General features: G+C 36.5%; 1 protein-coding gene across 2 annotated transcripts; it reads right to left on the bottom strand.

Moving 5' to 3' along the window:
- Window positions 1-15,151: 15,151 nt before the first annotated feature.
- On the bottom strand, window positions 15,152-59,380 carry TFEC (transcription factor EC). 2 transcript variants are annotated; one of them, XM_062198598.1, is made up of 6 exons: window positions 59,201-59,380; window positions 29,645-29,759; window positions 27,703-27,759; window positions 24,169-24,244; window positions 16,455-16,602; window positions 15,152-15,552 (listed from the first exon to the last, which is right to left on the bottom strand). In XM_062198598.1, the coding sequence occupies exons 1-6, from the start codon at window positions 59,378-59,380 to the stop codon at window positions 15,172-15,174; spliced, it is 957 nt and encodes a 318-aa protein (XP_062054582.1). In that variant the 3' UTR covers window positions 15,152-15,171. The 2 variants fall into 2 exon arrangements, with proteins under 2 accessions (XP_062054582.1, XP_062054591.1); XM_062198607.1 differs by lacking the exon at window positions 59,201-59,380 and adding an exon at window positions 41,626-41,691.
- Window positions 59,381-72,089: the final 12,709 nt, after the last annotated feature.

Raw genomic sequence — 72,089 nt, 5'->3', positions numbered from 1 at the left:
TAACTCAGCACAGACTACAAGCACCACTGTTGTACAAATAACTTACAGTTAGAAGCTGTTTTCTGGGTTAAGTGATTTAAGTCTGGTCTTTCATTACTTCCATGATATTTTAGATACTTACAATGTTAGATGAGCTATTATATATGCAACAATTTTAAAATTTCTAAATCCTGCACATTTTAAATTCTTCCTGTAATAAGCAAGTTGGTGGAAAATTAGATAGATGAATGGTTGGATGTATGTATCTATAGATGGATGGATATATAGAAAGAAATGCTAAGATGTGTGAAAGAGATTATGGTAACAAGATATCAATGAGTAGCTCCCCTAAAAATTTGTTATGAAGTAGCAATAGAGAGAAGTACCTTGTCTCTTTGGTTATGTTTTACTTTTTTTTTTTTGACAGGCAGAGTGGGCAGTGAAAGAGAGAGACACAGAGAGAAAGGTCTTCCTTTGCCGTTGGTTCACCCTCCAATGGCCGCTGCAGCCAACGCACCATGCTGATCTGAAGGCTGGAGCCAGGTGCTTCTCCTGGTCTCCCATGGGGTGCAGGGCCCAAGCACTTGGGCCATCCTCCACTGCACTCCCTGGCCATAGCAGAGAGCTGGCCTGGAAGAGGGGCAACCAGGACAGAATCCGGTGTCCCGACCGGGACTAGAACCCGGTGTGCCGGCGCCACAAGGCGGAGGATTAGCCTGTTGAGCCACGGCGCCGGCCGGTTATGTTTTACTTTTTTTGGCCAGAGTTTATATGAATTTATTTGAAAGACAAAAACCTCCTCAATAGCAAACTCCTGCTTTATAAATAATTTCTGATCCAAGTGCTTACATGGCACACACAGTTTTCTTGGTATGCTTCGTTTTTTCCTGTGTGCACGTGATGTTTTCACTGTAGTGTAGAATCCTGAAATGTTCAGGAAAGTCACAAAGTGGTTCCTCCCAGGTGTACAGGTCAGGTGGCAGGTGGGCAGGGACCTGCGTTTCCTTGTTGTAGGTGAGGAATCAGGCCCCAGGAAGCTACTTGGGATGCTCAGGTTCTTAGGTAGAACCAGCCCTGTGTCCATCCATTCTGTAGCTTGGATGCAGATCTAGAGTTCTTTGTCTCATCCCATGAAGCTTGTTTGTTTTTTTTTTTTAATTTTATTTAAGGTTTGCAGCTTTCATGTATTTCATACATACAGATTTAGGGACATAGAGATATTTCCCACCCTGTCCTCCCACCTGCCTGTGCTCCCTCCCTTCTTCCTCCTTCCTCTCCTATGTTTTAACAGCTATTATTTACTAAACATGAAATTGTTTTTACAGGATTATGCAAAAATCTTTATATTCCTACTTTCACTTAATCTCCATGTTAAGTTAGTACATTTGTTCCCAGCTTGTACATAAGGAGACTGATACTCAGAGAGATTGAGCAAATCCTTAAGGCCACACAGCCCTTAAATTGCAGAGATGGAACTTGAACAAATTTGTCTAAAATGACAATGTGCTTTCCAATATTACATAAGGGCTCCAAATCACATCTGAAGGTCTCCAGGGACTCATCACAAAAGGTCCTTTGCATTCCCCAACCTGCTGAATTAATGCAGAGGGTCTGGGAAATACCTCAAGTGGCCAGGGTTACTCACACTGAAAATCAACACTATCTGGAGTGAAGTGATGTGATTTGTAATGGCAAAGGTTATTCACAGTCTTAAAGAAACCAGTTAGCAGGCGTCGCGGCTCAATAGGCTAATCCTCCACCTGCGGCGCCGGCACACCGGGTTCTAGTCCCCGTCGGGGCGCCGGATTCTGTCCCGGTTGCTCCTCTTCCAGTCCAGCTCTCTGCTGTGGCCCAGGAAGGCAGTGGAGGATGGCCCAAGTGCTTGGGCCCTGCACCCCTTGAGAGACCAGGAGAAGCACCTGGCTCCTGGCTTCGGATCAGCATGGAGCGCTGGCCACAGCTCGCTGGCCGCAGTGGCCACTTGGGGGTGAACCAACGGCAAAGGAAGACCTTCCTCTCTGTCTCTCTCTCTCATTGTCCGCTCTGCCTGTCAAAAAAAAAAAAAAGAAAGAAAGAAAAGAAAAGAAAAGAAACCAGATAATCAATTTTCACTTGATAGATTCCTTGTTTTCTCTTCATCTTCATCCTCTTCCTCCTCCCTTTGCCATCCATTCCCCCTTTCTTCTCCCTCTTCCTTCTTTCTTCCTCTTCTTAACGCTTCCTTTTTTCTCTCTCTTCCTCTCTCTTTTCTTCTTTCTTTTCTTTTTGCCTTTTCCAAGACCTTAATTATTCCCATGACTTTGAATACCAAATCTGCTATGAGCAGTCTTCATCTGCTATACATTGCGTGTTTCTATAGCCCTGGCATGTATATACTGAAGCCTCATTTCAAAGTGATACTATTAGAAAGATGGACCGGTGGGAGATACGTCATGAAAGCAGAACTCCTCTGAATGGAATTAGTGTCCTCATTAAAGAGACCACAGAGAGTGTGGCTGCCCCCTCTGCTATGTGTAGACACAGCGACAAGAGAGCTGTCCACAGCAGCATGGGCCCTTCCCAGACACCGAGTCTGCCAGGGCCTCAACCTTGGACTTGGCAGCCTGCAAAACAGCGAGAAAAAAATTCTGTTATTGATAAGCCATCTAACCTGTGGTATTCTTTCCTTTAAAATAGAAAACATATTTTTAAAATTTTTTTCCTTTTTTTAAACTGACATAAAAATTGTACACATTTATGAAGTACCATAAGATGTTTCAAACCTTGTACTCATTGTGTGATATGCAATCACAGTAAAGGTATATGTCTCCTCAAGCATGTCACATTCCTTAAACCTTTATCCTTGTTTTTCTAGCAGAAATACACAGTTGATATAGCAGCCCAAAGACAATGGGCTGACACCATCTCAGTAATCTACAAAAAATGTCACTACGCGTACTACCCACATCCCTCAAGATTGAATGCTTTTAAAGACTCAGTGTATATGAGCATTATGGCTGCTCATCTTTAAGGTGTAGTTTTGAGCTAATTCTTTACTGTGTACTCTTATAGCCACTGACAAATTCCAAAACCTGTTCACCCAATAAGGCTTTACTGAGAAAACATTGCGTTGCAAGCACCATGTTAGGTGCTTTAGTAGGTTATAGTGATCCTACATTGTGCATGATGGCATATTTGGCTAAATCCAGGTGACCTGGGATTCTAGACATAGGTCTGGTTCTGTGGTGGTGGCAAGAAGCACAATGACTCCTCTTGTAGTGGAGTGCTGAATATAAAGAAAATGATAAAGCCGCATCTCCTGATCACAGCTGAGACAAGTTTTTTGCTTTTGAGGCCCCATGTGACTAGATTGGGCCCACCTGGAAATTCAAGAAAATCTCCACTTTAATTAAAACACATCTGTAAAGTCGCTTTTGCCATGGAAGACAACATAGGATGTCTCAAGTGTCATCTTCTCCCTGTTCTTAGGACCATAGGATTTGGACGTTTTAGGAGATTATTATTCTGCTTACCTTGAGGCTCTTAAAGCTTGTATTCATGTCAGGAAGGAGATCTAGTCACTTGTGAGGACGCCTCACAAAAACAAGTGCAGATATTCCATCTCAATTTTGTTTCCTCTGCCTTTCTTGCTTTAAACAACAACAACAAAAATGCAACCTTCCATGGCCAGGGGACTTGCAAAGCAACATTGCATAAATTACTTTGGGCAAGTGAAGAGAATGGAAATGGAGACAACTAGAGCTAAACCATCAATGTAAAAACGTAAGGAGTCTTAATTTTTTAAAAAATAAGTAATACATTTATATGTTTCAAAAAAATTTGAACAGTAAAAGTGTATACAGTATAAATGTTCCCAGATCTGACCCCTAGTCATAATTATTAGGTTCTTACATAGTCTTTCATGGTTTATTTCTGCATATACAGGCAAATATGAATGCATATGCCTATTTTTCTTTCTTCACCATACAAAAAGTGATATGCAATTTCTCCCAATTAAAAAACTGTTCATTGGGAGTTTTCTGCATTGTTTTCTTCATTCATTGCAGAGACATAGTCTTCCATTTTATGGATGTTCCATAAGTGTCTTATTGATGGACATTTGGTGTAATTCCAATATCATTTATAAAACAGCATCCTCTCTATTGTTTGCAACACTTCCATGCTTAATCACAATATATATTTTTGCTTATTTCTGTCCTTTGGACTGCTTGTTTATTCATGTCCCATTCCACAGAGTTTTACATAGTGAGAATTTAAGGTATATTTTAATATTAGTTAGTTTTATCCTCCCTTATTGCTCTACTTCAGATGTTTCCTTTTCTTCCTTATTTGTTTATTATTCCTTCCAAAGTTAATATTAACTTGTCTGTTTTTTTTTTATTTTTTTTTTTTTTATTGTTTGACAGGCAGAGTGGACAGTGAGAGAGAGAGACAGAGAGAAAGGTCTTCCTTTTGCCATTGGTTCACCCTCCAATGGCCGCCGCGGTTGGCGCGCTGCGGCCGGCACACCGCGCTGATCTGAAGGCAGGAGCCAGGTACTTCTCCTGGTCTCCCATGGGGTGCAGGGCCCAAGCACTTGGGCCATCCTCCACTGCACTCCCTGGCCACAGCAGAGAGCTGGCCTGGAAGAGGGGCAACCGGGACAGAATCCGGTGTCCCGACCGGGACTAGAACCCTGTGTGCTGGCGCCGCTAGGTGGAGGATTAGCCTAGTGAGCCGCGGCGCCGGCCTAACTTGTCTGTTTTTAAAAATCTATGAATACTGGGCCAGCGCCGTGGCTTAACAGGCTAATCCTCCGCCTTGCGGCACCGGCACACCAGGTTCTAGTCCCTGTTGGGGCGCCGGATTCTATCCTGGTTGCCCCTCTTCCAGGCCAGCTCTCCGCTATGACCCGGGAAGGCAGCGGAGGATGGCCCAAGTGCTTGGGCCCTGCACCCCATGGGAGACCAGGAGAAGTACCTGGCTCCTGGCTTCGGATCAGTGAGATGCGCCGGCTGCAGCGGCCATTGGAGGGTGAACCAACGGCAAAAGGAAGACCTTTCTCTCTGACTCTCTCTCTCACTATCCACTCTGCCTGTCAAAAAAAAAAAAAAATCTATGAATACTTTTCTTGGCATCCATAGCATTTATAAAATAATACAGGAAGATGATACTTTATTACATTCGATCTTTCCATCCAAGGATGTAGTACATCTTTGTACTTAAACAGTTTCCTTACACACGAGGATTCTTAAATGATCTATGTAGACTATTCATGAAAAGAGAAAGGGTGTTGGTTACGATTGGGTAGTGTTAAGGCTTACCTCCTACCCCTTTCCTCTCACCTCCCCTCTGCACCAGGCAGCTCCCATTCTGCACTTAGGTTTCACATGCCCTGGTTGAGACTGTGTCAGTTGTCCTGCTATGTGCTCCCATAATACCTGTAATTCTGGCAGCATAGCACTAAGTGCTCCTTATTGAGAGATTTCAATGACTTTCATCTTTCATGTTCTCAACAACAGCCATTGTTCATTGGGGGAGGCTTATTAAAGAAACAAAGAATTAATTGAATAAATGGGTGATTCTAGAATAAGAGTTTTCTCTACATCCAAAACTTTCATATTATTTTCATTTCTGATATTTCACATAAGCAAAAAAAAATTCAAATAAGTATCCTAGTGAATAGAAAGAATTGCAAAGAAAGATTGAAAGACAAACATTTCAATGAACAGTCACAGCCTTGAGTGAACACCAATCATCACTTGTAGAATTCAACACATGCATACTTCCCTACCTACAACCATCTATCATTTAATTATTTATTAAGAAAGTAGCTAAACATTTTGTATAGTTATGTAGAATATAAAGCTGAGTCATTTATAAATGTGTGTATGTATGTGTATGTGTATATATAGTTCATTCAGCCCATCCACGTAGAGAGAAAAAGCAATCTATATATCAGACAGTAATATGATGATAACCAGCAATACAAAGAATAAATCTAAAAACCAGCTGGCTGGTGCAACCTTAAAGAACTAAGGTGTTAGAATTGTTGACTGAGATTGTGAAGGAAAACCTTAAAGTAGGAATCTTGATTTGGCTTTTGATATTAAAGAACAGAAGGCCAGACTAGTAGTGGAAGAGCAAGAATTAACTTTACTGATTTGGAAAACTTGGTAGAAAAGGTAATCTATTTACATCTCAAATATACTTTTTTATATTTACCAATGAATAAATAGAAATTCAGTGTCAGAGTCCAGAGTGCTAACCACTACACTAATGAATTAAAAAGGAGAGAACAATCCAACATGGGAAGTGGGATACAAAGCAGACTCATAGAATGGCAGATGTCCTAAACAGCACTCTGGCCTCAGAATCAGCCATTAAGGCATTCAGCCCATGAGAGTATTTCAGGCATGGAAAGCCAAGACACTCTGGCAAAAAAAAAAAAAAAAAAAAAAAAAAAAAAAAAACCCTAAATGAAAGATCTTTGTGAGTGAGATCCCAGCAGAAAAATGGGCCATCAAAGAAGGAGGTACCTTTCTCTGAAGGGAGCAGAGAACTTCCACTTTCACTATGGTCTTGTCTACATAAGATCGGAGTTGGAAAACTCAAGAGGCTTCCATAGTCTTGGCAGCTCATGACAAGAGCCTCGGGTGATTACTGACGTCATAAATAAGAGTGTCAATTGTTAAATAAACAACAGGAGACACTGTGCACTTACTCCCCATGTAGGATTTCTGTCCTTAATGTGTTGTACAATGTGAATTAATGGTATAACTAGTACTCAAACAGTACTTTACACTTTGTGTTTCTGTGTGGGTGCAAACTGTTGAAATCTTTACTTAGTAAATACTGAATCGATCTTCTGTATATAAAGCTAATTGAAAATGAATCTTGATGAAGAATGGGATGGGAGAGGGAGTGGGACATGGAATGGTTGAGGGTGGGAGGGTGGTTATGGGAGAAAAAGCCAATATAATCCAAAAGTTGTACTTTGCAAATTTATATTTATTAAATAAAAGTAAAAAAAAAAGAAATTTAGTGTCAGAATGAATGTCTCAAGTGTTGTGTTCTCCCTGTTCTTAGGACCATCAGAATGGCTTTGTATGACAATATACAATTTCTAACACTCTTACAATGATTGCAAAGTCTTGAAGGTCTTAGATGCCTACTTGGTATATATAATTGCATGAAATAGTACTTTTGAAGAGATAATCATACGATTCAAATGCATTTTCTCTACACATACATACCACATCACATTGCACTTGTGTAAGCAAATAAATTATAATTTTGACTATTATATTGTTTGCAACCATTTAGTTCTTTCTGAACTTGGCTCATTTTATTATAATGCTTGAGTGATTCACATGCAATGTTTCCAACCCACTTTTCCTGGTTTGTGAAACTTTTTAACGAAATGTTAGCATTTTCAGGCACCAGATGTTTTGACATAAGGAGAAGTAATATGTAAATTTTAATCCATGCTAGGAACAATAGCCTTGAGGCACCTTTTTCTTATTACCTGAATCATGTACTTAACCACAATGTGATCTACCTATCAAAATCATCACCACCTAGAATTTTGCATTCTTGTCATAGTTGTCAATTAATGAATCTGATAATTATTTAACATGATGGATATCCATTAATTAGCCAGTAAATTTTATTGTATGCTACTACTACACCATCACATAGCTATAGCTCTGCAGGTAATAATAATAACAATAATAGCAACAGCTTTTAAATGAGCTTTAATCTTCTTTTTAGTGGTAAAATAATTGTTTATATTAAACTTTAGTGTTTTATAGTTGCAAAATCACTTGTTTGGAGCTGGCCTTGTGGTATACCAGGTAAAGCAGCTACCAACGACATCAGCATTCCATATGGGCACCAGTTCAAGTCTTTGCTGCTCCACTTCTGATCCAGCTCCCTGCTAATGCCCCCTAGGAAAGCAGGAGAGGATGGCCTGTGTCCTTGGGCCTCTGTACCCACGTGGGAGAACCAGAAGAAGCCCCTGGCTCCTGGCTTCAAATCAGCCCAGCCCTGGCCATTGCAGCCATTTAGGGAGTAAACCAGTGGATGGAAGATCTCTCTCTGTTTTTCCCTCTCTCTCTGTAACTCTGCATTTTTAATAAATAATAAATCTTTTTTTAAAAAAATCACTTGTTTTAATGAAAAATATTAAAATCTATTATGGATTTCTTTATCTTTTCCATGCTTTTCACATAACTTGGAGTAAGGGATGTATGGTTGTGGGTAGAGGTTTCCAAAAGAGATTTGAGGACGGTTTCAATCAGAATAACATGTTCTGTGCATTGCCTTTTCTCATATGCAGAGATCAGAAAACTTTTTATGAACCCCTGCATGGGAATAGGTGTACAACACAGCACACTTGCAATAAGCATGCAATAAATAATCAAGTGGGGCTGGCACCGTGGCGTGTCAGGTAAAGCCACAGCCTGCAGTGCTGACATCCCATATGGGCACTGGTTTGAGTCCTGGCTGCTCCACTTTGATCCAACTCTCTGCTATGGCCAGGGAAAGCAGTAGAAGATGGTCCATGTCTTTGAGCCCCTGCATCTGCATGGGAGACCCAGAAAAATCTCCTGGCTTCTGGCTTCAGATCTGCACAGCTCTGGCAGTGTGGCCATCTGGGGAGTGAACCAGTGGCTGGAAGACACCCCCCCCCCCGCCTCTCTGCAACTTTCTGCCTTTCAAATAAATAAATATATCTTTTCAAAAAAATAATATGTATATTTATATATATATATATATATATGAACCATGTAGTTTTTTTAAAAAATCAAGTATAAAATCCATTCAGCCATTCATCTTTTTAGTCAATATCATGCTAAAAAATCATCCTTATTTTTACCTGTATCACACTGGTTATTTTGTCCACATGGAAAGTATCATATTGATTAGTACTTTTTGCATTGATATTTCCTTTTTTTAGATTTTATTTATTTATTTGACAGGTAGAGTTACAGACAGTGAGAGGGAGAGAAAGAGAGAAAGGTCTTCCTTCCGTTGGTTCACTCCCTCAAATGGCCGCTACAGTCATCGAGCTGTGCCGATCCGAAGCCAGGAGCCAGGTGCTTCTTCCTGGTCTCCCATGCAGGTGCAGGGACCTAAGCACTTGGGCCATCCTCCACTGCACTCCCGGGCCACAGCAGAGAACTGGACTGGAAGAGGAGCAACCGGGACTAGAACCAGCGCCTATATGGGATGCCGGTGCTGCAGGCAGAGGATTAACCTACTGAGCCTCAGCACCTGCCCCAGCATTGACATTTCTTTAAGATGAAATATTCATGTGATCTTACTCTTGTAAAAAACAAGAAACCTATATTTGAACATAGAATACTACCCTTCACTGCAAACTCAGGACAGTTTCTTTTTGCCTTTTTGAAGCTACTATAATAAAACCCATAAACATGGTATCAAATATTAGAAAGTCTTAACACAAGTGAAATACTTATTAATTTCATCATTAAGGGATAGCTTTAGTCAATATCAGTTAGCAGCTTTAAACCATTTTACATATTAAATACAGTATTCTATTTATCCTAGATCATCTAGGGACCATCTAGTTATTAAAAGGTTTAGCCGAGGTGTTTTTTTTTTTTTAAGAGATTTTATTGGTGCTTGTTAGAAACTTTGTAACATTCTGAAAATATTTTCCAAGAAACAAAACCATAATGCTGTGGAGAAGCAAATGGCATGGGACCATATAAGAAATGTGACAATTAGTTGCAATAACAGGGAAATACTGGACCCTTGTTTTCAGTATGGACTATCTAATGAGTAGTGGTCAGTTATGAAGTCTTGCAACTGTTAAGTACTCTTTCAGATGATCAATTCACCTTCTACATTTTGCAATGCAATATATAGACAAAGGAAGAACAAAAGGCATAGTAAAACACTTAATAATTATAATATTTCATTTAATATATGCAAAGAAAATATTGGCACATTTAAAAAAATCTGTACAAAGATTCATGTGTATTTTCTACTTTTTACTTGTTGAACACTAATTTAGTGGAGTACTAAGCCTGTTATTATAAAGTAAATTGGAATTTTCAGGGTCTCTTTATAGAAATACAGTGTTTATTATAGCAAAGTCAAGTTTTGTAGATACAGTGTAAATGTTTCCATTGTGTGGGAATGTTGTCCATACTTTAAGATAAATAAAGCATTCTTAATGCAAAATAAAATGAAATAAATTGAAAATATGTTGTCGCAAAAATTAAAAGAAAAAAAGAAAAAAGGAGGAGTGAGGAAGTATCCTTTAGTCTTTAGTTCTTAGAATTTATCTTCGAAATACAGGAAACTGTTCTCTTTTAGGTAATATAAAAATTTAAAAAATGAAGTACATGAATGTTTTTCATTTTTTAAGAAAATAGGATACATTACCTTTTATTAATAATGAAAAATAGCAATAATTACAAATTCTACAGTCTTATTACGGTAATAATGTTTTTTTTTAATCTAACAAGTGTTAGATTAAAATTACTGGAATGCTACTTCAGCTACTTATATATAATGCTATTAAAGTCAACGGTTTTTAACTACAATGTCATTCTTAAGATTAAATAGCTGAATTAATTTTTGCTTTGTATGCCATAAGCAACCACCGTACTGATAGATAGCATCCTTGAGTTTAGTTTGCTTTTAAACTTCACTAGTTACACCTTAAATGACATGTAACAATGATTGTATGTAATTCTTTAACTAACATAAGTCTCCCTTTTCTTTTGTCTATTTTATTTACTACATATAACAACCAGCTTTAATTAACACTCAAACAAAACATTTCTGAGGAGAAAATCAACTAGAAAAAGCAGAATTTTTGAAATTGAAAGGTACATAGTGCAGTGGGAAAACTAACGTTGCAAACAAAGAAGTCAATAATTTTATTTTTAAGCCTATTGGGTCATGTAGGTAAGAATTTTACAGAAGATCATTTGATTATGTAGAAACACACATAAAAATCCCCTTACAAGAAGGTAATAAGTTCCCTTTTACATATAAAGTAGTAGACAGCAGCACTTCATCATCAAATTGATTGAATCATGAGGGAGATTTTTTTCGAGGATCAAAATAAGCAGTCTGAGAATCTCAGAAATCAAATTCTCTATGAAACCCACAGAGAAACTTTCAGCACAGACATTTTTAATAAAGCCTCTTTTTTCTCAATTTTTGAATTGTTTAACTGTTTTCAAATTTAAAATAATACAAATAGTAAAATACTGGTGTGTCAATGAATAACTGATTACAGGGGGGTTCTATTGCACATTAGATCGGCAACACTCCATATGTATTTAGCACTTATTGAGTAAATGTCTTGAAACCTCTGTATATACAACATACATTAACTCAAATTGATAGCTTTTACTTATCAACATCTGGGACACTGGAGGAGTAAATGATGTAATTCCAGGTAGCACACTCAGACTATGCCATTATGAATACTGAAGCAAGATTCAATCCTTCATGTGTTTTCCAGTAACCCAGGATGTTGATCTAATGCTTATGACACAGCAGAATGATTCCAGTTAATTAATTGATTCCAGTTTTTGTCCATATCTTAGATATCAAAGCTGGGAAAAATCAGCCAAGAGACATTTTGAAGGCCTCCAGAATACTTGGTTCTGCCATAAATTTATTTAAATATTTATACTCCACATTATCAGAACAGAACATGATATCTTGAAGTATTAAAAAATTCCAATATGACTCAGACCAACAAAACAAAATAAAAATATGTATTTTTTTAAGTTGTGAGGTCTAACTCCTCCCCTAACACTATGGCAAATGAGCACACCAAATCAAGAAATTGTTTCTACTTTTTTTAAATGAAAGAGCTATTAAATATTGTATTTACAGTCATACGAGCATCAGAAAATAAGCTGAAGTTTCAATAAGGAGAAGGAAAGAAGTAGGTGGTGAAATTTTGAAAGTGGATTACTTTATAAGCTAACAAATTTCTTAGTGAATAATCTAACACTGGAATACTTTTATCTCATAGCTATTAGAATTTGGACAGTGATATTCAGACAAGTAGGTTTCCCTCCATATCATTATAGATGACATTAGCTGCACACTTATCTCTTGATAGAAACATAGCTAAATAGCTGTATAAAGTAACAGATCTGACACAGGAATTTTTCATATTGGATCCCACGAGACATTTTGGATGTCCCTAAAACTCTTGATACAAGCAAACTGTTTTCCTTAGATAGAGTTCCAACTTTTTTCTAGCAAGGTCTATACATTTCACTAAAGTTTCAAGGGAACCATGCCTTATAAAGTTAAGAACCACTGTCTGATTTTCAATACATTTTAATTTATTAGGACACAATCCTAGTTTTTATGCTACTTTTTCATATCCATTACACATTTTACAATTCCCTGCCATCTCATGATCTGAATGCAACAGCAAGTATTAGTCCTCACTCATCATATCTTGTGTGTCCAGGATCTACCATCACCTACCAAGTCCTTATGTCAACTATGAGGAATAGGTTTCAGGTCCAAGTAGTAACATTAACAAAATGGAAAATGATGACAGAGCAGTGATGTCATTAGTACAAGTTTTCTCAAAATAGGAGGAATGAGAATAGTAAATAAAAGGAGAATGGAAATCGGCTAGCAATGTGGTTCAGCGTTTTGTCTGAAATGTTGGCACCTCATATGAGAGCCGGTTCAAGTCCTGGCTGCTCCACTTCAGATCCAGCTCCCTGTCAATGTGCCTGGGAAAAGCAGTAGAGGAAGGCCCTAGTGCTTGGGCCCCTACCACTGATGTAGGAAACCTGAATAAAGCTCCTGTCTCCTGGCTTCGGCCTTGGCCCAGCCCTGGCTGTTGCAGCCATTTGGGGAGTGAAGCAGTGGATGGAAGATTCTCTTTCTCTCTCAATTTCTCTGTCTCTCCCTCTCTCTATGTAACACTGTGTTTCAAATAAATAAAATAAATCTTTATGCCAGCCGAAGCACACCGGCTGCAGCGGCCACTGGGGAGTGAACCAACGGAAAAGGGAATACCTTTCTCTTTCTCTCTCTCTCTCTCTCACTGTCCACTCTGCCTGTCAAAAAAAAAAAAAAAGGGGGGGGGGAGAAAAAGAAAGAAATCAGAAATAAGCCTCCTCCCTGAATGGTGTTTTTTCTGTTACCCTAAAACATAATCTTTCTTAAATATGATCCTTTCCAATATTAAATGAAATTGTCAACTCAGATAATAAAGTGAAATTTTATATAAAGTTAAATGTATATAATCTCTTCTTGAAAATTTTTAAAAAAGTATATTGAGCTGTTCTCTTTCACATGGAGTGTGTCATATGAACCCATCTATATGGCTTTAACAATCATTATTAGAAATTAGTAATTATTTTTTCCATTTCAAACAATGAAAATTATTTTGATTTTCCAAAATCTGAGCTAATTGTGTAAGCAAAACCTGAAATAACCATTACAGCATCAGTATTTAATGTTTCCCTATATTAGATTTTATGTATTTTCCATGTAAGAAATATCTGAAAGATCTTTCATAGATTTATTCTGAAGTTTAATGTTCATGCAAGATTACTTCTCTAAGTTAGTGATATGTATTCTAATCTCTAGCCTTCTCCCTCCCAGTAAAAATTTCCTTTCTACTCAGTCATTTCACTCTACTTTATAAAGACCCCCCCCACCCCAATCTGTTGCCACTATTATTTTCTAGAACTTACCAGCAGTCATATTCCAGGCTGCTCAGCTATTTCTAATGAGTTTTCCATCAGAATACCCTCAACTTATTCTTGTATCATTTAGTTGACATTCCCTTATATGAACACACTTTCACCCAATTTATGCCCTTAAAAGAGAGGTGAAGCTATTATTCCCACAAATCTTGTCACTAATTTTCCTTGTTGGATCTGTGTTCACAGCTTATAGTTAGACTTGAATTCTACATTTCTTCTCTCCCTTTTTGATGCTTATTCTGTAATCTTATTGGCTTTGTGAGAAGTAAGACTGTATCTTTCTCATCTGTTCTACATTTTCACAGGAACAACTACAATTCTGTGTATCCTCCTTAAATTGTTGTCTGGATGAAACTCATGGAGATTCTGCAGAGAGCAACATGCTCTCAGTAACTCAATTACCAAAACTAAAACAAGATCTAGAGATAAAACTGGGTGAGACATCATAATATAAATATTTATAATAAAAGCTGACAATGCAACCAAACATTACAGGAAACTCTAGGTACCTATGGGAATACAACTTCATTGAGAGCTGAAAAAGAAATAGCTTTGTTTTACTAATCATTTTGCCAGTTGACATTCCAATTATTAATATTTTGTCAATTTGGAGCAAAACTGTATCAACAGCTAATTAACCTATGTCCAGAATTGAACATGATGATAAGTTATAAATATCTGACAAATTGTCCCTGTAGAGGGAACTTTTATATTTTGTTTACTGAAATTGATTATCCAACATCTCTTTGGTGCTGTTTGAATAATCAGAAGAATAAAAATGGAAGAAACAACACATGCTACCTACATTGTATACGTGTGTGTGTATTTTTCTGTGAAGGGATAAATTCTAGTCCATATTCTTGAGGAAAATATTCAAAATGTTCCCCTTTCTCCACAGAGCATGGAGACTGTAATTGAACTGAATAAGGAAATTAGAATCTAGTTTTAGTAACTGATGTTTTTAACCATTTTCTGTATTTTATTGTGGAAATTTTTCATGCTTCTTGTAGACTAACTTTTCACTTACAAATCACAGAAAATCTGTTTTATAAGAATTTTCCCAAAAAAGCTTGAACTTTAGAGTGTATGTACATTGGACAATAGAAAGAAGCTGTGGCCACTATAATTGTTGATCTTGATTCATTAAAACTAACATTGCAAGAGTTGAATAGGAGAAGATGAAAGTGAAATATTAAGCAAATGATTGTGTTCGTATTTTCAGTCTGTTAGTTTCAATAGTGTATCACCAAGTTGCTGCCTGTAAAACATCCGTAGAGAGTGTGCAGCACCTCTTGATAAGTACACCATGACTTTTCCTCCTGTGGATTCTTCTGTTGCCTCTCATCAGTCCAGTTTTCATGAACAACGTATTCCTTTTAGAAAAATGAAGGCAAGCCAACAAACACAGAATGAAATTGCATAGCACCAGCATAGATTTCTTCCCAGTTGATGCATTAGGCCTGTTTATTTCTTATAATTCATCACCATCATCTGAGCTAAAGCTACTTCTTCTACTGCTCTCTTTGGAAATTGCAGGAGAAGTGACAGATAGCAGAGGATCTGCTCCAAATGGAGATAATTTGCCATCCAGTAGCATATCATCTAATCTTTGCTCCTCTTTCAAAGCAGCACTAAATGATAAGTCTGTGAAGTGTGACAAAGGATCAGAGAAGGCCATAGCTTGATCAGAAAGCTCAGGACTTGGCTCTTGAGATAGAGTCAGTTGCTGGCAATAGTCTGCTGAATGCTGCTCAAGATGAGTCTGCTGTTTGATGACGGGAGCACCTAAGTCAACCACACCGAGTGAAGCCAGGGTTGGCAGACCGTGAGCACGAGCCTGGATTTCTAGTTCCTGCAATGTCAAACAACAATTGTTAAATAATGCCTTTGAGAATGGACTTAATTTTAGAGAATAAACCAGAAACAGAACCGAAATATTAAGCATTCAATTGAAGAGTAATACAAATTTTAAATGTTCTTTGTGAATGATGGAATCTACTGCATTTCTAGTGCCTGAAAAATATCCCTGAAAAAATTACTCAGAGTTTTTTTTTTTTTTCATTCTCTTCTCATTGTTCTGTAAAGGAATTCAGGAATTCATATGACTCCACAGTGACTGACACTACAATACAGTCGTTCGGAGATAGTGGAACATCTTCCATTCATTCTCCCTGATTAATTTCTCACCATGATTCAGGTCCATTTCATTGAAATAGAATAAGTATTATACCTAACTTATAAACATGCTCACATAAAAAACTGAGTTAAAGAAGCCCATATTTTTGGTGTTTGTGTCACATGAATAGGTGAAGAGAGACAATATAAACTGACATAATATGCCTGTAGACACTGAAATCCACAGCAGTGTTATTAATAAAGTTACTGAATAAGAGGCAGGGGAAGGAATTTAGCATTTGATATTACTTAGAGTAGCAAATGTTCCATTTAGTATTATTTTTCCCTGGGATAATATCGTTTGTGCTTGTGAAATGAGTTTTATTTCCTGAATTTGTTGATTAGTTGTTATGCATTGTGTGTGTGTGTGTGTATTTTTGTAAAGGCATCTTGATCCTGAATTTCTAATCGAAACCTAATTGAAACTACCTAATTCATGAACTTCTAAAAGGCAATGAAATTATCCTGCAGGAGGAAAAATAATTGTTAACAAAAAAATGAATGAGACCAATGAATAAAACCGATGACACGTAAGTCATGTGTAAGCTGCATGGTTCATGGCAATGCTATTATGAAAACCTGAATCCGGAGTAGAAGTCGCCGGTTTGCCTGTTCTAACTTCTTCTGTCTGCGCTCTAACTCTCGGGCTCTCTGCTGTTCTTTTTGTAGCCACTTGATGTACTCCACTGATGCTTTCAGAATGGTGCCTTTGTTCCAGCGCATATCACTGTAGAATGGAGAGATAACCTTTTCACAATTGTGCATGTCAGCAGAATTCCTAAGAACTTACAAAATCTTTTACATTAATATGAAATAATGATTTACATGACTATTATTCACTCTTAGATATTATTGCTTCTGAATAGAAATTTTAATAGAATAGTTAAGAAGCCCTTATATAGTAAAATTAATCCCAGAATGAAAATAAGTGTCAAAAGAAAGTAATAAAGTGACTTTTTGTGGGAGAGCTAAATGCAATATCATGATTCTACCATTACAGTTTTTATATTTTTAGTGAAAATTGCTTTTATTATTAACTTCAAGATTAAAATCTATGTGCCGTATTTCTGCATTAATGAACTAGGAAATGTACATTACTGAGGACTTAAGACTAAATTTTTTAAGATCATTTCAAATGTACCAATCTTTTAACCTACTTTCTAATAAGGTTGCTTTTATGTTTCTAAGGAAAAAAAATAAAGTCTTTCCTGGATGGTGATCCTGAATGATTGTGAAACAAATCACCGTTTGGCAACATAACTTTAAGCAATAGAACAAACTTTCTAAAACCATCCATCTATTTATTTCCTGCACAGACATTTTTAATACTTTATTTTAAAGCTGGATATAGATATCTATTTTTAAATAAGTTCAAGATAAGATACAAGTAAATATTACTAGATAGCCTTTTAGGCTATAGCATAGAAAAATGATTTTAGTGCAATGTTTTCAAGACAGGAAAAATTATAAATATGGAATTCTGGCACAGGTTTCTGGTTTTAATAGCTAAAAACCTACATTGAGCAATGGAATATTCTGTTAGAATTAAAATATGTATGAGAATGAGGCCAAATCAATTGTGAAACATTAATCAGAATTGTTGGAAAACCCTGATGTCTTTTAAATTTAGAATCATGAGATGTTTTCAATACCACATAAAGGAAGCTGGTTTTTGTGTGAAGCATATCATGTACACTTTTGCATTATATAATCTATTTGAAATACATTGAACTTTGTGTGTGTTTCTTAAGGGTCAAAAATGGGCAAATATGGCTTATGAACTAGCTAATTTGAATATACCTCGCTGAAAGTTTGCTTTAGGTGATAATGTCATTGACAGTAATAATTTTCTTTAAAAAGTCCATTTTTCAGGGCTGGAACTGTGGCACAGCAGGTTAATGCCCTGGCCTGAAGTGCCGGCATCCCCTATAAGCGCCAGTTCGAGACCTGGCTGCTCCACTTCTGATCCAGCTCTCTGCTATGGCCTGGGAAAGCAGTAGAAGATGGCCCTACTCCTTGGGCCACTGCACCTGCGTGGAAGACCCAGAAGAAGCTCCTGACTCCTGGCTTCGGATCGGCGCAGCTCCAGCCATTGTGACCATCTGGGGATTGAACCATCAGATGGAAGACCTCTCTCTCTCTCTCTCTCTCTCTCTCTCTCTCTGCCTCTCCGCTCTCTGTGTAACTCTGACTTTCAAATAAATAAATAAATATTTTTTAAAAATCCATTTTTCTATCAGTAGATGAAAATGCGTGGTAGAGTAATAATTCTTGCACTGAAATGCACCAAACCACTGTCAGCATCTATCTTAAGCTTGAAAATTCTCTGTCAAGGCTAACGGCCTAGTGGTTAAGTTGCTGATTGTGATAATTGTGTCCTATATCACAGTGCCTGGGCTTAAGTCCTGGTTCTGGCTCCCATCTCCAGCTTCCTGCTAATGGAGATCATGGGAGGCAGCACTGATGACTCAAGGAGTCAGAATCCTGCCACTCACACAGAAAACTTGGACTGAGTTCCTGTCTCCTGCTATTGCATTGCAAGCATTTAGAGAGTGAAGCCGCAGATGGTAGCATGTTCTTTGTCTCTGTCTCTCACTCTCTTTCTCTCCTCTTCTCAAATAAAATTTCAAAAAAAAAAAAAAAAAAAGATTGATAAAAGAAAATCTTCTACTAGTTTTCTAGGGCCATAGCGCTCTTGGCATCATTTATCTGATGATTTATCTAGTGGTGGAAAGGGTTTGGAAAAACATTAATTTTGTCCTCAAACCAACAAAGTATTTCTAACAGAAATGCCATTATTTCCTGAACTCCAAGTGGTAGTAAGAGTCTTATGGACTTTTAATTCGGTTTCATTTCTTCTCATGGGAAGAAAAATTTGCAGGATAAGTAAGAAGATAAGAAGGAAAATACCGGATAACTTGGAATTTTAAAGTACTGCTTATGTATATCTAAAATAAACCTTTACAATGTTGACAAAGAATGTACAATGAGTCTTCCTTCAATTTGTACCTGATATTATTTATGCTCAATTTTTTAAGTTCACTCTGTTTTTGTTACCTTTAATACAAAAAAATTTGTTAAAATATTTCTTTTTTAATATTTTATTTATTTATTTGAGTGTCAGATTGAGAGGGAGAGAGAGAGAGAAAGGTCTTCCATCCGCTGACTCACTCTCCAGTTGGCCACAATGGACAGAGCTGAACTGATCCAAAGCCAGGAGCCGGCAACCTAACCTGGGTCTCCCACGTGGGTGCAGGGGCCCAAGTGCTTGGGCCATCTTCCACTGCTTTCCCAGACCATAGCAGAGAGCTGGATTGGAAATGGAGCAACCGGGACTAGAACCAGTGCCCATATGGAATGCAGGCACCGCAGGCAGAGGATTAACCTACTGTGCCACAGCAACCGCCCCATTAAAATATTTCAAGATTTCAATTTTAAATACCTAAGCACTAAAAATACTGTATTTTATGGTACCCTATAAACATTCAACATCAATAAAGGCAAGGATAAAAAATGAATGTTAATACTGGCTTTTTGTTTTCTGTAAAATAATTTTCTTGCAGAGCCTAAAACATTTGGGGAAATTAAAAGCTGGAATGAATATGGGACCAAAGCAGGTAATACAAATGCGTAAAGTGAGAAAAGAGTGCTGCCAGGCAAAACTGGGGATTTGATGCAATCTGGTGTCAGGAGTGCACAACGACTGAAATTCTACAAAATTTTTCAATTAAAAAAAAAAAAGAAAATCAGAAAACATCATGACATGTCTAAATTTTCTAGCTTGGCTCAAAATGTCGTAACTCAAAATGTTGTAATGATTTAGGAAGTTTTGTTAGGTCTCATTTACTACCTCAATTACCATTCTTATTCAAAAGCAGAGGAAGTTCTCACTGAAGAAGGGAATAAAGAAAGATCAATTTAATAAAAATAAAAATCGGTGTGGATACATCAAAAATTCATGGAATTAAAAGATAAATTAGCCAGCGCTGCGGCTCACTAGGCTAATCCTCCGCCTTGCGGCGCCAGCACACCGGGTTCTAGTCCCGGTCGGGGCACCGATCCTGTCCCGGTTGCCCCTCTTCCAGGCCAGCTCTCTGCTGTGGCCAGGGAGTGCAGTGGAGGATGGCCCAAGTGCTTGGGCCCTGCACCCCATGGGAGACCAGGAGAAGCACCTGGCTCCTGCCATCGGAACAGCGCGGTGCGCCGGCCGCAGCGCGCTGCCGCGGCAGCCATTGGAGGGTGAACCAACGGCAAAGGAAGACCTTTCTCTGTCTCTCTCTCTCACTGTCCACCCTGCCTGTCAAAAATTAAAAAAAAAAAAAAAAGATAAATTTATTTTGGTGCAATTTTTGAAATCTGTGCATGCATTTTTCATAATACACACCTGCCATGAACTTTTTGAAGATCTCTTATATGTATAAATTTAAAAAGTGGGAAAGAGTAATTTAATAGTATGAATAGAATGATTCATGCTGTGATTTTTTTATTTCTACTAATGTGCTTTTTGTAAATTCAGATCACAAAAACACACATGGAGAAGAAGGCTTCCAAGCACACTAAAGAGCTGTGACACAAACATAGAAACTCTTCACTTACGATGTTTGCTGGTTAGCTCTATTTATTATTATTATTATTATGAGTCAATGGTCAAAGGAATGCCACTCCTAATTGTTTTCTTCAAGTTAATTTTTCAAGCTATCCCTCTCACCTACAGCCGTTCCCTGTATCATTTTTCCACTAACTCCATTCACCATTTTGGACTACAAAATAATATGAAATTCTGAATGCATTTTTGATACACAAAAATGGAAACTTTATAGAGTCCAATGTCTTCAGGCATTAGCTTTGATTTCCTAAGTCAGTCCCAAATTTCACTTCAGACAGGAGCTGGGGAAGTCCTAGGAGACTGATCATTCCTTACTTCCTGCTATTTATTTGCCGAGGCACATGTGGAGTTGAGGAGACAAGTCCCTGATCTCCTCATCCAATCCAGTGCTCTTTGTGAAAATCTGTGGCTTCTTTGCGTTTTCAAATGCATCTGCCCAAAGAAATATGTTTTATGTTGTGACACAGTGCACTCAGCCCATAAAATTCCAACAAAGATTTCCTTCATGCCTCCACAAGAGTCTCATATTGTGGGTGCTAGTCTTCCTTCTTTGTGTTAAAATGTTGCATCTGTCCCATTTGATTGATTTCATAATCCATTAACAGTTATGGCACAGGGCCAGATCTGCAGAGTAGTGGGCTGAGCCTGTGCCTATGGTGCCAGCATCCCACATAGGTGCTAGTTCCTGTCCAGGCTGCTCTTCTTCCAATTCAGCTCTCTGCCTGTGGCCTGGGAAAGCAGTGGAAGATGGCCCAAGTTCTCAGGGCCCCTGCACCTGCATGAGAGACCTGGAGGAAGCTCCTGGCTCCTGGCTTCGGATTAGACCAGCTCCAGCCATTTTGGCCATTTGGGGAGTGAACAAGCAGATGAAAGACCTTTCTCTGTCTCTCTGTCTCTGTAGCTCTACTTCTCAAATAAATAAATAAATAGCTATGGTACATAATTTGAAGAATCCCATATTGGCTAATGTGTGTTTTTGTGTTTTTTAATTTTATATTAAATTTAATAATTTTTAACATTTTGCCATATTCAGTTCATATATAGATATTATATATACCTAATATTTTTCTTGAAAAACCTGATATTAATATCACAAACTGAGGGAATCATGAAAATGATCAAAACATAGAAAAAGAAGGGTAATATTGTCATGTGCATGGTATCATTCAGTGAGAACAGTATTTATAACTGTATACCAAATGATGTGACATGCACACAGTTTTATATTCTCTATATTAACTTCCACAAACAAGATAAAACATGATATTTGTCTTTCTGAAAAACCTATGCTAAGTCATTTTTATATTTGTAGGGACCTACTAAAAATTAGAGATTTGTTCATCTCAAACTGAAATCTAATTTGACTTTCTGTTTTTTTTCAGATCTATTTTTTGTTAATTTCAGCATTGCTATAACATGGTCATGCCATTTCTTCACTTGTTCTCTCATCTTCAACATGAAATATGACTCATCTCTGTTGTCCTCACACTCTTTCCTTGGTATCCTGCAGCTTTCCGGTTATCTATAGTAATATCTGAAATTTGGCAAATGAATCAAAATAAATCATAGATTAATTAATACTTCAGGATCCAGACTACTTCACAGGTGAAGTCCATGTTAAGCAGCTATACCATGGATATAGTCAAGGGACTCTCACTGCTAAACCCTGTAGAGGGACACTAGAGAAAGAGATGTGACCCCAGCAAGCCAAAGGATAAACCATGATAAAACAGAATTAGTGTTGAGATATTTGGAACATGACACTTAAGTCACATGTCTTTTCTGCCTGTGCTGTGCAAACAAATCCGCAGATAGATATATGCAATATATGACTAATTACTCTCTGTTTAATTAGATCTCAGCTAAACATTATTTGCCTACATAGAGCATACTAGGAATAAATCAAATAATAATTCTCCTTTCTAAGATTCACAAGGAAAACAGTCACTTAATGCTTACAGTGACCGTTTTTCACAATCTCTTTCAGATATGATCCTGTCATAAGTTGATTTTCTATATTCTAGGTGAGGAGTAGGTAACCTTCAGCCCATTGCCTGTTTTTGAAATAAAGTTTCATTGGGTGCAATCATGCTTATCCATTTACACATTGTCCACATCTGTTTTCCTACCACAATGGTAGAGCTAAATGACTTAGGGAAAAGACAGTAAGGCCAAGAAAGATTGAAATATTGACAAGCTGGCCTTTGCAGAAACAGTTTATCACATCCACATCTGAATTAAACCAGAAAGGAGTCTTTAAATTAACCAAAGCTTCTGTAAAAATAGAGGGTGACATCCACAATATAATCTTTATCATTTGCAAAGTAGTCTCATGATACTTATTTGAATTCACTTTTATAAAGGCCTAAGCATATAAGGAGGAGGGTTTCCTCTCCAGCTAACACAACCAAATACTGAAGGCCTTCAAAGATGCGGAGAGTAGCTAATAAGCATAGGCTGGGATTGCACTCCTTTGGCTCTCCACTCTGCCTCTTTCTGCTCTTCTAGCCTAGGTACCTTCACTAGCATGGATACTGCATCCTTTCTACCATAAATGTTTTAACTGTCAAGTGAATTAGAAAACTCAGACTTAGGGAAAGGGTGTTTTTCAGCTCTCATACACATCATTGTTTCTGAATTATGGATAATTTCCAGGATTTGGAGAGATCAGCTCTTATTTTCAAATCAGTATTCATGCTACAGATCATGCTTTTATGTTTTTGTACAACAAACATCCAATATTCTAAATTGAATCTTAGATTAAATAACTATTTTTGAGGCTTACAACCTCATACAATGTGTGTGATTCTGTGTGCACATGACACACAAAAAACTGTCTAGCATCAATCAACAGGTTTTTACAAATCCATTTCTTACTTGTGTATAAAAAGCTTGTATAGAATTTGGGGACCTCTGAAATTCTATTTTCTTTTCTTTTTCTTTCTTTTTTTTTTTTTTTTTTTTTTTTGACAGGCAGAGTGGACAGTGAGAGAGAGAGGGACAGAGAGAAAGGTCTTCCTTTACTGTTGGTTCACCCTCCAATGGCTGCTGCGGCCGGCAGGCTGCGGCCAGCACACTGCCCTAATCCAAAGCCAGGAGCCAGGTGCTTCTCCTGGTCTCCCATGCGGGTGCAGGGCCCAAGGACCTGGGCCATCCTCCACTGCAACTCCTGGGACATAGCAGAGAGCTGGACTGGAAGAGGGGCAACTGGGGCAGAATCTAGCACCCCAACTAGGACTAGAACCCCCGGGGTGCCGGTGCAGCAGGTGGAGGATTAGCCTATTGAGCCGCGGCACCGGCCTGAAATTCTATTTTCAAATACACACAAATATTCAACTGGAAGAATTGCTATAACTATAAATCGAGTGCATCCATCGGTACCATAAAAAGCCTTTGTCACTATCACTAAATCTGACAATGTTTTTCATTCTGAAAGGCCACTGTGAACTTAAGTCAAATAATTCATGTTTTTCCTATAGCTCAAATGGACAACTCTCATTAACAGCCTTGATGTTAGTTAATAATTAGCCTGGAATAGGTATTTTAAAGCAACACCGGCAATAGCTTTACCTTTACCATGGGCTACTCAGTTTCCCAGTCATTGGTTCTCTTCTCTGTCTTCCCTCCCACCCATTTTTGGGGATATTGAAACCATAACATTAATATAGAAATGGTTGTTGAACTCACGGATCATTAGACTTTGGAATAAGAGTGCCAAGTTCCTTGATTCGGTAATTAATATTATACCTTCTTCTTCTTTCAACTAGTAAAGAAGAGATATTATTGATTAATCTCATTAAAACACAGTTCACTTTTGGTCAGCTGTACACTTTCTTAATAATCTTTTAAAAACAGTGGGTGAGAAAAATTTCCATTTAGACAAAAGATGGTGCTTCCTAACCATAAATAAAAATTCAAAAGTATTTTTTCTAAAAGTAAAAATTATATTAGAATTGTAAATATGATTTTTAATATTTTGTAAACACTTTATCAAAAACATTTTTCATAATATAATTTTTATAATATAATTATAATATAATATACAATATAATAAAATTTTTCAATGCTAAAATATGTATGTATATATATTTGTGTGTGTTTTGTGTGTATTTATGTTTATGCTGTTTGACTTTCACACATGTACAGTTTATTAGTCCATCAGGGTTGTAATCCTTTGAGGTCATGCACTATCTCATTTTTCTTATATATTCTCCTCAAAGCCTAACACATTGTTTAGCACATAGTACATGGACATAGTACATATCACAAAGACTCTGAGCTCCTTGAGAGCATGGACAAATCTTACTCATTTATATATCACCAGAGAGCTTGTCATACTGTAGGCACTAAATAAATATACATTAATTAGTTTATAAATGTATTTTTGTAATTTGACATTTTCAATAATACAGATATTAGTTGTTTTCAAACTTAGGCGTGTGTCAGATACACCTGGAATGATTGTTAAAATAGATTTATACTCCAGACCTAGATATTCAAATTTTAGTAGATATGTGGTGGGATCTAAGAATTTTCATTTCTGACAAGTTCTAAGGTGATGCTGATACTGTATGTGTGGAGTTTACTCTTTGAGAATTAGTATTATAGGTTCTTATCAGAGATAATTTTCTGTTTCCACTTGTATGCATTCCTCACTTATAGCAATTTTGTGCATGTAAGAAATGTTCAATAAATGTTGAATTTCCTGTTTGGTTCTTCTCTAAGTTCAGTTGTTTATTCTCTATTCCTAATCAAGAACCACAACATATACTTGTATACAATATTTTTCAATGATAATACTTTTAAATCTTTCAAGGGAAATGAAGGGGAAAAAAAGCCATAAAGAAAAAATTGTGAAATACTTAAAGAGTGCATAGCTGAGAATTAAGATCTGCTACTGAAAATAAGGAACATTATCAAAGAATATTATTGGCCTCTACAAAGCAAGTTTTCACAAATGGATTAGACTTCTGGAATAGTACTTTGGGATGCTCTCTAAAATTGGAATACTACTGATTCTTGAAAGAGTTTGCTTTTCCTCTTCAGTGATGCTATTTACCCTGTTCACATGCTTTAAAAACATCTAAACCACATCACACAAATCATTGAAAAGAAAGGAAACAAAGGCAAAGCTGACAGAAATATATATTTTACAGTGAGAATTTATTAATGATTATGTATTCACAAAAATTTGCTCCTATATAATATATCAGGCTTAAATATTACATGATGGGTTCTGACATTGTGGCTTAGCAGGTAAAGCCACCACCTATGACACCGCATCCCATTTGGGCACTGGTTCGGGTCCGGACTGCTCCACTTCCAACCCAGCTCCTTGCTAATGACCTAAGAAAATCAATGGAAGATGGCCCAAGTGCTTGGGCCCCTGCCACCCATGTGAGAGACCTGGAAGAAGCTACTGGCTCCTGGTTTTAGTTGGTTTAGTTCAGCCCTAGCTGTTGTGGCCATCTGGGGAATGAAACTATGGGCTGAAGATCTCTGTGTTGCTTCCTCTCTCTCTGTAACTCTTTAAAGTAAATAAATAAATCTTAAGATAAATAAATATCAAATGATGAACAGCCATAAAGACCGTTCACCATTTTTATATCAAAAGAGGACCATTTTAGTCCTATAATACTTCTTCAGTTTATTATTTAATACACTTTATAGAGAATATTATTTTACTTAACATAGTGTCTTTCACTACTATACATGTTGCTGCAAATAATAGGATTTCATTCTTTTTTTATGGCTAAATAATACATTGTGTATATATGCTACCTTTCCTGTATCCATTCATCTGCTGATGGGCATCTAGTTTGATCCCATATCTTACCAATTACTGTATGAGAACTCTTAAATTCATATCTACACTTCTAATCTTTAGGAAGAATGGAATATACTTAACCAGCCCTTTATATCTTGATTTAAAATTTTTACATATTTAGATATCTGGTAAGTGGGTCTACTTCCTACTTTTGACATGATCCTTACAAGTTTTAAGGCATGTCATGGAGTTAATATTTAATACTTACTACATTAATTCTCTGAGTGTTGATTTTTCTTATAAGATGATTTGGCAAATGAATCCAGATTAAAAACATTTGGACATAACAGGACACTTACACTCTACATTGAATGACATGCTGTTTAAGATGCAGCCATTAAGAGGGGGTAGTTGCAAGGACCGTGACTATTAACAGGTTTATAAGAGAGAAGCCCATAACTCCTTGATATACAAATTCCTTCTGTTAACTATCGGCTCTTTGCACTCATATTCTACTTCTCTCAGATTGTGGATCCAAGTTACTCTCTCTGCCATTAAGGACTGTGGGAATCACATCATTTGCCTAAGGACAGTTACAACCACAGGTGACTTATGTCCTCACAGTGGCTCCATCAGCAACTTCTCTCATCACTCTCTGAATGCATGCAGGTGTACTAGGGACAAAAATAGCTTTCACGGGAACTTGTACCATCAGTATCAGCTCATTGTGTGCAGGAAAAACACTGATTAGTTTATAGTTTAAAAACTTCCTTAAAATTCTATTTTATTCTCTCTTGTTTTTTATTTTCCTCCCAGAAAAAAAAAAAAAAGTGTCTCACCAATTCACTTAAGCTTATTTGAGATAGTTTAGTGCTTCAGTCACAACCAAACTCTAAAACTCAGCCCTGCTGCTAATCTCCTTCTCTTGTCAGCATTTCTCCATCTCGTGTGACCCATTATCAGAGGCACACTGCCCCTTTGGAAGGCAGGAGGGCCCTTTTCTTGCAGAGCTGGAATTCAGCAGTATGGCATGAGCAATGAGTTTCAGATAACATATCCTTCGGAAGGGAAGTGCAGGTAGACACAGACAAGTAAGACCCTGGGATTGTTTTCTTATACTTAAATAGCATGTGTTATCTTTAAACCTTCAAGTCAATGATTCGCCACACAGACCAGCTGGAACCTGATGTATTCTCCTCGGTCTTATTCAGATGCCCTGAAACTGAATGATTGGGGGAGAATTTGAAGCATTGCCCTTTGTGAAAATACATAGCTTTTCTGAGAGTTTACATTGTCTACATTTCCCAAAATAGCTTAAGTTGTGAGCACTCACAATTGGTCGTTTGATCTCAAAATATTTGTGGCTGGATAATAAAAAGACCAAACACGTAAAACTCTATGCATTTCCTTCTACACTGATCAATTTTGCTTGAAAAAGAGCAAAATATACTCACTGAGGTTGTGATTATCCTTTTTTTGTCTCTCTTTTGCCAATGTTTTTGTGTCAGTTTCTGATCAAAAGAAAAATAATTGAAACAGTGTTTAGTCCTACCTTAAAATCCCTCCAGGCAACATGATTCAAAAATACTAGATGAAAATGCAATACTACTTACTCCAAAATTGTGCAATAATCAAAATATTTGGGAAGTTGGAACAGAGTACTCTTTAGTAAAAAGCAATGGCAGGAGTCTCTCGTCTCCTTTAACAGCCATGTGATCTCATTATCACATTTCTCTGCATTAGGCTCCCATCCATAAAATGAATATAATATCGTACCCACCTGGTAATCATTGGGACAATTAAAAGAGGTACAATGCAAAGAAAATATTAAGCTGTTTAGATTTTTCAGATTTTGAAAGACATTATTCCAACCTAAATTTTTCAATATTTATGATTTCTTTATAGCAAAAGTTGGAATTCACTTCATTTCTCATATATTCATATTAATCTACATACTTTTTTGAATAAATGGTACTTTCCTCTATGCCCTCTAGGGCTGCATTTGTGGTTATTATCCTCCAATGTGGCCTACAATGATTCTAATATGGTATTCATATCCTTAGTACTTCCCTCCTGCGTTGAATAGGGCTGATGTGTGAAACCAATAGAATGTTGTAGAAATAATCAGCGTGGCTTTCAAGGCTAGATCAGAGAAGACATGATCAGGTTCTACCTCGGTGTCTCTCGGATCACCAGTTGCCATGTCATGAAGCCACTTAAGCAACCCTAGAGAGAGGTCCACAACATGAAGAATAAGGACTATTTGCCAACCAGAAGCACTAACTTGCACAACCTGGGACTACTCTGGGAGTGCATTCCCCAGCCTCAGTCAAAGAGTGGATGTCCGGTCTACAACCTTGTAAGAGATTGTGAATCAGCACCAGTTTGCTCAGACATTTCTGGATTCCTGATCCTCAGAGATTGGATGAGACAATAAATGTTTGTTGTTCTCAAGCTGCTAAGTTTGAGGGAAAATTTGTTGTTACATAGCAACAGATAATTGATACAGTGCTCTTCTATTATAGCTTTAAAAGCAAACAATGACATATAATTTTTTATGTTGATTTAAAATATTGATCTTAGCTTGAATAATTTTAATGCAAATACATTTTGAGTTTTTTAAATTAATATTTAAGAATAGCCATATTGTATTTATTATAAATGTTGCTATTAACTGTGTAAAATTATTAAAGATAGTTTTTAAGCTCCACATTGAAAACTTGATAGAGAAATTTTAAGTAATTATAAATTATTCGTGTAAAGGAACTATCACTGGACTTGTAAATCAGGAAATCCTTACGTTGATCCACTTCCATGTTTCATCAGCTATGTAACCTTGGGAAAATAACTCCTCTAACCCTTGATCTCTTCATCTCCATGTCCTTATAATTACTTTATGACAATTTTGAAATGAACTATGTAAATTGAGGATTCTTTCTCAATTAAGAAAGCTGAAAGTGTTTTGTGAACCTATAAAACAAACTAATTTGGGAAATATGACTTTTTATGTAAAATTATTCATATAAAGAATAGGTTGATTTCCAATATTTATTATGTCATTTTGCAGCTGTGTTAACCATATCAGAGTGCTTGGGTTCAAACACACCTACAGCTCCTGAATCCAACTTCACACCAAGGGAAAACGTTGGATGCAGTGATGATGAATCAAGTAGTTGGTTTATGGCGCAGCTCAAGCCATTGTGGGCATTTGGGCAATGAGCTAGCAGATGGAAGTTCTTCCTTTCTCTATCTCTCAATTTAAAAAAATCAATGATGGGTTACTCTTTTAATGTCTCCCGATAGGATTTCTTAAATTTCCACTTGGCATGATAATGTACGACATTCATATGTTGACTTTAGTTAATAAGAATAATAAAATTATAAAAGCAACATTACCTGTAATTTCTCTTTTCATTGGTAGACTGCTTGGACAGGAAGCACTTGTAAGGCCCATATTAACTGGTGAAGGTCCCTGCTCTTCGCTGTATACATCCAAAATTCTTTCAGATAACTTTAGAGGAAAAGGGATGAAAAAGCAATTAAACCTTTTGTGCATTCTAATTTATTTATTTGAATAAATTCTCCATTTAGAATTTATATAATTTGTAATATATAACATTGTCATTTTTTAAATAAGAGGTAAGTATTCATTGACTGTTTGAAAATGCATTGTGAAATGCTTGTGGAGAAGATATGCTGAGGAAAAAAAGCCATTTGTATTTAAGAAAAAGAGAAACCAGTTCAGGCATGAAGAAAAATTTTGATTAATCTTTGCAAAGTTATAGAAATTTGAGGCAGCATATGTCATAGTTATAAATGAATACAATTAAAAACATCATGCTGGACAAAAATCAATACACATCTTAGCAAAGCTGAAAGTTCATTGTGTAGCACAAATTAAGTTTAATGGTTGAACATTTTGGGAACCTTCTTAATACCATTAGTGCTACCCGTAACTCAAAGTCAAGAGGTGTTTTACACTGTTAATTAAATGAGACGCCCTCTACTCCCTGGAAGGCATTCTTTTTCTCACTATACACTTAATGTTCTAGATTATTATAAATATCCCAGCTGGTGACCAGAAGTAGTCTAAAACTACTTTTGCCTCTAGTGAACCGGGTACATCCAATTACAGCAACACTGCTACTCTTGAAGTGCTTCTTGGGAGCAATTTTTCAGAAAAGCAAAGTTCCTTTATACAATTATACAATTCAAAATCACAACTATTCACTATTCAAAATGTGCTTATTGATTTGATCTCCCAAGAAAATTAAACTTAAATAATATTCATATTTCAACTTAATATTCATTATTCCAGAATAAGTTACATTTGCAATGTAGGATTTATAATTTTAAAACATTTCCATTCTAAGTATCTTTATTCTATTTCTGGGCAGTTAACCAAGAGTTGAATAAGAATTAATTTTTTTTCTTTCCTCAAGGATAAGGAGCAATACACATAACTAAACCAAGTCATACAAGATTATTATGGAGAATATAACTCCACATTCCCACTTTTTGCATGACTTCAATTCAACTTGAGAGAACTTTTTAAAACTTAGAAAAGTAGGCTAGAAATATCTATAAATAAAAGATATGTTAGGACCAAAATTAGTTTTTGAGATAAATCATTACAGTATATGTAGTAAATATTTTATATTTCTATGGAAAAAATTATGAAAACATAATTGAAATCCCCTAACATATAAGTTTATATCATGTCATTAAGACAGTCTAGATTGCACTGCTACTCTGATGTATTTTTATACATTATTTTTTTCATTATTATCTTTAATAGGGCTCATACATTTATTTTATATAAACTCACTGCTTTAAAATGTATTTTTACTTTATGGATCTTGGAAGAGAGCTACTTAGGTCAGTATTTATTCCTTTTCCATTTCCTTACCTACAAAATAGAGACAAAGATGATCCAATTAGAAGAATGATGCGTTTTGGTATCAGATAAATACCATCAGGAAGAAATCCAAAAAGCAGATATTTCCCTAATAAGTGAGTCATTTAGTCATATTTATAAAATTACGGATTTTTTGATCATTTTTGAGAACTTGTTGGTTATGACCTGCGGCATCATCAGCCTAACTTGTACATTTCCGCAGTGCCTTTGAGAAACATAATGGACACACTGCACAGAAAGGCACAGAATGAGGGGGAAAGGGACTGAAAAAAGGGTACTCATCCTCTGAAGAGCTTGAATCCAGGCGAATTTCAATGTAGAAATGGCAAATTGCAGAAATGTAAAGGAAACAAGACATGTTACATATACACTGTAACAAAAAGTGAGGGATTTCTAACTGTAGCCTTTCGTTGGGTCCATTCTACCTGGTTAGATGGTACCCAGTGCATTATTCCTTAGAAATGGGGCTGGAATTCTGATAACGAAGCTAATCCTACTTGACTATATTACATCTTCTCCTGACCTTGGTTATTGTCTAATTTATCCCCTAAAGCAGAGTGATTAATATCCTATTTAATTTTATGCTGTAGGTACTATTCTATTTCATGTAAATGGCTAATCATTTTTGAATATCATTAGACAATTGGGTTTCAATTTCAAAGTACATAATACACTTCATGTACTCTAAAGAGCCTTTTCTCCATTAAAATATGTAAGAGTTCAATGTTGGTGAAAATTTAAAGATTCCATATACATTTGAAAGAGCTTAGAGAGTAAATTTGTATCTACATTTGTCAAAGCTATGTTGCTTAGGAAATAAAGTCTAAGTCTTAATTTCTAGAGTGGTAGGCAATTGGATAAATATTTTGTGAAGAAATGTTTATTCTGGTTTAAAAACAGATTGCTTTCTCAGTAAAGCAAAACCTTTGAACTGATGCTAGATATGTACATTTGACATTATATTAATTACAGCCACCATAAATTTTAAAGACATAAAATAATTTACTATAAAATCTGCTCAACAAGTTGAAGAACAACTTCCTATAAGACTTTACTTCTTCCTAGTAGAAAAAGTGAACTTCTGCTCTGAGAAGTTGCTTGGAAGTCAGGTGTGATTGAGAATGATACTCTAGCATCTGAGGCTCTCTTCCTAGATTTTATTCATATTTCCAGTATTAAGATCACAGTACTGAAATGGACTGGAGGTGGTTTTCCTACATACATCCTGTCATCTCCAGAAAATGAGCTCATGGGTCACAATATCAAAACATTTGAGGAAAATGACTATTTCAATGATAAAACAATATGCAGCACAAGAAATAATATCACAAAGTAACTAAAAAAAACCTAACAGATTAAACCAACTTTCTTAAATTAGTCTAAAAGAAACAAAGGAAGGATCTGAAATAATTTATAACAAAAATAATGACAAGTTAACATAATAATGACCAAAGTAGTGAAGTAGAAATAGGATGTTAAAAAAAAAGCATAATGGAGACACTAATAAAGATATAAAATCATTAATAAAATATGAAACCAGATTACTATTAACCCTCCAAAGGAAGGGAAAAAAAGATCAAGAAATAGAAGATAGGAAAAAAAATCTAAACACTTTGGAGAATATAAACTACTGTCATAGAAAAACAAAACTGTAAGAAGTAAATGTTTAAGAAATAATAATGGGGGGGGGGGGGGGCACTGTGGCCTAGTAGGCTAAGCCTCTGCCTTCCATGCCAGCATCCCATTGGGTGCCAGATTGTATCCTGGCTGCTCCTCTTCTGATCCAGCTCTCTGCTTACGGTCTGGAAAAGCAGTAGAAGATGGCCCAAGTGCTTGGCCCTTGTACCTGCATGGGAAAGCTGGAAGAAGTTCCTGGCTCCTGGCTTCAGATCCAACCAGCTCTGGCCATTGTGGCCATTTGGGGAGTGAACCAGCAGATGGAAGACCTTTTTCTCTGTCTCTCCCTCTCTCTATCTGTAACTCTACCTATCAAATAAATAAAATAAATCTTTAAAAAAAGAAATAATAGGGACACTCTTCCAGGAATTAACAATAAATAAAATACTATAGTATTTCATTTATATTATCATTATTTTACCTTAAAAAGAAAAGTACCTAGAGAATGCCAAAGAAGAAACAACTGCACTCGGACATGTTATAAGGAAGTTTAAGAATACATAATGATTTTAAAAAGATCTAAAAAGCCATATAGGGAAAGAAAAGATTATGTAGAGGAAGAATAGGAAAAATGAATCAACATTCTAAAAACATGAAAAGAAAAATACACAAAACAGCTTTATATCCAGACCAAATAGCTTTTACATGCAACGCCATGAATAAAGAAACATATCTTAGGCATATAATTTTTAACAAGGTCTACTGCCAAAAAAACTGACAATGAGAAAAGTTTTGATGAAACACCTAAATAACAGAAAACATTTAAAGGCTGTAATTAAAATAATATTAAATGAAACCAATGAGATATCTGGTAAAAATGATTGTGGAATAAAAAGGTAGTAGGAAAACTAATATAAAAATCAAGTGAAATATATAACCACATAACTCAGAATTACATTCCAAATAATATCAGTATGATTGGATTGGAAAATTAGAAACCAAAGGATGTGGAAGTGTTAAGAAAGTATTAAGGAGAATATTCAAAATAAGACACAAATAAATTCAAATAAAGAAGCAGGTGAAAAGATATTGATAATAGTAGTCAACATAAATAGATGAAATTCTCCAGCTAAAGGGTCAACAGATTAAGAAGACTCAAAGTAGATTTAAGTAGTGTACAAGAGATACACTTATGCAACAAAGGTTGAAGGTTAATGAATGGGAAAAGAGGAGTGGGCTTTGTGACTCTGTGGGTTAAGTCAACACTTAGTATACCCAGCATCCTATGTTGAAGTGCCAGATCGAGTCCTAGGAACTCCACTTTCATCCCAGCTTTTTGCTAATGCATCCTGGAGATAGCAGGTGATGGCCCAAGTGCTTGGGGACCTGCTGTCCACATGGGAGACAGATGGAGATCTGGGCTCCTGGCTTCAGGCTGGTCCTGCCTTGGTTCTTGTCATCACGTGGGAATGAATCAGTGGAAGATCTCCTCCCCTCCACCACCTGCCTGCACCTTGCTCTGCCATTCAATGTGAAAATACATGTTTTTAAAGAGTGGAAAAAGATATAGCCAGAAAATTATAGCCATAAGAAATCTTATGTAGCTATATCAGAATCAGAGAAAGTGAACTTTAAAGTTAGAAAAATTATTAGGATAGAGAGAGTTGCTGTGTAGTAAAAAGAATCCAAGTTTCTAAGAAGGTGTAACAATTATAAGCATGAATTCACCTAATAAAATAACCTTTAAACTTGAGAAAATAACTGTTTAAAAGTACAAAGAGAGTGGCCCGGGAGTGCAGTGGAGGATGGCCCAGGTCCTTGGGCCCTGCACCCGCATGGGAGACCAGGAGGAAGCACCTGGCTCCTGGCTTTGGATCGGCGCAGCACGCCGGCCGCAACACACAGGCCGTAGTGACCACCTGGGGGGTGAACCAACGGAAGGAAGACCTTTCTCTCTGTCTCTCTCTCTCTCACAGTCTCACTCTGCCTGTCAAAAAAAAAAAAAAGTACAAAAAGAAATGAGTAAATTCAGAGCTGTAGTGGGAGATTTCATCACATTTCCCCTAATTTTTGAAAAGTCAAGCAGATACCAATAATTAGAAATATTATAAATGATTTAAACATAAAAATAGAAAGTTTATCTAATAAGCTTGTGTATACGTCTACATGTACAAATAGAGAATATAAAGCTTCCTCAAGTTCCTATGGAGCATATACAAAGACTGATAGTATTCTCAGTCAAAAGGAACTCTCAGTCACTGATTATCAAAATATCTGGAACTTTGAAAAAACTATTAACTAACTCAAGTATAAAGATGAAATCATATTGGAATTTTAAAATAAATCAAATATAATGAAAACACCTCCAATGAAACATCTATGATGTAACAAAAATGTTTTAGGGGAAATATATATATATATTCTTAAATAATAATAGGAGAAAAATAGATTATTTGATATTAGACAAACCAAGCATTGTTCTCAAGAAGTTAGGAGGTTAAAAGTGAACATACAAAATAAGAACATAAATCAATGAGATATAAACTGGCAATATAAAGGGAAGTCCACAAGGCAAAGTGGTTTGAAAAAAATTACATATCTGTTAAGATATTAATGTACAGGCCACTGTAAAAAGAAACCTCTACAACTCAACAAAAATGTCAAAAAGTCAAAAAACAAAGAAACAAAAAAACTCGGGTTTTAAAATGAGTAAATGACCTAAACGGGCATTTCTCCAAAGAAGATATATAGATCCACAACATCATTTGCCATTATGAAAATGCAAACCAACACCACAATGTGAAATCAACTTTGCTAGCTTCCACATATGAGAGAAAACATGCAGTATTTGTCTTTCTGTGATTGGCTTATTTCGTTAACATGATGTCCTCCAGTTCTGTCTATGTTGCCACAAATGATAGGATTTCATTCTTCTTTATCCATTCATCAGTGGTTGAACACTTAGTTACTTCCATTTCTTACCTATTATGAGTAGTGGTGCCATAAATATAAGAATGAGAAAGCAAGCATCTTGATTGTTTTTGCTTCCTTTGTAAATGTACCCATAAAAGAAGAGAGTAGAAGAGTGGTCACTAGGGATGGTTATTATCAACAGAAGAAAATGGAGGACAGCAATTATTAGTAAGAATGTGGAGAAGTTATCACACTAATGCATTGCTGATGGGAATGTGAAATTGTGCAGTCATTGTGGAAAACAACATAGCAATTTCTTAAAAATTAAAGCACAGAATTAGCATATGTACAATAATTTCAACCATTGGTATATTCCCAAAAGTATTGAAACTAGTCACATAGACGATTGTACACCAGTGTTCATATCAGCAGTATTAATAATAACCAAAACATTAAAAATGTCTTTAACAGGTGAATGGACACATAGAATGTGATGTACACAGGCAATGAAATATTATTTACTTTGGAAAGTATTGAAATTCTGATACATGGTACAGCATGAATGAACATTGAAAACATTACGCCAATATAATAATTCCAATAAAAAGGGACAAATAATGTATAATTGCATTCATATGAGGTACCTAGAACAGTCAAAGTTATAGAAACAGAAAAATCCAGCAACTTTAGGAAAGGAGAAATAGATAGCTATTCTTAATTGGACATAGAGTTTCTAGTTGAAATGATGAAAAAAATTTAAGGAAGCAATACTAGTGGTGGTTGTATAACATTATGAATGTAATTCATGCTACTGAATTATACACTTGAGAATAGTTAAAACAATAAATTTTATGTTATATATTTTATTGAAATAGGAAAGGTAAAATATATTACCAACAATAATTTGTAAATTATTGTGAATGTTTAGAAAAATGCACAAATTTATCAAAAATGTTATTTAGTAAAACTATCTGAAATAGTAATTTATACTTGAACAGTGTTGATTACTGAAAAAAATCAAGCCTTAAACATATTTCAGAAGAAAAATATCTGGACTAGATAGTTTTATGAGGAAAAGTGTCATAGTTTCAAGAAATATATCATTCCACTTTTGTCCAAACTCTGTGAAATGAAGAAGCAAAAGGGAATATGCCCCAATTCATTGAAATCAAGACCAAAGGCTTTATGATAATGGAAATTGATAGGCTTAATTCTGATACAAATCTTAAGTAAAATATTATCAGCAACTTATTTTATTTTTTGTTTTTTTTTTAACCTAGAAACCTTTTATTTAAGTTATACAAATTTCATGCATTTCATATATACAAATTCAGGAACACAGTGATTCTTCCTATCCCAACCTCTCTTCCACCCACACTCCCACCCTTCTGCCTCCGCCCTCTCCTCTTCTCATTCTTATTTTTTTACTAAGATCTATTTTCAATGAACTTGATATACACAAAATTAACCCTATACTAAGTAAAGGGTTCAATAAATAGTATGGGGAAAAAAAAACTGTTCCTTAACAGTGGAGACTAGGGCTGTTCAAAGTCATCACATCTCAAAGTGTCAATTTCACATCTATAGATTGCCTTTTAGATACTCTATTAGCTACCACAGATCAGAGAGAACATATGGTATTAGTCCTTTTGGGACTGGCTTATTTCATTAAGTATAATATTTTCCAGTTACACGTCTCTGAGTATTCATTGTTAGCAACTTAAATGCAAGAGAATATAAAGAATTTTCCAGAATCAAGTTGGGTTTCCCATAAATGCATTCATTATATTAAAAGACAAAAAAGAAGTCTGTGTTCATCTAAAGAATGTCAGAAAAATCATTTGATAAAAATTAATCCCCAATAATCATAAAACAGTTTATTGGGATAGAAGGGATCTTCCTTAATTTGATAAACAATATGTCTGAAACTTTAGGGCAAATATAATCCTAATTGAAAAAAAAATTAGAATTACTCCCTTTAAGGTAATTTCCTTTGCCATTCAATTTTGAAATTCTTGCCAAGATAACAATGTAAGAGAAAAAAAAAGTGCTATTTCACAGTATAAAGGCCACTTTTTCACTGTAAAGAGAAACTTTTTTTACAATATGTCACACACAGCATGATATTAATGTTAAAAACAGCTATGGCAAAACAATTGTGTCATATTTCCCCAGCCCAGGATAGCAAACGAGGAAGTACAGAGAAAGCCAATGCTGTCGATTCTGAGAGCAATTATAGAAATTACAGCAATACTTGAGGATGGTGCAAAATATTTTTTAAAAACTATCTAACCAGAGTCTTCTGTTTTAAAACAAATTTAATTTGATTTTAATTGATATTTATATGAAAGTAATTCTATTCAGAAATCATATATGTTTCTTTGAAACAAGTAATAATTTGTCATATTTTCCTTACACAAACTCTATCAAAAGAAACTATTTCCTTATAGGAAGTTTTTCTGCCTCTTCAGGCTTAGATATTCTGATCATGTACATCAATTTTATTTACTCTTAATCTTCTACTCTATAAGTGTCTTATTGTATAAAGATACTAATATGATTAAGTAATATGACATATGCTTCTCTATATCTGATTACACATAAAATTGTGAAATTGAGTTTACCACTTATTTTTTTTTTTTTTTGACAGGCAAAGTTAGACAGTGAGAGAGAGACAGAGAGAAAGGTCTTCCTTTTCCATTGGTTCACCCCCCAAATGGCTGCTTCGGCCGGTGTGCTGCGCTGATCTGGAGCCAGGTGCTTCCTCCTAGTCTCCCATGCAGGTGCAGGGCCCAAGCACTTGGGCCATCCTCCACTGCCTTCCTGGGCCACAGCAGAGAGCTGGACTGGAAGAGGATCAACCAGGACAGAATCCGGCGCCCAAAGCGGGGCTAGAACCCACAGTGCCGGCGCCACAGGCAGAGGATTAGCCTAGTGAGCCGCAGCGCCGGCCAACTACTACCACCACCACCACCACCACCACCACATATCTTCTTGGCCTTTGACTGAAAACCTGTTTTTTAAAATTTCACTTTATTTATTAAGGCAGAGAGAGAAAGAGCCTTGGAAAAACAATCATCTATCTGCTGGTTCACTCCCCAAATGCCTACAATAGCCAGGACTGGACCAGGCCAAATCTAACAGTCAGGAAATCAAGCCAGGTCTCCCGTAAGGGAATACTAACATATGAGAAAATAAAAATCTATGTCCAGAATTGCTGTCAAAATATCTAATGAACTTTGAAAATGTATATTCTTTATTCTCAACAAGACAAATATAGTTAAGGACAGCTTTAATAATTTGATCTAAATTCTAAATTTTTTTTCCTACTGTTTTAGTTTCTTCCCTCTCCATAGCCTACATCTGACCTGTCATTCAGTTATTAATTTTTTTCTTTTTTTATGAAATGTTTATTTATTTATTTGAAAGTCAGAGAGAGGGAGAAACAGATTCAGAGAATTTTCATCCGTTGGTTCACTCCCCAGATTGCCACAACAGCCAGCTATGACCCAGGTTTAACCCAGGAGCCAGGAACTTCACCCAGGTGGGTGGCAGGGGTCCAAATACACCAGCGATCTTCTATGTCTTTTCTCAGGTAATTAGCAGGGAGCTGGAGAGGAACTGGAGTAGCCAGGACTTGAACCAGCACCCACATGGGAAGCCGGTTGTTGCAGGTGGTGGCTTTACCCAGTATACCACAATGCCAGTCCGACTTCTTTTCTTTTAAATCATTTTTCATTTTAAATTATTTTTTTCTAGTTTCATTCCTCATTATCCTCAGGGCCCAATGCTTACATTGTGTCCTTCCTTTCACGATCACTTCATTCCTCTTTAACTCCCAGCTGTCCCTTTAGGATCAACACATATTTTTAAACCACAGCTTCTTTCTGATCTTCCCAACTCAAAATCCTAAAATCTAAACTTTCTCTCATGTAACTCATCAATGGTACTGGTTTTCAAACCCTCATTTTATTGCTCACGCTTTATCCATTCAGCAGTGCATCCCACTAATCTCAAGTTTTGAACAGTTTTCTATCACCACATATGCAATACATAATATGTATTGGCTTAATACATACAATACATAACATGTAATATGGCTTCTACCAACAGATTTCAGACTCCAATGGGAGAGAAGATTGTTTCTATGGGGAATCTGTGAACCCATATATGGGAATCATTTTATAAATAATAAAATATAAGCATTTTCATAATGTTTATCCTGGATAGTTGAATGTTTATTATATTCCAGACTTTCAGCCAAATATATATCATAATAATACCAAGAGCAGTATCTCAAATTATCTGTATCACAAGTCTATAGTGTAGGTATTATGCTTGCTTTTAATATAAAATAATTAAAACCCCAATGAATGAATTAATTATCTCTAAATCAAATGGTTTATAAATAAATAGAAGACTTGGACTATCTAAGACACAAAGAATCTTTACTACCCACTCTAATGAGGAAAGGCCTGTGCCCCAAATGCTTTTAATCTCATGTGCTTTGAATACTCAAAAGGGCTGGAAGCCATCAGACAATATTTTTCTCAGTTCTATTCTTTCCCATTGATATTTTATGCACCCCAATTGTCCTTGGCCCTTCAATAAGTATCAAAAACCAGCATACCTTCTAAAGCTCATTTAAAGCCCTAGCCTTCTCCAGTACCTTCCTTACAGCAGCCTGAATTATTTTTCTGTTCATCGAAACACTATAGGACTAATACACTGAGCACTAAATTTCCTAATTTAATTATATTATTGTTTTATTACTCTTCATTTCTATTCACTCAGCGGGAGAGAGAAAACCATGGTTTATGCTCACTGTGTTCCTGAAAATGAATTATTTATGAAACCCTGAGAATTTTCTGGAAATAAATGTATAAAATCTCCCAATATCATTGTAATTACAGAAAAGGAAAGGAAATCTCAAATACAGTCTCATTTTATATTTCCAAATAATCAGTCAGTAGAAAGTATCAAAAAAAAAAAAAAACCTGTAATCCTTACTTGTGTGCGCAACAAATAACATATATAATGTGAGTTTTAAGAGAAGCTGAGGAAAGTTTTTGAATTGTTTGGATCCTCTATTTTGCTTTTCCTGTGAAGAAATTATTGTGACTCTCAAATGGTAAAAGTGAGCAAGAGACTCAGAATGACTGCAGACATAAAAGGAAGACAAACTTCAGGTATAAAGAGGAGCTCTGTAGGGGAGCCCATGCCACACAGTGCATGTACACTGGAGAAACCCGCATTCGAAAGCTTATTTTCTTTCCTTTTGGCTGTTTATTCATTTAGATGCAATAAATCAGATTTTTCCAGTTGTATGGCACACACTATTGAGCTCCTTCTAACTTTATTTCATTTGCTAAAGCGGAGCCATGGGATTTGAATGGCAAACACTGAACACAGAAATCCCGCTGTGTTATTATTGTTATTATTATTTTCGTTCTATTATGAGTGAATAAAAATAATGTGTTGGGTTGGAGTGGAAGATCCCTTGTCCTTGGCGAGCAAGCTTATAACACAAATAGAAAAGAACAAATGCACAGCAGAGAATGGTAACTCATAAATACTTTGTGATATACAATTTACATGCACTTGTGATCTCTTTAGTACTAAATTTATAACAATAATTATTAATGTGAATGCTGAAACAACCAGTGGAGCCATCAACTTTTTGATAAAAAGGTCACAATAAAACATTATTTAAACTTTTTTTTTACTAAATAGACTATTTTCTAACTTTAGCAAAGAGCAATAAAAAGCAATAAGAAAACAAGTTTGTCAGAAGATTATTTTTTATACATTTCAAAGCTGAATTTCTACGTACCTTATTTTATTGCCTACAAGTTATAAAGTTTAAATTCAGTACTTAAGGTGGTTTCATCTCCAAACACTGAAACAATTCCAAAATGCAGTTGCTCACCAGTTTTAACTTCGAAGGGTCTATAACCTGCACAATAGCAATCGTTTTCTCTTTCTCCTTCATCATTTTCTTTTCTTTAAACTTGCAAACAATCCCCGGAGACGTGAGCAGAAATCTCTGCACTAAGGTGAACTTTGGTTCTTCCTTGGACTTTAAGACTAATCTGGTCTAGATTGTGACTGACAAAAGCTTGCTCATGGGTGTTATGCAGTCCTTTTAAGTTCCATCCAAGCATGGGGGTTGTTAATATTTACTCAGTCCTCGTCTCTGGAATGGTCTTGAACTATAACAGTTTACTTAGATTGCCAAATGCCACCAGCATTTACAGACATCTGATGGGAAAATACCTACATATATTAAACGAAATGAATTACTGTGCACAACCACATCTCGGAAAGAAAGGGGGTAAAACTGAGACAGATGGGTGAAAATGATAGTGAGACACATCTAAACTCAGAGGCTGAACAATCACTCTGCTGGGGTGGGAGGTCACATCGGCCTCAGGGCCTTTCACAACCCTCCACAGCAGTCACTTCTACCCAGTGACTACCCTCTCCCACCTGCTGACGCAGTGCAAGGTGTGGGGTTGTTGCCTCTGCTTTCCTTCAGGGCTGGATTAAAGTCCCAGTTCTATTGTTCCCTAACTGTATGAAGTTGGGCAAGTTATTGAACTTTTCTCCAAGCCTCTTTCCTCATTTATACAATGATAGTAGGTCATAATAATCTCAATCTCACAGGTTTGTTGTAAAGATTGAATGCAATTTCCCCACAAAGCCGTTGTTCAAAATCCGTGTCACGTAGTAAGTACCTAGTGCTTGGCAGCTAATGTGATCACTGTCATATTCTGGCTGCTGCTGCATTTTTTCCATTAACAGTACTCCAAGGTAAAATGTATCATATGTGTAATTATTTATGTGTGAATTTTAGAGTAGTTTATTTAATATGCATTTCCTGAGCACCAGTGCTGGGCCAGGCACAGATCTGGGTAGTAAGAATCAAATAATAAAAGGTTCCTGTTCTAGGCTCCGGAGACAAAGGAATGTTAGAAACACAGGGAGTCTATAATCTTAAAATGGGAGCACACAATAACTAGGTGAACAAAGTAAGAATAAGATAATGTTGTTACTCTATTCATAAGTGTGAGAACATGTATAAATTAAGATATTGCCTGTGCAAGTCATGGTGGGGGTCATTTGGCTGGGATATTTGTGGAGGGCCTCTCTTACAAGATGACATTGGCTGAATATCTGAATCATGAAGGGCAACCATGCAAAGATCTGGGATAAAATTACTCTAAGCAGCAACAGCAAAACGGGGTTCAAAGGTTTTAAGACGATGCTCTGCTTGTCATGTTCAGGGAGCAGGAAGAAAGCATGGAATTCAGACTCCAAAGTCAAAGAACTTCTAATTGTGATAGAGCACCTATCATGAGTATCTTTATCATGAGTATCTTATGAAATTAACAAAATGTCAACCTCAGAAAAACAGGGTCTGATCATTGCTTTAGGAAGAGCATTCTGGTTGCTTTATGAAGAACGGTAAGGGGGCAAGAAGTAGTAGGGAAGCTGTCAGAGCCTATGGTTTTTTCGCAAGTGAGAGATGGTCTTAGCCTAGGAAAGAGTTTTATGGAAAAAGATGGTAAGGAGACAAATTCTGGAAGACTTGGAAGCTAAAATAAAGACATACTGATAAATATGGGTGTGGGAGTAAAAAAGAGAATAGCAAAAAATTCTAGAGCAGCCCAAAGCAGATTTCAGTGGGAAAGTGAACGCTTTGTTTCAGCCATATGAATCATGAGATGTCTGTTTGAAGCACACAAGGTTTCAAGCAAGCAATGGGATAGGAGTCTGGCACACGTGGGAGAGGTCTTGACTGCAGATGCATTGAGACAATTGGTAGAGTATGTATAGATATGAGAAAATGGCCAATGACTTTTGACAACTGTTAGAGGAAAAAAAAAAAAAAAACAGCAAGGTGTGTGCAGCACCTGTAGAATATAGGGCCACCTAATCCAAGACAGTAACTCAAGGAAAAGGAAGTGTTCCACCGATGTCAAATGCCGCCGAGAAACCAAGTCATATGAGAATGGAGAAATTACTGTTGGCTTTGCCATAACTGACTTTTAGAATTCGGAGCACAAAACCTCTACAGAAGAGACTGAGAGGTGAGAAGTGTAGAAGCAGGGATACAATGGAGGCAGTGGTGTCTCTTGCCTACAAGGTGTCAGGTAGTAGCATAGAAGCCAGAGAGGAAATGAGCTCAAAATGGAGTTGTTTGGCTTGGTTTGATCTGTAATAAATATTACTAAGAATTACTATAAAGACGGTATTTGAATTCAATAGATCGGCGCATAGGAAGGTAAGTGATGGATCCAGGTTATAAATTGTGAGGCTGTCTTTAGATGCTGAGCTAGAAGAATTATATTATTGTCGCAGCATAGATACAGCAGAAAAATGAAAACAGATGTAGATGATTTAATGGAATTGCTGCTACAAAACTAATGAGGAAGTTCAAATCTGACTGCAAATATTTTTTACCTCTGAAATATATCATGAAAAATAAATCCTCTGAAAATTGGAGAATAAATGTGGAATCTTGGTTATTTGGTGAGGAAAAGATATCAATAGTTGTCTCAATTAATGAGAATTTTGTCAAGAAATACCAAATGCCAGTACTAACAAGATAGAGATATGAAGAAGTTAACATACTCGTTGGGCTGAATGTTTCTTGCACTTTGGCTCCTTGTCGCCCAGCTTCTGTAGTTTTGCAGTAAAAACTAATTGCTTGGACAGGTGGCTAATTCTCTTGACCAAATAGAAAAAGAGAGATAACATCAGCTTAATTATTCAGAGTCGAGTCTCTAATCACTCAGCACTCATTTCCGGATCTGAAATGCCTGGGCAAATTGATCTTTAAAAATCTTGAATTACTTTATTCAACTGATAAATTTGCAGAACCAACAGAAGTAGTCCACCCTCTCCCTCCGTTTCCATGAACAACTTTCCCACCAACAGAAACTACGTGACTTTCAGATCTTGGTCCTGGGACAAATCTTAGCTGAGTGATCTCCAAGCTTTTCTACTCAGGCCTCAGCAAAAGAGTTTCAAAATGACCAACAGTATACTGAAGAGATTGCCCTTGAGACCTTGTGTTTAGCCAGAGAAAATATGAAATACATAGAAACATATCATGTAGTAGGTGAAAATTTGAAAACAATTATTATTGTTGATAAATACCCTCATTTTTGAATCTTACAGTAACAGACATGTGTTAGTTTAGCCTGACTAGAACCCCTTCACATTTATTTGGGTAATAGTGCCTCTGGATTCTTGCTTTTAGTTTAAGTCATTTGCTGCATGGGGCTACACAGTAGGTAGGGTGGGCTGAAGACCCAGAGAGATGGGCTGGATCTGTGACAGAAATTGCTTAAACACAAATAATCTCATGATATTATCTGAAGCTAAGGAGAAAAGCAGCTCTCTTTCTCTTTGGTTGCGATGATTGACTATGTGTATGCATTAGGATATCTTTGGTTATGAGTACCAAAAATATCCACAGGTGAGCCTTGCGGTGTAGTAGGTCAGCTGCCACCTGAAATAACAGCATTCCATATGCGCGCTGGTTTGAGTCCCAGCTGTTCCACTTCCAATCCAGCTCCCTGCCAATGCACATGGGAAAGCTGCAGAAGATGGCCCAAGTGCTTGGGTCCTGGTTACCCATGTAGGAGACACAGAAGAAGCTCCTGGTTCATGTCTTCAGATCAGACCAGCTCAAGCCATTTTGGCCATTTGAGGAGTGAACCAGTGGATAGAAGATTCTCTCTCTCTCTCTCTCTCTCTCTCTCTCTCTGCAAATGCTGCTTTTCAAATAATAAATGAATCTTTAAAAAAATGCTGACACAATTAGCTTATAACATAAAGGGGGAAAATAATTCTCCAGGGACATATAAGTTGTCTTTCTTTACATTTCTCTTCACTTTTTCTTTCCATTACTTTTTCTTTTTTCTTTTCTTTTTTTTTAAATTTTATTTAAGATTAAAAATATCACGTATTTCATATATACAGATTTAGGAACATAGGGATTCTTCCCACCCTATCCTCCCTCCCACCCACCCTTCTTCCTTCTGCCTCTCCTATTCCCACTCATAATTTTTCAAAGGTCTATTTTCAATTTACTTTCTCATAAGATTAACCTTACACTAAGTAGAGTTCAACCTTTGGCTACAAATGGCTACAGCTGCTACATACTTCACATTATCTTATAACTTCGTGGAGAGGTGAAAAAACCTTCTCTCTCTTGGACTGAAGAAAACTTCCTAGCAGCACTCAGTGACCTGCTCCATATGCTGAAAGTGCAGCACAATCTCGCTCTCTCTCTCTCTCTCTCTCCCTCTCTCTCTCTCTCTCTTTCCTTCTCTCTCTCTCTCCCTCTCTCTCTCTCCCTCTTTCTGCAATTCTCACTTTCAAAATAAATAAATGAATCTGTAAAGGAAATGAATTTAAGCAACAACTTGAGTAAATCCAATAATTATGACTAGTGAAGGAAGTGAGACTTCCTTCTTCGAAAGAATATATTGGGGAAGGTGCTGTGGTGTAGAGGGTAAAGCCATTGCCTGCAGTGCCAGCATCTCATATGGGTGCCAGTTCATGTCCCAGCTGCTCCACTTCTGAGCCAGCTCTCTGCTGTAGCCCTGGAAAGCAGTAGAAGATGGTCCAAGTCCTTGTGCCCCTGCACCTGCATGGGGGACCCGGAAGAAGCTCCTGGCTCCTGGCTTCGGATCGGCACAGCTCTGGCTGTTGTGGTCAACTAGGGATTGAACCAGCAGATAGACGATCTCTCTCTCTCTCTCTCTCTCTCTCTCTCTCTCTCTCCCCTTCTCTCTCTGTTTAACTCTTTCAAATAAATAAATCTTTTGTTTACTTTTATTTAGGAGATATAAATTTCCAAAGTACAGTTTAAATTGTTTTTAAAAAGTGCAGCACAAGCCAATTCTTAAAGAATTTTCCAGCAAAGGAAATGGGCCCACCAAGATTGGCTTAAATTCACCAGAAATATTCTCTTCTTCATGAAGAAGTGACTATCTAAAAACAAACAAACAACAACAACAAAAAACTGGGGTGGGAAAAAAAATGTATGCATGGCTCGGTACAGGCGGAGAGTACCTGCCCAGCAACTGAAAATAAAGCCAGCCAGAAGCCTATGGAGGGAGGCCCACATGCAATATGACTTAGGCATTTTTAAATGACTCGAATCAATAAATCCCTTTCACACTAAAGCTTTATATGTTAGGTTCTACCACCTGCAACCAAAGGTTCATTGGCTAACATATGTACCCAAAATGTTCTTCTGAATCTTAACAGGTCTTCATTTTTATCTACTTGAACCATTCAACAACTATTAGTTGTGCTTATACAAGACTTTTTCTCTCTCCATCTACTTTTCTCTGTCTCTGTCTCTCTCTCTCTCTGTTTCCTTTTTTTTCCTTTTTGCCCTATGTTTTCCTCTTGCTAATTTTCTGCTTTCATACCTCTCTTAAAATCTTATCTATACTTCCTGTGTGTTGAAGAGCATCTCTTTCTTTCATTTCTTTCTTTTTTGTGTCTGTGTTTTTGATTTGTTTAAATTTTAGTTTTCCTGCAAATATAGTGTTTTATCAAACTTTGTTGTAAGTCTTTGTTAATCAAATCGTTGGGAATGATGCACTACTACAGGATTGATGGCCTTTGACTATTTCAAAATTTACTGTGTATTAGTGAAAGACATCTTCTCATTTGGAAAAAAGGAAAGATCATCTCTTTCTAAAGCATTTTCCCAAATCCTCACATTTGCGTGATTTCTCTTCATTCAAGTTCCAGAGGAAATCTCTGACCAGCATTTAAAATACATGCATGAAATCTAGTAAGATATAAATTAACAGTCCTGGAGATCATTTTTTTTTATTTTTAATTATGTCCATGATATAGAAATAGATACCAAAGCACAGGTTAAGTGATTTGTGTAATGTCTGGATTACACCTTGGGTGTAGCACCAAAATGCACACTCTCCCCCTGTATCTCACACACACTCACTGTGTTGTACCACTGAAGTGTCACCCCTTGACGTGAGAATTGGGTCTCACTCATCTGAATTTCAGGTAATGTGACTAGAGTGTTAAGCTTTACATATAATAAGTATTCAATAAATACCTAATCGTTGAATTGTACAGTTTTGTGGGTATATCTAAAATTAGCAATGATCATTGATCATTAGCAGATAGTTCTTTATATAGCAATATTTATCTTTCTAAAACGTACAGTCTGCATCACTATCATTCTTTTTCACCAAGTAAGCCATTGCACAATCTCTATAAAACAATCTCTGTCTAACATTATTTGACAAAGAATGTTTCAATATGTAGTTTCAATGCAATAAGTTCAACATACAAGAAAGAGAAGATTGCAGAAAATTAATATCACTTCCTCAAACCCAGATGTTGAATACTAGTTAAAATGGTGTCCTCATGCTGTGAAGTTAAATAGGGAGAAATTAAGATTAATAACATATTTATCTAGAGAATTATTCAGTTTTTATGTATCTATGCTAGTTGAAATATGAAAAGAGAAAAGATAGAATTGGCATTCCATCCTGAAAAAAAGAAAGAAAAACTGAAAAAAAAATTCAGATTTTAAACCTCATCTGAACTTTAGCAGATAATGGTCCTGTTAATGACATACGAGGAGGTCCTGTCTGCCAAGGAAAAGGATGAAAAAGATACTTCTCTCATCTGATAGTCTATTTGGAAATTAGTAAGAAGAAGAAAGATGTTTTCACAAATTGGTTCTTAGCCCATTGATATAGTGATTAGTATCCTACAGCACAAATTATAGGCACAATTTGCTTTCTTTATGAAATGTATGAAGTAGCAAAGCAATTACAATTTCTCATATTGTTTTTCCTATGTTTTCCAAGAGGTCCTGAACCATACATAAACAATAATATTCCTTCGAAATGTGTGGAAAGTACCTACAGGTAAGTACCCTTACAGGTAATATTTTTTGTGTGATAAATAAATGAACAATGAGGAGATGACAGTAATCAAACAGGAGATAAACTATGCCCCCTCCTTGATATTATTGCAAGAATTTGTACTAATTTCAACACAGAAGTCTTTCTATTACCTGTAAAGCAGTGTGAGACCTGTTTTACCTTTTCTTAGTTCATCTTTAACCTCTGGTTATTGGCTCAGAAGTAAATTGATATTTTTCATTATAGTAATATGTTTTTCTTCTCAAAGGTGTAGAACTTCTGAATCTGACCTCCATTAGTATGATAAAATAATCAAAATTATAGCCCTGACCTTATGAAGATGCTTGATTCCAATGGGCAATCTGAAGATTAAAGAACTCATAGAAAATTCTATACCAGATTAAATATATGTGTATATGTTTAATGTAATATAATTATATATTTTATATATTATATATAATATATAATTTAATGCATGTAATATATATAAACATGTATATTGAGTTTGGAAAGATAGATTATAGATAGATACACAAAATAGAATATAGTATACTACAGACCCCGTAATCTTCCTCAATAATACTATAATAACTTTTTTTCTGCACCAATAAATCTTTTCTAATATTCATCTGTTAGCTTGTGCTATTCTTGCAAAAGTTCAGAAGAAAACATCACTTGCTAACCAATCAAAATTTCTTATTTATCATCACTAGCTGTTATTTATTTATCTCTCATTGACCTCCTTGGGATCTGGAAACACTTACTGGTCTTTGCATTAGCAGAGAGTCTGTTCCTTCCTCTTTAAAACTCGATTCCATACTGATTATATCCTCAATAATGTTCTCCATCTAGCAAAATATAATGAATTTAGAATGTTGTGCATAATGATAAAAGTTGTGCTTTAGTCTGAAATAAAAAAGAAAAACTCTAGTAATCTTTAAGTATTTTAAACAATGTAAGTGGAGGTTATAGTTGTAGCAAAATCCAGAATATTTTAGAAATGAAAATGAAGTGATCCTGATACACTTGGATTTGTTGCTTTGCCTTGCATTTGCATCTAAGGGCTGACCAGGGACAGCTGGGCAAGATACTCCAGGCTTGGAAATCAGTACTTTACATACGTAAAATGATTATCACAAAGTACTTTAAGCCAGAGTTAGAGTTAACATGTGGAGAGATGGCTTCCTATAACTTTATGTTTCTTTTAAAAGTTGTAATGGAAACTTACAGGTAGGTAGATATCCAAACATCAGTAATCAAATTTTAGCTGATAGTCCACATGGGTGTAGACTACATGGAAATTATTATTCTACCTTCTCTAATGACCAGTAACAAAAAATAATAGCAAGAACAATAATCATAGACATTTTAAATAGTAACAATAACTAATACAGACATAATGCACAAGATGTGCATGGCACTGTTCTAAACTTCACAGCAACTCCATGAAGAGGGTATGTTATTAGATGAGGAACTGAAAGAAGAAGTGCAATATCTTGTCCCTGGTTATATTTTTAGTGAATGGCAGAGGTAGATTGAAATTTGGCTCTGTGACCCTAACCTCATTAGCTTTCTAGTCCATCTCTCAACTCCTTCCTAAAATAGCCTTTTATTCTGTATGTTTGCTGGAGAATATTTTAGAAGCTTTATTTTTTTAGTACCATATCTTCCTATCTTTCTCTCTCCCCTCTATTTCTTTCTATTCACTCTAGTTCTTGCTCCAGCTCTTTTATGATCATATTTATTAAAATTTTAGTATATAATATTGTGAATGCTAAATTTATATGTGTGCATTAATATGAATTTGCTATGATATGAGCAAAAATAACCAGTAAACTCTAGCAGATGTGAAAATATATCTTATGATTTCATTAATATTATTTTCTAAACAAGTTTTCTGGAAATTGGAGATAATCAACTATTCACAGACTTCTACTAAAACAATTATACAGTAATATGCCAAGATATTAGATCATTATTCATATATTAATTTATCAAATATTTATTAAACAATATTTATTGTGAGATGAGACCTTGCAGTAACCAGGGCTACCATAGCCAGAACATCTTAGGAGAACATACAGACAAGTCACTCATCCATTTTCCCTTTATAATTTTACCTCATAAACCACCCACCTCTTGCATCTTCAGTCACTGTCTTTATGGAGTTCAAATTCTTGATGAAGCAGACAGAATACAGCTTAATAAATGTGAAAATGGGAGAGTAACGCTGGTGGAGGGAAAACTTGATAAGAATGAATGCTATTTAGAAAGTGCTTAGAGAAAAATATTTACTGATATTTAAACAGAGACAAGAATAACATAGGGAAGGATAGCCCTAGGAAAGGGAGCAAGAAATGGAAGCCCTGAAGTAGGAAGAAGCTAAACATGTTTGAGAAAGAATGAGAATGGGGCTAATGGGGATGGAGCAAGTGAGCAAGGGCAAGAGGGAACTGAGACGAAGTTGAGGAGCAAGTGAAGAGCTGACATTGCACAACCCTCTGGAAGGCAGCTATGCTCTCCACTATACCACCAACACCGACAAGCACAACTCTCTGAACCAGAGGTGCCCAACAGAAATTTCTGCAATAATAGAAATGCCCATACCCGCACCTTCCAGCACAGTGGCTGCTAACCACATATGGCTACTGAGCATGAGAAATATGGCAACCTTAATTAGTAACTAAAATCTTAATTGCATTCAATTTTTAAATTCTTTAAAACTTTAATTAATGTTAAAACTATATGTAAATAAACTCATGTGGTTAGAGGGTTTCACACTAGAGGATTCAACTTCAGATCATGATCAGGACTTTGGATGTTATTCCGTGTCCTTTGAGATATCTTCAAAGAATCTAAGGTAATGAATATATGCATGTTGCTCCTTTTGTTTAGTCCAGTGCATTGTTAGTCAAGGCCAAAATTTCATTTTATGATATTTCATTCATATTTCTCTATTAAACAGACAACACATTTCACTGAATGTGAAGAACAGCTGAGGAAACAAGGAAGCCAAACACAACTTACGTTAAGCGCTTGTCTTTGGGGAACATACAGAAAAGTCACTCATCTGTTTTCCCTTTATAATTTTACATCATAAACCACCCACCTCTTGCATCTTCAGTTTTCTCTCCTGACAAAAACACACTTAGGTGTTTCCTATTCCAAAGAGAAATCTTTCTTTCTTATATGTAAAAGCTTACTTTCCTTGGTTCTGCTTTTACCTTTAACACTGCTATTCTTCATTTCTGTTATCTTCCTACATGACTGTCTATTTTTCTAATTCATTGAAATTAAAGAATTATTCAAAATTGATATTGAGATATAAAATCTATCCTTAAGCCTTGCTTCAAATCTTCCAAAAAGTTACTGCCCAGTAACAACTGTCAGACTTCTATGGAAAATAAATCAACACATGTAGTTGGATATTTTAACTTCCACTCTCTAATCTGATGGTTCAGCCTACAAACCTAAATTCAGACTTCTCGTGACTCACTCTCAGAGCCACATCTCGGGTCTCATCATCATCCACTAGCCCATCTCTGAAATCTTAAACTCCATCATTTTAGTCATCAAATGCAGCCTTCCCTTTGCATCCAGTCTGTGACAGATCATCAGAACATGTCCATGCCCTACTATCGTTCCGCCCAAACATCCCATAGATCCCATGCAGTCAATCTCTTCACTTCCTGTTAACTCCTGTGCCCACCATCCTACTGGCATCCTTTTTGTTGCCATTTTCCCTGACTGCTTGGCAGATGTTTATCAATTCTTGTCTTCCTAAACTTATCCACAGCACTTCAGTATGAGGATCACTTCCCTCTTTACACTGGCTGCTGTTTTGAAATCTTTTGCTTTACCTTTTTGGCCTCCTCCGCTCACCATCCATTTAATACTGGGATCTCCTGAATCTCACCCTTAGTAACCACCCTCCTCTCCTCACTACATACAAGTTCAAGAGACCTCCTTCTCATTCAAGTTTTCCAGTGCCGTTTACCTGATGACAACTCATAAATTCCTTCCTCCAGTCCAGATTCTTTCTCAAGGCAAACTTGGATATCTGGTTGTCACCAACCCTCCCACATGGAGCCTTCTAATGTGCTTTACCAAGAATCATCATCTCTCACAGCACAGTAGAAATAGACTCCCAACTGATTCCCATCCCTGCCTCTAAGCTTCTTCCCTTATGTCCTTGACAGAGCAAGACAGAGTCAAATACGATCATGGCTCCCGGGCCCCTACCATTAACCCTTCAATGACTTGATGTTGCTTAACCTGACAAACTGCTTCTCTGTGATTTGTCGCCTGCCTAACTCTCTCATTCACCTTTTATCAACACTCGCCTCATTTTCTGTTCACATCATCCTTTTGCCCACTTCTATTCTTTGTGCATGCTATCCATATGGCTAAACTGTCTATTGCCACTTTCCTCTTTCTTACTGTGGATATACGTCTAGGTAAGAATATCACTTCTGTGTTCGGGTCTATACCACTGCACATTCTACATAATATAATTCTTTGGAATTTTTTTCCTCTCTCCTTCCACATAGAGCCCCTAGCATGTGGCAATGACAGTTTTTCTGATGAAGGAACAAATGAAGTCTTATTTATAGTTCTAAATTCTCTCTGGAGAGCTAGATTTTATCTCTCAAATGTCCTTTGAGCTTCTTCTTTTGGATATCTTATTATTATACTCATTATTAAATTAACTCATTATTATTTCTATGTCAACCTTTATACTCCTTCTGACTACCCTGTTTCTGTTTACAGTTCTCATTTACATTATTTATCATGAAAAGGTCAAAAATTGAGGCCAGCATTGTGGCACAGCCACAGCCATTGATGCCAGCATCCTACACACGAACTGGTCTCAGCTGCTCCACTTCTGATCCTGCTCCTTGCAAATGCACCTGGGAAAGCAGGGAAGATGGCCAAGTGCTTGGGCCCCTGCCACCCACATGAGAACCTGGATGGAATTTCAGGTACTTGATTTTAGCCAGGCCCAACCCTGACCATTGCAGACGTTTGGGTAGCAAACCAGAAGACATTTGTAGGCAGAAAACCAATTATTTGAGCCATCACCTGCTACCTCCCACATTAGCAGGAAGCTGGAGGTCAGAGCTGAACATCAACCCAGGTACTCTAATGTGAGGTGCAGATGTCTTAACCAGCCTAATAACCACTAGGCTAAACACTCACCTGTATTTCTTTATTCTCCTATCACCAGTTGTCTTCATTCTGGCTATCATTAAATTTTATTGTAATATATTCTCATCTGTTCACCTGGTACCAATCTTCATATCAAATATTTTCTATTCAACTGGCACTAAAGTGATTCTGAGACACAGCTTTGATGATGACACTTTTGTACCCAGAAACTTACTCCTGTGTGCACTCTGAGAGTCACCTACTAAATGTCACTCTGCCCCTACTTCATTGAAATGCATTAATTCTGGCCGGCGCCACGGCTCACTAGGCTAATCCTCCGCCTGCGGCGCCGGCACACCGGGTTCTAGTCCCGGTCGGGGCACCAGATTCTGTCCTGGTTGCTCCTCTTCCAGTCCAGCTCTCTGCTGTGCCCTGGGAAGGCAGTGGAGGATGGTCCAGGTCCTTGGGCCCTGCACCCGCATGGGAGACCAGAAGGAAACACCTTGCTCCTGGCTTCGGATCAGCGAGATGCGCTGGCCACAGCGGCCATTGGAGGGTGAACCAACGGCAAAAAGGAAGACCTTTCTCTCTGTCTCTCTCTCTCTCTCTCTCTCTCTCTCACTGTACTCTGCCTGTCAAAAATAAATAAATAAATAAATAAATAGGCCAGCGCCGCTGCTCAATAGGCTAATCCTCCGCCTTGCGGCGCCGGCACACCGGGTTCTAGTCCCGGTCGGGGCACCGGATTCTGTCCCGGTTGCCCCTCTTCCAGGCCAGCTCTCTGCTGTGGCCCGGGAGTGCAGTGGAGGATGGCCCAAGTGCTTGGGCCCTGCACCCCATAGGAGACCAAGAGAAGCACCTGGCTCCTGCCATCGAATCAGCACGGTGCGCCGACTGCAGCGCGCCAGCCTCGGCGGCCATTGGAGGGTGAACCAATGGCAAAAGGAAGACCTTTCTCTCTCTCTCTCTCTCTCTCTCTCTCTCTCTCACTGTCCACTCTGCCTGTCAAATAAATAAATAAATAAATAAACAAAAAGAAATGCATTAATTCTGTTTGGTGCAGCAAACACAAATCTATTGTAGATTTCTGGGAGACTTTTCCTTTTTTCTCATAGAAACTTTTTCTTTGTTTCCACCTCTCCATCCCATATGGTTTGAGATCAAGATGCTGAAGATAAGCAGCCATCGGAAGCAGTCATCATGAGGTATCCGTGAGTACAAAAGCCACAGGGTAATGGAGAAAAATGGAGCAGGAGGCTGGAACTATTTTGATTCACAGAGAACAGGGACCTGTGCCAGATGGATTCTGAGTTTCTCTATTTCAGGTGAATTGCCTCATTTTAAAAGTGGACGAAAGAGTACTGAACTGTTGTGTTGCTTTAAAGAGTAGACAAATTAATCTCTACAAAACATTTTTAATAGCACTTGACACTCAATATGGACTCTGAGTTTTGTTTACATTGCTTTTAGTATCCCATATAGGTAATATACAATATGGAATTGTTATGGGAGAAAAATGAATTCTCTTTTAGTCAAATCACTAGAGTTGTGTTTCTTGTCCGTGAATCTGATACAATCTAACTGACAGAGCACCTCACCATTTGGGGATAATAGTCTAAATACCCAAGTCTGCATTTAAGGCTTTCAGTTCACCTATATTCTCCTTTCCAGTTTCAGTCCTTTATATGTTTCACTTTATGTCATCCTCAAACACACTACCTGCTTGTCTACTCTGTACCACTCCATAGAGTGGCTTGTTGCAGCCATGAAATCCACACTTGGGATGCCTGTATCCCACATCAGAGTGTCTGCTTTGAGGCCTGGCTCCTCTGCTTCCTGTCCATTTTCCTGCAAATGTGTACCTTGAAGAGCAGCAGATGATGGTTCAAGTACTTGGATCCCTACCACCCATGAGGGAGTCCAGAATGGAGTTCCTGGCTCCTGGCTTTAGGTTCTTGCTTTTGTGAGCATTTTAAGGAGTAAACCAATGGATAAGACTCTCTCTCTCTCTCTCTCTCTCTCTCTCTCCACCTTTCAAATAAATTAAAGCCTTAAAATATATAAAATGTATCTTGTGACATCTTTGCAGTTGATATACATATATTTTAGTGCCCAACCCAAGTATTGCCTCTGTCAGTATATCTTGAGATCTCAAACTGCAAGAATTGCCATTTCTTCTTATTTTTTAGAATGCTGTGATTTCATTATCTTATGGCCCTTCTCATATTATATAAGTTCCCTATCTACCACATTAGATGACAATATCTTTGAACTGAGATATAATTTTCTGTTTTTCAAAGTTTCCACCATATTACCTAATGCATCACTACATCAATAACAGCAAATACAGACATAACTTTAAAATTGGTACTCACAGTTCAGTGACTTATAAATTTGTCAAAATACACACTGATTATTTGGCAGAAATTTGTTTTAAGGGCTGGAGAAACAAATATGAATAAGGTATGATTTCTCATCAAGAATCAACAAACTAAGGGATATGAAAAATAATCAAAGCATAGTGTGTGCTGTGATAATGCCATAAGTATAATTGTTAACCATGTGGTTTAGATGTTGCTGTAAAATGCATTCCTAGGCAGAAAATAACTAATTAAAACACCCTGGAGAAGAAACCCAAAATGAACCTTGAAGAATGAGTTGGAATTATCCAGCAAATGGTAGACACTGAGAGAATAAGTAACGAAAAGATATAAGGAGAAACTGTCCACCATGAGAACTGCTGATGCACAGAGCACCCTGGGGATGCTAAATGATAAGTCTGGGGTGCAATGGTTAGTGTGAAATCGTCCTATGTGTTATGAGTGTACATTCCATTTAGCCCAAAAAGACCCATGCAATAAAACGGTGTTTTTGATATTTATTTCTTTGTCTCAAAAATCTTTAATTGCCAGTTTCTTCCACTTTTAGAATTATTTATGTATTATACTTATTTTAGAGAAAGTGGGGAGAGAGCTCACATATGCTGACTTATTGCTCCAATAGCTTCAATAGCTGTGGCTGGGCTAGGCTCAAGCCAGGAGCCAGGAACTCTATCCATTTAGTCTCCCAAGTGGTGACAAGAACTTAACTACTTGAGCCATCACCCGCTACATTTCCAAGTTTGCAGTAGCAGGAAATTAGAATCAAGATCACAGCAAGGACTGGAACCCAGGCACTCCGATGTATCCCATCTGGAGTCATAAACCGTTAGGCCAAATGCTTATACTTGCCAAGTTATTCCTAATTCCAGTCACCAAATACTGAATCTAAGGATGTCCTCACAGACTTAACCTGTGGTAGCTATGATCTCTGGGGTCTTTGAATTGATCAAATGTTCCATGTTGTCATGGATAAACAAGTTTAGAAGAAAGAAACACCAAAGATGTAACAGCCACCATTTCCTAAGTTCCCACTCTATCTCTGTATTAAGAAACTTTAAAATGCAAGCATCAAAACAGCATTTCAAAGTGTAGAAATTTGGATGAGAATGGTTAAGAACTGATACCACTTAGGAAATACACTATTCTATCTGTGTCCCAGGACTGCATGATTTCTGCTTTGAGGCATGAACTTCTAGCACTGATCAAAGAATGTTGGGAAATTTCAGTAGCACAGGATATCCCAGCCATTCAGGATAGACAGCTGTGAATGATGCACTATGTGAAAATGTGTACATAAGTTAAATTCAAAGAGACTACTTGCTAATCAAAACTATCACTGACTGAGTAAAACTATGACTAAATGGAATTAATGATGGTTGGAAGAGATTTTTGTATACATATTTTCAATAATGTGCTTAAAACAATGGAAACATTTTGTCTTCAGCCTTGTTAACATTGTACCTGGGCCACTGCACCTGTTGGATCTTTCAACCTTTCCAAGACTTGGGACTGTATTTGATTGAGACCAACTAAAGGACCCCTAAGAATACACAAATTTCCTTCATATTTACAAATGTACTATATTTACAAATGTACTATAAAATCAAGGTAGGATGTGTTCCTAAGGAACAAACAAAAAATACATTAAGAAAAACCCAGAAAACTGTTATATGTTCCTTACCAACTCAACTTTTAGAAAGTAAATTTTACAAGTTGGGTAATAAGATCTGAGTTTTACCTAGGACCGGCATATTCATATCCTTGTGGATGAGATTTTTTTCCCTTAAAAATCAATCTCCACACAGGGAAATGAACTTTGGAAGAGGTGGTTGTAAGATAAATTGTATTGGGTGTAGTTCTAATATTTACTGTTCAGATGATTTTCATCCTACATATATTTTTATGATTTTTGTAAAGTGAATAGAGTATTTCACTCTACATTTCTTAGTTTTTAAAATTCTTTATATATCTACTGCAGAAAAGCTTAAGTAAATATACATGTAGAGATTTACATTTAGTTTTGTATTTCAGTGAGTCCTATTTGTGAGTTGTTTCATATTTTATTAAACAATGTAGCAGGTCCTTACTCTTCTTTCTTTTCCAGATTAACATAAAATTTGTAAAAATAAAATCTTTCTCCATAATTTTGGATCTAACTAATGGGATTCTGTGCATTTTTGTGTGTGTGTGTGCTTGGAGGCTATAGACTTAATAACTAAAAAGTAGGGATCTGAAATCAAAACTAATCCTCTGGAATTTACATTGGGAGATTAAACCTGGGAGGTCATAGGACTATGGCTCCATCTAAGAAAACAGGAAAGAAAAGAAAAAAAAGAAAGAATGAAAAGAAAAGAAAGCTCAGCTTTTACAATGTAGTCTTTCTACATAGATACTGAAGGGAATCTTTTTCCCATTTCTATTCATTCTTCAATATTTTTTGAAGGCTCATTTACAAGCAAGTCACAATAAATGTAAACTCCATAGAACTAGACACTCTACTTTTGTATGCTCAACTGCTGTAAATTCCTATTACCTAGTAAATGGGACACAAGTATCTGTTGAAAACAGAAATGAATGAATGTATAGGCAATCAGAAGAAAAAATTTCAAATATGATTCCATAAAATATTAAATGCAATAAGATTATTAGTCTTATTCTAATGAACACCTGTAAAACACAAATTTACTGCTATTTAAATAAGTTGTTTTATTTAGTGAAAAAATTGGATAAATACTTCAACTAATATTATCTGAAAATCTTCACACTTAGTACTGAATGTTCTAAACTCAATTTACTACTAGTGTCTATTTTGACTCATTTTGATATGTAATTGGCATGAGTATAAAAATGAGTTGCTAAAAATTATATATGTTAATTAATATATATATAATTAATGGTTTCAAATTAATTAACTAACATATTCTTTTTATCAAGTTAATTTGCATTTGGAATGTTTATTGTAAAGATGTTGACTTTAATTTTTTAAAGTGTTTTACTCAAAACAAGAGGGTATAATCTCCTAAGCAGCCATTAGACATACATGCCATTCTGCATTGTCATCTTCTTTCCCAAAAGTTAGCAGCTTGGTGATGGGGTTTCCTGTGAAGCCTGCATCAAAATCTGGAGTTGGGTATCCATGCTGCACCAGCAGAGCACCGCTTGACACTGGAGGGTGTGGCCGCTTGAGAGTCTGATTGCTGATCTGGTGATCAAGAGTCATGAAAGGTTTTACTTGCTGTCTCTGGGCTTTGTGTGACTGTGGCCTTGTTGGACTTTCCAGGTGTGCTGGAACCTGAAACCAAACCAAAACAAAACAATGTGGGACATGACCTATTTAATTAGCTTCCCTATCAACAATGGAACTATAACAGCAAGCACTGTAACATCTACTTTCTCTTAAAATCTTGCCTATGCTCCTCTCATAGGTAATATACCATTCTAATAGGTTATAGTTTTTAAAAGGCAATTTAACTTTTCTAATCAAGTAAATATGAAGGCAACTAGGCAACTGGCAGGCAATACTACATCATAGGCTTTTTTTTTTTTTTTGACAGGCAGAGTTAGACAGTGAGAGAGAGAGAGAGAGAGAGAGAGATAGGTCTTCCTTTTTCCATTGGTTCACCCCCCAAGTGGCTGCTATGGCCGGCGTGTTGCAGCCAGCACACTGCGCCGATCCGAAGCCAGGAGCCAGGTGCTTCCTCCTGGTCTCCCAGGCAGGTGCAGGGCCCAAGGACCTGGGCCATCCTCCACTGCACTCCCGGGCCACAGCAGAGAGCTGGACTGGAAGAGGAGGAACCTGGACAGAACCGGCACCCCAACTAGGACTAGAACCCGGGATGCCAGTGCCGCAGGTGGAGGATTAGCCTAGTGAGCTGGGGCACCAGCCCATAAATAATTTTTATATAATATCTATTCCTTGGTTCCTCTATATTATATATAAACATCCTATGGAGTACAAATATAATCAAACATTTACTAAGAAAACTTTTAAGTTATCCATGAGAGACTGAACTAGAATATATGCACTAAACATTAGTATGACAGCCTAAGGGTGGTAAAATCTGTAGATTTGAAGTTTCTATATAGAGTCTAGTTATATTATATAAAAATCTTAATTTTAAACCTTTCCATATTTTCAGTTTATGATAACAATAATTTGGTAAAGTTATCTTTACAAATTGACAGAAAGAAGTATTAAAAAAACACCATTGTCATATACCAACTAAATAAAAATAATCTAGTCTTTTGAAATCTGTTTTTTAAAACAGACTTAAAATTTGAGCCTCTTCATTCTAGTTGCCATGGTTAACATTACACTATTATATGTAAAAAGATAATTTTAGGCATCTCAAGCTTTCCTTTCAAAGCCTATGATGTAGTATTGCCTGCCAGTTGCCTTCATATTTACTATGCTGTGATATGGCTTTTAATACATTTTCCTCAAGTGGCCTATATATAAACCTTTTTAATATTTCCCTCATGTTAAACAATAGTAAAGATTGCTGTACAGTGCTTATTTTTCCTTTTATTTCAGTAACACAAACTACTCTTTAAATCCCTTAACATGCATTAGCCCAGATAAATAGCCTTTGCCAAGTATTTTGCATTTAAATTAGCTAGTTTGGGGTACAATATTGTAGTAGTTACTATAGTTTAATTCTGTTATGCTGACATTTTTAGCATTATTTTAATTGTACTACCATAAAATAATTTTTCAGTCATATAAAAAAGATTAAGATTGGTAATAAAGATTACACATATTACTAATTATATTGCTATGAGCTTTAAAGTTGTGAAATAACATTTCATTAAAATGCTAGTAGTGATTTTTTCTAGGGTAGCAATTTAGATTATCCCATGGTTTTAAGTTAATCCTTCTTAATCTGTATACACTTACAAAATATACATTATAGAACACATTTTCAGTTTCACAAATCTGAATGATATTTCACACTATGCTAAATAACACTGTATACCCACAAATACAAAATATCTAAGAAATATCTAAGAAAAGTACATTGATTTAGAATTTACAATATTCATTAATTTTCAGTCTTCATCCACTGACTCTAAAAACATTTATTGAAACCTTTATTTTTGCATTATAACCAGAGTACAAAACAAGTTGCAGATGTGATCTTAGGCTTCTAGAAGTTCACAAACTATTGAGCAGTGTTAATATCACGGATAGCAACCACAATAATAATAATGAGCAACAGGTACCATGCATTGAGCTAAGAATTTCACAAACATTATTTCATTTCACCCTTTTTAACACTTTAGGAAGTATCATTAATGTCTCGATCACACCATGTAGGTGAAGTCACTGAGGTTTAGAGAGGCTAAGTCTAAACAATATGCCTGCTGGCTCTCAGCGAGTGAGGATGGATCTAGAACACAGACACTGCTTTCCTAAGCATGTCCATGCCAGCTCCTTAGTGAAGGACAGAAGTCACTGAAGCACAAAACAAAAGCCAAGTAAAATACGCAATAGGTTAAAATTCACCAAAAATCAGTGGTTAAGACATATTGGTGGCCAGCACCACGGCTCACTAGGATAATCCTCCGCCTGCTGTGCCAGCACCCCGGGTTCTAGTCCCGGTTGGGGTGCTGGTTCTGTCCCGGTTGCTCCTCTTCCAGTCCAGCTCTCTACTGTGGCCCAGGAGTGCAGTGGAGGATGGCCCAAGTGCTTGGGCCCTGCACCCCATGGGAGACCAGGAGGAAGCACCTGGCTCCTGGCTTCGGATCGGCGCAGTGTGCCGGCCACAACACGCCAGCCATAGCAGCCACTTGGGGGGTGAACCAATGGAAAAAGGAAGACTTTCTCTCTGTCTCTCTCTCTCTCTCTCTCAGTCTAACTCGGCCTGTCAAAAAAAAAAAAAAAAGACATATTGGAAGAGAAGTAGATTATAAGCTAGGAGTTGGAAGGAGAGATGCTCCTACACAGGAGACTTAAAGAAATTCTCAAGATGAAACAAGACAAGAAGTTGGGAGATAGACACAAATGTTTGTCATGAAAAGGACTCACATGAATGCTTATTCTTTCTGAAGTAAGAGTATAACTTCCTCTTCAGACCACTCCATGTACAGACAATAAATGTAAAAGAGCGTCAACTTTAATTTACCAAAATTGTCACATGGAACTATAAAAGATTCAATGGGCAAAAGTGAGGAAGTCTTGGATCCTACCCATACAACATTGAGAAAGTAAGCAGAAGAGTCTCCAAGCTTAGTGAAGCAGGGGAAGATACAATGGAGACTCCAAAAATCTCTGACTTTTCTAATCATGGACTTCTACCGGGACAATGGGACAATTCAATGTAAACACCAGTTAAACCATGAGCAACCACTTTTAAGTGACTTTTAAATTGCTTGATCCTAATGAAATAAAGTATCAATTGGATTTTCTTTTTTTTTTCCTGAATTTTCCAGTATTTTGAAGGATGAAGTAATTGAAACTATATCTTTCCATTGTCCATTATTTCATTTGTTCAAGAAATATTTTGGGGTACCAAACATATAGATACTTATTATTGTACTGAAAGTAGAAAAGAGATTATGACAATATCTGCTCTCAAATGGCTTGTAGTCTAGTCAAAATCTAGAATGGAAGAAAAAACGCATTCTCCTGTGGAGAAACTGGTGAAGCTACCGCTTGCAGTGCCAGCATACCATCTGGGCCCCAATTTGAGTTCCGGCTGCCCCTGTGCCCACGTGTGAGACCCAGAAGAAGCTCCTGACTTCAGATCAGCGCGGCTCTGGCCGTTGCGGCCAATTAGGGAGTGAACCAGCAGATGGAAGACCTCTCTCTCACTTTCTCTCTCTCTGCCTCTCCTTCTCTCTCTATTTAACTCTGATTTTCAAATAAATAAATAAATCTTAAAAAAAAAAAACACACATTCTCCAAGGGCAAGAACTTTATCTTGCTGACTGCCCTGTTGACACATATTCTGTAAAAAGCCCAAGAACTGACACACAGCAGGTACTGAAAATCATGTGCTTGTGTGAGTGAAGTAGATGAATAAAAGAATGCATCACTAGAGTATCCTATATGAGTACTCAGGTAACCACAGAGAGTTTTGGAAATCTGCTAGAACAGATGCACGATAATCAGAATATCAAGTCTTTACCTAGAAAGCTAGAACAGCTATAGATTATGATTTGGTCCACTGGACTGTGAAATAAGTTAAGATCATTGAAACAAAATGAAAGTTTAGTATTAAAAATAATAACTAAATCATATCATCAGAATTCTGAATTATATTTATATATTATTACCATACCATGCTGCTATTATAAAATAAAAGTATACATAACAAAAGGCTGATTTACATCAACTTTTACTCAATACATCATGTCTGATCACCAGGAAGGCAAAGTAAAAGGCAAAAAACAAACAAACAAAACACAAACAATAAAAAAAAAAAAACCCACAGAGTAAGCCTTAGAACCAGATTCTGATATGGCCACTAAGTTAGAATGATCAAACCAGGAATTTAAAACAACTATGATTAATGACCCTAATATATAGGGTACACAATTTGTAAGAATAGATAAGTAAGGTAAACAGAGAGAGGGGATTCAAAAAAATTACTGTAAGTAAATGCTAAAGATTAAAAAGAAAAAAAACCCACTCTAACAAAAATGAAGAATGCTTTGTGGGCTGATTTGCAGACTGAGGAAATAATCTCTGAATTTGAGATTTCTCAACAGGAGCATCCAAAACTAAAAAATCAATGAAAAAAAGATGATTGAGCAAAAAAATAAAAGCATTGCCTGAGAACTATGGAACAACTACAAAAGTGTATCCTATACACAGTGGGAATGCCAGAGGAAAAGAGAGAAAGGAATAGACCAAGATTGGAAACAATAATGACTAGGAATTTCTCCAAATTAATGTCAGACACAAAAACACAGATCTAAGAAGTTCCGAGAACACCAAGGAAGATAAATACTAAAAACAAAATACAGCAAAATCTATGCTTGGACATTTCATGTCCAAACTGTAAAAAAATCAAAAACAAAAATAAAATCCTGAAAGAACTCAGAAAGGGAAATGCAGCTTACCTAAAGGGAAAATACTATTTAACATGTTGAGAGAGAGAAATACAAACCTAGAATTCTGTACCTTCTGAAATTTCCATTCAAACATGAAAGGATTTAAGTTCTTATCAATTAAAAATTGTAGGCCTGCCTTGGAAGAAATGCTAAAAGAAGCTCTTTGGAGGGTGGGTAAACGATGTAGGTCAAAAAGCTCAGACCAATATAAAGAAAGGAGGAGCATCAGAAAAGGAAAAAATTGAGATAAAAGGTTTTTTTTCAGATTTTTAATTATTCTAACTTGTTCAAAATAATAACATCAATAAAATATTTTTAATTTCTTAAAAATATTTATTTATTTATTTGACAGGCAGAGTGGCAGAGAGAGGTAGAGAGAGAGAGAATCTTCCACCCACTGGTTCACTCCAAAATGGCCACAAAAGCTGCTGGTGTTGGGCCAGGCTGAAGCCAGGAAACAGAAATTCCATCCAGGTCTGTCATGTGGATGGCAAAGGCCCAAGCATTTGGACTATCTTCTGCTGTATTCTCAGTCACATTAGCAGGGACTTGGATTGGAAGTGGAGTAGCCGAGACTCAAACAACCACTCTGATAAGGATGCTGGCAGTGGTGGCTTAACCTGCTGCACCCATACCAGCCTAGCAATATATATCTCATTAGGTATGTATATATAGATATGATATAAATATATAGATATATTATATACGAATGTTTTTGTATGTGTATGTTTAAGTGAAATTAATGACAACAATAATACAATCAATAGGAGAAGGACATAAGATTATTTGGTTATCATAAGCTATTTGCATTACCCATGAACTGCTATAGCATTATTTGAAATTGAACTTGGATTCATTGTAAATATCTATTACAAACTCTCTGGCACCTACTGAACAAAGTAAAAAAAGAAGTACAACTGATGTTATGGAAAAAGAGAAAATAGAGTCAGATAAAGGGCACAATTAGGACAATGTAAGGCAGCAAAAGAGTGGAAGACAAAAACAGGAGTAAACAATAATGGAAACAAATATAAAATCAGAACAAACATGGAAGATAATAATCCAACCATACCAATAGTCACTTTGAATATCAATGGTGTAAATACATCACTTAAAAGACCTAGAACAAGAAATCCACTTTAAAAATAAAGGCACATATAGATCAAAAGTAAAGATATGGAGAAAGATAGAGTATGCTAACACTAATCCTATATACCAGCAATTAACAAGTGAAACTTGAAATTAAAAACACAGTGCCCTTTATACTAGTACTCAAACAAATCAAATACCTATGTGTAAATCTAACAAAATCGATAAAAAATGAAGAGAATTGTGAAACTCTAGTGAAAGAAATCAACAAATTAATAAATGAAGAGAAAGGAAGATTCAATATTGTTAAGATATCATATCTTCCCAACTTGATCAACAAATTCAAGGCAATCCTATAAAAATATCAGAGAGTTATTTTTAGGATATCAGCAAAACAATTCTAAAGCTTAGGCTAAGTTTATACTCAATTGATTCTGAAAAGTATATGCTCAGTGTATTCTGAAAAGATTCAGAATAGCCAACACAATCCTGGAGAAGAATAAAGTTAGAAGGCTACTACTATTTAACTTCAATACTTACTGAAAAACTATAGCAATCAAGATAACAAATGATGAGCTGGCATTGTGGCACAGTGTGCTAATCCACCACTTGGGAAGTCAGCATCCCTTATGGGTGCTGGTTGGTGTCCCAGCTGCTCCACTTCCAATCCAGTTTACTCCGAAAAGCAGCAAAATATGGCCCAAGTGTTTGGACCCCCTGCCACCCACGTGGGAGACTAGAATGAAGCTCCAGGCTCCTGGCTTCGGCCTGGCCCAGTGCTGGTTTTTGAGGCCATCTGGGGAGTGAACCAATGGATAGAAGATCTCTCTGTGTTTCTCTTTCTCTCTCTAACTCTGACTTTCAAAATAAATAAATAAATCTTTTTAAAAAAATAAATAAATCACAAAAGAATAGACAGTCAGTGGAACAAAACAGAGTCTCCACCCACAGAAACCAACCCACACAGAGTTTATCCAATCTTTGATAAACAACAGGGCAACACAACGGGGAAAAGATAGCATTTTTTACTAATGGTGTGGAAAAACCAGACACCCAGTTGAAAAACAATGAATCCAGACACAGACCTTATACTCTTCACAAAAATTAACCCACAATAGATCCAGACATGTAAAGCTCCTTAAAGATCAAATATGAGAAAATATAGATGACTTAGAATATAGTTTATGATTTTTAGATCCAACATCAAAGATACAATCCATAAAAGAAAAAACTGATGAGCAGGATACTAAAAAAATTACAGTTTCCTGCTCTGCAAAGTACACTGTCAAGAAAATATAAAGACAAGCCACAGACTAAGAGGAGAAAATTGCAAAAGATATATCTTATATCTATTATCAGATAACAATAAAAAGGCAAGCTGCTTAACTAAAATATGGACCAAATACCTTACCAAACACCTCACAAACATCTCACAGTTGGCAAATAAAGCTATGAAAAGAAGCATCCACATCGTATGTCTTCATGGAAAAGCAAATTAAAACAATAATGATATCCCATTACATATCTTCTAGAATGGCAAATATCTGAAGCACTATTATCACTAAATACTAGAAAGGATATGCAGTAAAAAGAACCCTCATTCATTACTGGGCATGCTAAATTGTACAGCTATTTTCAAAGACAGTTTTGTGGTTTTAATCAAAGCTAAACATACCGCTATCATATAATACAGCAATTGCACTCTTGGTATTCAACCAAATGATTAAAAACATATCCAGGACCAGAATCATTATGTAGCAAATAAAGCTACAGTCTGAGATGCTGACATCCTATATGGGCATTGATTCGAGTCTTGTCTGCTCCACTTCCAACCCAACTGCCTGCTAAGGTGCCTAGGGAAGCAGCAGAGGATGGGCCAACTGATTGGGCCCCTAAATCCATGTGGGAGACATGGAAGAAGTTCCTGGCTCCTAGGTCAGCTCAGCACAGATCCAGAAGTTATGGTCATTTAGGGAGTGAGCCAGCAGATGGAAGATCTGTCTCTCCCTCTCACTCTCTCTGTAGCTCTGCATTTCAAATCAATTAATTAAAAATACTACTTATAAAACAAAACGTTTGTGTCCAGCCAAAAACCTGCATGTGAATGTTTATATTCCTAAACTTAGGATCAATCAAGATGTCTCTCGTAGTGGTCATTGGTTAAATCAACTATGGCACATCCAAATAACCTAACATCATTTTGTACTAAAGAAAAATTGAGCTTTCAAGAAATGAAAAGTCATGCAGGAAACTTAAATTCACATTACTAAGAAAAAGGAGCCAATCTTAAAAGGCTACATATTGTATGATTCCAGCCATCTAACTTTTCAGGGAGGGCAAAGATATAAAGACAATAATAAGAACAGTATTTACCAATGCATTGAGTGGAGAGATAATCAAGCAGAACACAAAGGACTTTCAAGGCAATGAAACTAGTCTGCATGGCAGTACAATGAAAATGTTGGGAAAATGCTATTTTACATTTTTCCAAACCCATAGTATGTATAACAAGAGTAAACCCTACAGGAAACTATAGACCTTGGGTGATAGTGAGGCACCAGTGTATGTTCAACAGTTGTAACAAACGCACCACCCTGGCAGAAATATTGACAGTAGGGGTTGCTATAGATGTATGTGCACAGGGGATATATGGGAAATTGTACCTTCTGCTCAATTTTGTCGTGAAATATAAACTGCTCTAAAAATAAAGCCTTTATAAAAAGTGGTGGTTAGCTCTGTTAGTAAATGAATCAGTGAGTGCCTAGTTAGTAAACAAAATAATTGAGAAAAATTAGAGTCACCCAAACTCCTGCACATATAATGAACTAAAGAAGAGAGCTGGTCACGAAGGAAAATTGTCATCCCTGAACTGCAGAAACCATAATCACTCGGGAATCTCAATCACAAATACAAAATGCTTGTGTCCGTGTTTTTTTTTCCTGTTCTACTTACGTTTTTAGATTAAAATTAATGTAGGAATTCTGACGACTGAGAGGACTGATAGAGATCCATGAGAAAACAGCTTAAGGTCATAGAAAGAAGAACCATGGCATTCCTGGACAATAGCAGTTGGAACAATAGCACAAGTTGACTTTGGATATGTGATATCTAATCTAAAATCCCAGAGAGTATGGATCAATCTTGGGAGGATTCAACTCCACAAATCACCAAAGATTTAGTTAGGAATTAATTAAAAGTAACTAGATGTTATTGAGTTAAGGGTCCTATTTGCATTTGGATTTAGAACTTCCTGGTAAGTAGAATTCTGGAATAACAAGGGCCAGCCAAGCAATGCTGACTGGAAGGACTCTATGTCTCCACTTGGAGATATGCTTATTTTCACAAGGTATTTTTTCAAATGACTCTCCCTGACACTTGATTTCATTCCCCCAATTTACTTTCTAGTTCATACATCGGTTTAATATCCTACAGACTGGAAAACAGAGAGAATATACTGCTCAAGGAAACTTAAGAGACAAAAACAAGCAGTCAAATCAGATACTTAGAGAGACTCCAACAGCCCATTATTCTCCTTTCTACAAGATTGTCTGCCCATGTCACATCTCCTTAAATATTGCTCTATATCAGGTAATGCTTTTAAATATAATTCATACTTATGCAGGAATATATTTAAATTAGCTTCTTTAAAAACGTTATTTTTATTTTTTTAAACTTTTTTTTAATTTTTTTTAATTTTTATTTATTTATTTATTTTTTTGACAGGCTGAGTGGATAGTGAGAGAGAGACAGAGAGAAAGGTCTTCCTTTTGCCGTTGGTTCACCCTCCAATGGCCGCTGCGGCCGGCGCATCACGCTGATCCGAAGCCAGGAGCCAGGTGTTTCTCCTGGTCTCCAATGCGGGTGCAGGGCCCAAGGACTTGGGCCATCCTCCACTGCCTTCCCGGGCCATAGCAGAGAGCTGGCCTGGAAGAGGGGCAACCGGGATAGAATCCGGCGCCCCGACCGGGACTAGAACCCGGTGTGCCGGCGCCACTAGGTGGAGGATTAGCCTGTTGAGCCACGGCGCCAGCCTAAAAACGTTATTTTTAAAATAAAGTATGAGGTAGTGATGAAAGCCCTTAGCTAATTCTTTTAACATTCACTCAGCAAACATTTAATGAGAGTTTGCTCTTTGTTAAATTCAATCCCAAGGGACTTCCTCCCTGGGAAGCAGGAAAGTGACCCTCACATCACCATGCATCTGCAGACCATTTAGCTATACTGAGGGCAAAGAATTTGGGAGGAGATGATTTAACTTCTGGGCACTCATCTTTTGAAATTTAAAACTAAGAAGTAATGACAAATATCACAAAAGCAATTACTTCAATAACTAGATATTTTTATCACCCTTTATTTTGACTGGCCAATGAAATTAAACAAGCAAATATGGGTACCCACACAATAAGCCTGTTTAATCATAGCAAGAACAGGAACAGAAATATCTTTGTCCAGAGAGAGATTTATTTTAAATATATTATTTGGTGACAGTAAATAAAAACATATGCACATCATCATACCACACACACACACACACACCCTTAAAAGCAAGACAATCCCATTCACTGTATTATGATAGTCCTTATTTAACTTTGTTAATTTTATACTAAGCCTGAATTTAATAAATGAAGTAAGAGTTTGGACTTCACAAGTGAATAATAGGTAACTATTAATTATGTTCCTGATATCTGAGGTGTATAAGAGGAAATCTATTTTGGGGGCCTTATGAATCTACTATCTCCTAGGTACCAACTCATAAAAGCCACATGACATTTGTTAATGTTCTGCAGTTAAGATTAATAACTCATTTCTTCAAATCTTACTTTCCTCACAGCAGTCTGTGGATAAGATATATCCATAAATCTCATCTTGACTCAAACTAAAATTATACCATCGAGCTTGTCTGATTGAGATGTAACTACGAAGCTAAAGTAGTGCCCGGTTCATCAAAAGTTTTACTTAGGTTTCTGAATAACTGTCAGCACATTTCAGCTGAGTATTATATAATCCAAAGCTATTTGATGGATAATAATATAAAATGTGATTGTAACATATTCTTTCAGTCCAAATCATTAGAATTTGGATAATTCGATGGTGTGTCTTTGAGGAGAGAACCACGCTTAAAAGACTTTAAAAAGACATGAATATTACTAAGAAGAATTGTCCTAATTCAATGGCATTCTAGCAGTAAAAGTCTTGCACTTGATGAGCAGTCCTATTTAGACTAAAAAGCCTAAGTGTCTCTTAAAGCTGCATCTAGCTTCTTTTATACTTGTACTGATTTATTTTATTTGTATTAGCGTCTCAATAAAATTATCACTTTACATGCTTAACATAAAGAGAACAAATATCAGTAATAACTCTGAGTTACTAAGTCTGATCTGTTTTTTCAGAGTGTTGTGTATTCAAAAATTTTTGAGCCATAAACATCCATCAAGAATCACATAAAGAACAATCACTTCACCTGGGCTACACAAAAAGTGTAATGTGTATGAGCAAACTTGACATTTTGAGATTTGATGATTGTTTACAGCGCTTGTCTTTACTGTTGAAGAACAGTGTTTTTTTCTTCTACGTATTTGTTGAATCCTTTACTTAGTGGAGGGCTAAACTTATGATTATAAAATAAACTGAAAGTATGTTATTGTAAATGTTAAAAGAAAGAATAAAAAAGGAATAAGGGAGGGTGGGAGCAAGAGTGGGAGGAAAGGTAGCGTGGGAAGTACCACTATGCTTCTAAATATGCACATATGAAATACATGGAATTTGTTCACCTTATATAAATTGAAAATGAAAAATACTATAATAGATATAATAGACTAGGGTCAGTTGGCTACATCATCAAAAACTGAAATAAATTATAAAAGCTAAGCATGATATTTTAGAACATATTTGACATTGTGTTCATAAATTTAGAATTCACTAATTGGACCAATATTCTTCAGTGATTACTACACATAAGATTTTACTCTACTGTTATGGGCTCTAGTTATATAATAGTAACAAAACAAACTTAACTCAGTCTTCAAGGAGTTCACTGTATATTAGGAAATATAAATATTTATGTATATAATTAATGTAATATAACAAGCCCTATGAAGTAAAATGAATCATAAAGCCAAGCAAAGAGACCTATATAAAACAAGAACAAATCATTTAAGAGAAAGTCTGTGTCTGCTACCACATTCACAGATTCATTCATTTACTAACCACAAGCCTGCCTATACTCTTGGGTGAGTAATGATGATGAGCGACATGAAACATGGTCCCTCTGCTCTGTAGATTACAATCAGGAGGAAAAGACAGATTGAATGAAACAACCACCAAAAAAAAAAGGCTAAATTTTCAAGTGTTCTCAGTGATAGGGAAGGAAGATATACATGACTATGAGCATGTGGGAAAAGGATGTTATCTAAATCAAAAAAGACTTCTCCAAGGATGAGATGATAGGGCAGGACCAGACAGATGAGTAGGAAGTAACCAAAGAGAGAGAATATAAAAGAGCATTCCAGGGAGATGGAACAGTATGTGCAAAGATACTGTGGGGAGAAGCAGCAACAGGAGAGAATTTCAGTGAAAGTCAGTAATGGAGCAGGAAGATGATGGCATGGCGTAAGCCTCCAGGGACCAGTTAGACTCCTCCTGCATTCTTTTAGACATATTAGGTTGCCTTATTTTCTTTGCCACAAGGGAAAGGGCAGTAGATGTTCAGTCAGATGAATGTTAAAGGGGTAAATGAAGGAACCCAAAACGAAGAGTGCTGCTTGAACCAAGGCCATATGGTG

This window comes from Lepus europaeus, chromosome 1 (genome assembly GCF_033115175.1).
Source record: "Lepus europaeus isolate LE1 chromosome 1, mLepTim1.pri, whole genome shotgun sequence".
NCBI lineage: Eukaryota > Metazoa > Chordata > Mammalia > Lagomorpha > Leporidae > Lepus > Lepus europaeus.
The sequence above is the reverse complement of the archived record's forward strand: the minus strand, read 5'-3'. Positions and strand labels throughout refer to the sequence as shown.

What these genes read in the sequence shown, in the direction of transcription:
- TFEC (XM_062198598.1), bottom strand. Translation starts at nt 59,380, where the DNA reads ATGACTCTTGATCACCAGATCAGCAATCAGACTCTCAAGCGGCCACAC. An exon ending in AATGAAAAGAGAAATTACAG is followed by an intron (nt 27,760 to 29,644) that starts GTAATGTTGCTT and finishes TCTTTTGATCAG; the next exon opens with AAACTGACACAAAAACATTG. An exon ending in GACTTCTACTCCGGATTCAG is followed by an intron (nt 15,553 to 16,454) that starts GTTTTCATAATA and finishes TTGACATTGCAG; the next exon opens with GAACTAGAAATCCAGGCTCG.